The sequence below is a fragment of the Centroberyx gerrardi genome, chromosome 23 (genome assembly GCF_048128805.1).
Source record: "Centroberyx gerrardi isolate f3 chromosome 23, fCenGer3.hap1.cur.20231027, whole genome shotgun sequence".
Taxonomy (NCBI): domain Eukaryota; kingdom Metazoa; phylum Chordata; class Actinopteri; order Beryciformes; family Berycidae; genus Centroberyx; species Centroberyx gerrardi.
This window is the reverse complement of record NC_136019.1, coordinates 17,297,242-17,364,436: the sequence shown is the minus strand read 5'-3', so window position 1 is coordinate 17,364,436 and position 67,195 is coordinate 17,297,242. Positions and strand designations below refer to the sequence as shown.

Sequence of the window (67,195 nt, the reverse complement as noted above, 5' to 3'; positions counted from 1 at the left end):
TGCTAAGTCCATTATATTTGGCAACATTAGGTGGCTAGTTAGCAACTGTTAAGTGCAACTTTACATTTTACTTTGTTTAACCATTTACCACATGGGTGTTTTAATAGATTTAAGGCCATGGAATGCTGACAATTGCACTTAATCTTATTTTGAGGATCATAAACAAGCTAAAAGTAATGCTGGGTAGCATTTACAGTGGCATCAGATAACTGCATTTTGGAAAGTTTCTGACTTGAAGGGCCGTTCCAATGCATTTTTCTGAAATTTCCAACCTCTGACTTTGAATGGACCACCTACCCAGCACCAGGTGTTTGGAAAAGCAAATGCAGCAAATGCAAAAGCTTTCACAAACTGGGTGTAGGTTGTCACCATTGTGTTATATTTGTGTTATATCAATCTACAATAGAGGGTAACAAAACGGAAATGTATTAATATGAAAATGTCACAGATTGTTACTTTAAACAGATATTTACTCGGAAGGTCTGCACCCAGACAATAGGCTACATGTCTTCAACACAAGGCCTGATCTTGAGAGGTTTGAAATGTTTAAACAGAGTTCTGACACCTGACTTGAGAGTAGACAATCTCTGGCTCCCTGCTGGTCCACGGCCTCCTGCCCCTGTTCCTGGCATCCGCTATGTCCAGAGCAGCATAATGGAGGTCATGTGCTGCATCCTGGTCCTGGAGACACAGTACAGACTACACCATTCATCAACATATCTATTTGTGTTCTAATCACATGTCACATGCCATGGAACCAAGTATACTCAGTGCCTCTGACTGATGAAATTTCTTTTTACCTTGTTGCAAGAGCTGGAGCTTGCAGAAGCTCTCTGCTTAGCAGTCATACCTTGTGAACAAACACATGCCAGAGTTACAGTATTGCCATTAATATTATAGTAATAACAACCTTACAATATTAATATGAACAAAATACTAATCACCCACCTCTGCTCTGTTGACATCCCCTGGTCTTGAGGTTGAAAATTACACAAACCAGGACAAGTGTGAGTGCGACACACACAGCTGCTGTTATCCCCAAACTGTATACAAGAATAGTTCTGTCGCATGGAAGGTTGCAACCTAGAAAAATGAGTGTGATTTGGTTAAAGGCCTTAGAAGGCTTATGAAATGTAACTGAAGAATGATATGGAGTAAAAACAAGAAAAAAAGAAACCTTACCGGCAGTATAGTTCAGGGTCATAGGCACTTCTGTGTGGACTGGCAGGGCAGGTGGCTGAGTTTGATTCCTCAATTTAGAACCTTTAAAAAGGTAAAAACAAAATTGAATGGCTGAATGGTCAACAATATCATAAATTATGTTTTTCTTCATCATTTATATGTTTAAATATATTTTACTTTTAGCAGATATAGGCGTTCCGGGTCCAAACCACATGTGATTGCAGACTCCTGTACCACAGTAGTATATCCCATTATCCGTTTTAATAGACGATATCTTAAGGTGGAATCCTTTATCCGACAAGATCTTGAAACGTCCATCCATGAATTCTTCATTATACTGAGGTATCTGATTTCTAACTGATGCTATCACCTTGAACTGTTTATCTGCAGTGAGCTTAAACCAGGTGTGGTACGGTGCCTTTTTGTCAATTTGACACTCTAATATCACGTCTTCTCCCAGCTCAGTGGATTGGGCCGCTACTGCCGAGGTTATCATTATTCCAGCAGCCAAACCAACAACAAAATCTAGAATATGAATGCAAAAACATGGTTATTTTATTATAGTTTACTATGCACACTGCTGGTCACAACTGTGTTTACTTACAAAGGATTAGAATGGCACAGGGTTTCATCATCTTGGCAGCCTTCATGTTAAGAAATATGCCAATGAACCTTCAAGAGTGTCTAGAGGAGCTTCAGGTGAAGTTATCATTGGTGCCATCTGATTTGATCATCAGATACGACTCTCTGGGCCTGTGATTGGCTGCGCAACAGGCTACAATGACATGTTGGTACAATAAAAACCTTCATCGCATGTTTGACAAATGTGACTCACTGTTGTGCATTAGCCTGTAGCATTTCACCGTAGTTAATGTCGCAATTGATTCACGCTGAAAGGCGTTATTTTGTATTATCACTGTCTCTGCTGTGTCATAACCTGCATTAATGCACACATAGTAGGTGCACAGGAGGCAGTGTTATTACAGAGTTTTGTTTCCTACTCATACTGCAGCCATTTTGTTGAATAGTTCACACACCGAATAAGCATATTCTGCCATCAAACAAATTTTTACTAAAGACTCCATAAAAGAAAAATGATATTTTGGATTTTATTTACATGGAGATGAGTTCTTTTCTTTTTTTGTCTCAGCTGATTTCCTTAAATGGGCGAGAAGTAATATTTTTACTGGCCCATAGCATGGTATCATGGTATCAAAATGTACATCAGAATCAAAGTGGAGTGTGGTTGTGAAGCAACAGGAACAAACAAACAAGAAACCAGCAGTGCAAATAAACCACATAGACATCCTGTTAAAAGGAGGGCAGGGAGAGAGAAAAAGGCGAGAAACCACTTGGGTTGTGCTGAAGGCTCTGAGAGGGCTTGACCAGAGCGAGAACGTAGAAGCGACCTGTTTTTTTTTTTCTTTTCTTCTTTTTAGTCAGTAGGCAGCAATACCTGCAAACAGGCTGAAAGAGAAAAACTACCTTCCAACAAACATTTTCACGACTTAAACCCCGTGTTGAAGCCCAGGTCTAAACTGCAGCCTTTTGTAGCCGTCGTTTTATTCTTCGTGAAGTCTGCACCAAGCAAAGAGAGGGAAGGGGAGAGAGAGAATGAGAGAGAGAGTCTTGTGTTGTGTTAAAGGCACTTCTGGGGCTTGACCAAAGCTAAAGGATAGAAGCCGTAGACCACAACAGTACCTGCACACAGATCACTGTGTGGGTGGATGCTCTGGCATGGTGTGAACAAACAGGACACACCTCAGAAGTGTCTGTCTTTGTTGCTAAAAATGTTTGTGTGTTCGTTCGCTAAAAATAGCTGGTGTTTTCACATCGCTTATCTTTCCGACGTCAACAGTCTGGTGGTCTCACCAACCTACGAGTTTCGTTGTGTGATGGTGAGCAAAAACAATTTCTCATTCGTTTTACGATGACACATTACAAGAATCCTCACGTAGTCCATGATGTCTAGGTGGGCTACTGCTCTCTATTGAATGAAAGGTGAACTGCAACATTACTGCATTTAACACAGAGTCTAACCACAGTCAGGGTTTTAGAGGAGGGTAACGCCACCTAAACTCCTTTTACACACCTTTTTATTATTTGCATAAGAGTTTACATCCTTTTTAGGCTGACATAAATCTTCATGAATTCATAAATCATAGTAATCATCATAGAAAGTATACCAAACTTATGTAAGTTATGAGGATAGGGTCTTTTAGAAAAAACAGAAAAAAAGAAAAAAATAGAAAAAAAAACATGTACTTTTCTCAGTATATATACAGTATTTTGATATTAATGTTTGCTTGCATTATGATGATCACCAACTGGAGGTCATAATTTACCTAGCTTTTATTTACCACAATATCACTGACCACAGTGAGATGTGAACTGTGAGAAATCCATATCAGGACAAATGTGAGTTAATGACATGATGTCTATTTATTCTTTATTTAGTCCAGAAAAACAGTTCATCCATTCAATTTTTTGTTTGGAAAACTGTCTGTCTTTAGAAAAATGTACTGTACAATATATGCAGGACTTAAGACTACTGAATGCCGTGACATAGAAAAGTTGATCTAGTTAAGATTATTGATAATAATTAAAATCCCAGGGGTCAAAAACAAAGCAGGGAAAGGGGGGGGGGGGGGGGGGGGGGGGTTTAAGGGAAAATGTCAGTCCCGGTCTGACTGTCTCAGTCCAGAGTAGACGCTCTCCTCCTCTGTGCTTTTCTGTCTCCTGGCCTTGGCTTTCTTTTTGAAGTCCAGAGCCACATATTGCAAAGCACCAGAGTCCTCATACTGTGGGAAACAGGAGGACAAAATTATTAGTGGATGATAAAGTTATTAGAACTTGTTACGTCAGGAGAATATTAGAATATTCTACCTGAAGGTCAGCGGTGGATTGCAGGGCACTCGGCTGGGGTTGCAGCCCTTTAAAAAAATCAAATATCATCATAACCTTCCAGTCATCAGTGTCAACCTCATCATCAGCACCATCATGATCATTGTCACTGACATCATCCTCATCAAAACAACTGAGAGACTTATTCTCTGATAAACATTGGTTACCTCGACACAGAAGACAACTTCTCCTGGTCATTTTGTAGAGGATGCAGGCCAGGATGACGATCCCGATAAAAGACACAATCAGCGCTGCAACCAGGCAATATATCAAGACGGGCAAAGCATCAAGATGTCCACTCTGTTGCCCTGCGGAAATACAGCGAGCGATCGAGCGTGTTTAAAGATGTTTCTGTGATATTAGCAGTGCATATCACCTTCTAACTAATGCAAAAACATAAAGACATACCGTTTTAAAGTAATTTGTATTATGAACAAAGCATCACATGGTCAAGCACCTCAGAATTATTACATATCTCTGATTATTGGTTAGGTCTCTTAGGTCCTCAAGTCACTAGCTAAAGCTAAAGGGTGATTGTGTATTTGCTATTGCTGCCCCTAAACTATGGACACAGAATCTAACCACAGGGATGTAGAGGAGGGTAAAGCCATCTACACTCATTTTACACACCTTTAAACAATTTTGATTCTCTTGTCTTTGATTGTGTCTGATGCTGTATTTCTTGTGCAAACTATTCTCCATGTTTTACCATTTTACTATGTTCTTCTGTTTTACTATCCATGTTTCACTATTCTACTGTTTTTTGTGTTCTTATTTTAGTATCATTGTGAAGCACTTTGTAACCACAGTTTAGACAGATGCTAAAGTTGTAATTTTTTATTTGAAATCAAAGGTAACTTTTGCACAAATTCAAATAAAGTGTTGTTACACACCTCTAACATCCAGCCTCGTTCCGTCCCCAAGCAGCATCTCTCCACATGAAGCCACGGCACAGTAGTAGGTCCCGGCATCAGACAGGCTGACGTTCCTTCTTGGCAAGCTGTACACACAGCTCTGCGCAGGAGACTCAAAGCTCTTGTCACACTGACCGTTCCTGCCTCTGTGGGTGTGGGTGTACATGATTCCCAGGTGGGAATCTTCTGAATCGTGTCTGAACCAGTACACACTGTGTTCTCCATCACTGGTCCCATTGTGCACCGTACAGTTCAGAGTCACAGAGTCTCCTGGCCGGACGGACTCAGACACCGGCTGCTGGAGGAAAGACCTGCGACTGGACTCTGACAGAAATTAGATATTAGAAAGGGTTATGAAAGAGAAAGTGTGACAAAATCAAAGGGGGAAAAAAAAAGTCCATGCGTTCTTAAAAATTGTTAACACATTTGTGGGTTTAGTTTGGGACAAAACACATTTGCACTGCTTTTCAACACAAAATTAAGTTGATAACAGCACATTAACATAATATGTTGTTATGTTGTTTGTCTCGGTTTGTCCCAACCAGAGACACACAGATATGTTGAAAATTGTAAATCCTTTTTAAAAGTGTGAAAAAGCTATGAGGAAAAACAGGAAAAAAGCCTTATACCTTTGATAACCAAAAATGTTCCATTGTCGAATTCGATCACAGTAATACTGGTTCTTCCACAGTAGTACATGGCTGAATCAGACGGCTGAACATTCAAAATGTTCAGATCATAGAGCCCTGCTTCTGTTTCCACTGAAAATCGGAGGTTGTCTTTAAAAGGGGGCTTAAAGACATTGGATTTGGACGAATGCGTGTAGTAATATGATATCAATTGAGGTTTTTCCCCTGCAGCTTGCTTGTACCATGACAAATAAGTGTCGCTGGATGGATGGAGACATGGTAAAGTCACATTGTCTCCGAGGTTGGCGTAGAGAAGAGACTGTGATTTAGCACCATCTGAAAACACAGATTAGGATAAATTAAAGACTGTTTGTACCTGTAAGACTGTAAACCCCAATATCATATTACACATTTAAATTAGTTCAGAAAAGCTTTCCTCAGCTTTTGCAACCACAACTTTAAAGTACCTCAGTAAGAGTTAAGATGACCATAATGCATTTTCATCATGATAAAGACCCAGTGACTTACAGGCTCGAAGGAGAGGAACCAAGAGCAGATACAACCTGAACATCCTCCACTCTCCCAGTGTAATGACAGCTTCAGCAAGGGGCCGAGCACTAAAATAACATCATCAGCGGAAAAAGCATTTTTAGTAGCACATATCGGTAGGCGTCAATGCTTGTACAAAAGGAAGTGAGACACTCTGATTTCATACCTTACACTGAGATTTGCTTAGACTATCAGGTTCTCTGTAACTTCAGATTTAGGTCCGTGCCTGAAAAATGTACATTTCCTAGTCTGAACAACTATTTTCTTAGGCACCTGGTTTTCTGTTGACTAGAGATAAGAAAAATAATACTAGCTTATTGTTGCAATAGTTGTTTAAAGCGTTGAGTTTTTTTTTTTTTTTTTCAGTATTCAGTATTTCTACAATACATGCAGAAGATCCCATAGCAGTACGGTGGCCTTTTTAGGACATCATCTTTGGCACACTTTGGTGTGTTTTTTTCAGGCTTAGCTGTACTTATGCTAATTTAGCTGTGGCCATTTTTATCTGTCAGTCTCAGGTATACTTTTTCAGGTTTAGCTGTACTTTGTCAAACTCAAACAGAGTTTGTCAGACTTAGTTGTAGTTGTACTTTTCAAGGGGAAAATATGCAACTAAACAGATTTCTTGGCTTTGCAAATGTAGCAGCTATACTGAGTCAACCACATTAAATATACAATCTTTATTGTCTTCCCTTTCGATGTCACAGTCAGTTTATACCAAACGCTCCAAAATTTCTTGTGCTGTGTTTCACCACCATCTGCTGTCGGTCTATTGATCACCTTGAAAGGCTCCAAAGCCGGAAACCAACGCGTCATCTGCACTTTGGCATCTTTCATGCAGTGGAGCCACTTCAACTTGTGTGATTGGAACAGATTGGCTGCTTGCATCACATTCAAAACCCTGGAGCTGGTGCACAAGGCTGCTAAGGGAGCCACACCCTCACACATCCAGGTCATGGTGCAGCCCTACACACCAGCCCGTCTTCCTGCTCAAAACAATACTCTGCTGCCAGAATTTCCCACTCCAGTCAGGACTCTTTCCTCAATGGGGGCATTTGATTTGTTGTTTGTATTCCCTTTTCAGAGATCATATCATTCTGTTTTTCCTGTTTTGCTTGCATTCCTTCTCTCCTCTCCTGTTCTTTTCTCCCATTCTTTTCCTTTCTCCTCTTTTCTCCTCCCCTACTCCCTGCTGATTCCCTGAATATTCACTCTCTTATCTAACATCTTATACCTGTTTGTGTGTGCATGCATGCGTGTGCATGTGTTTGTCTGTATTAGCTCTGGGCAAGCAAATCTCTTTCCAAATGATGAGGTAGGGGGTTACAGATGCACAGACTTGGCAACTCAGCCCAAAAGGCACCAGTATCCCTTCATTAGCTGCATCAAATATAGGTTTTGCACACACGTAAACACATACACACACACACACATACACATACACACCAACCACCATCTAACAAATGGATTATATCATTTTATGATGCAGTTATAATGCATTCATAATGTTCACATAATGTGCTCATGATGCCTTATAATGCCTTAAAGTAAAGTTACAAATCAATCAGTTGTTGTCCAAACACAAACTAAGCATTGGATTAGTATATGGAATCTGTCATGAAAAAGTTGTATTGGTGCATCGTCAAATCATAGTTGGGTAGTATCATGTTATAATAACAATACTGTTATATTACAGTAATATTAAAAAATATATATTTCTGTTACCTTTGTTATCCACACCCTGTAAATATACAAACACAAAAAGACACACAAAAAATATGCACACATGGAGTCATAAGGCGACCAATAATCAAGTGTGTGTGTGTGTGTGTGTGTGTGTGTGTGTGTGTGTGAGAGAGAGAGAGAGAGAGAGAGAGAGAGAGAGAGAGAGAGAGAGAGATATGTTGGATCAAACCGTTTTATATTGCTGTACTGTTGATGTGGAGAGTGATGTTGCTTAAAGAGCTACTTGTGGTGTTGGAATAGGTTACTAGGTATTTCACAATAGTTGCAGCATTATGAATGTTTGTATGTTTGTATTGTAAACATTTGGTATGTACTGTATGTGAGCGCAATATAAATCAACAGCTCCCAAAGCCATATATTGTCACTGTTGGACAAAATTCTCGCCTCTGCTGTATATCAACTTTAAAATTAACTGAGAGAAAGAAAAAAAGTTCCAGTTGATGCCCATGCATTCTTAATTATTCACTGGTCTTTAAATGGGTTCATTGGCCCAAGGGTAATGAAATTTAATCAGCCTACCCAGAGCCATGTAAGATTGAATTTCAAGACAAACAAATGAAAATCCTGAAGTTATGACTTTTGTGGTTTTTACTCTCACTCTTTCTCACTCATTCACTCACACACTCAACAATGAAGACAACAGCATGGGATCTCTTGCTTTACATGTACTATATGCTGACACCACAGAATAATAGGTTTTGTTTTTTTTGCATGATTACAAAATACACAAAACAAAATCGTAATGGAAACAAAAAATCCAATACAATAACACTTAAAAAATTTACAATGTACAAATAAAAAATCACCACAAATCATACTTATTTTTAGTCTACTCTGCCTTCTTCATTTGGCCTCGTGTTCTCATCAACATCACATCTTCTGTCTTCTCTTGCAATACATTGGAGAAATTATCTTTTTGCATGCCTGATCCATCCCCGGCAATCTTCTGCCCATTTATCCAGGAATCCAGCATTCATTACATCTAGGAGGGACGTCTGATCATGTGGATGGTGATCATAAACTTTCCACCTCCATGAGGAAAAGAATTAGATTTTGACTGTAAATTTAACAGTTTCCAAAATAGTAGGCTATGTAGAGTTATGTCTGATTTTGAGTGAGAATTGTATTCATGGGTTTTGAAAATTGGGCACATTGAATGCATTTTGTGTCAAAGCAATGAAAAATCATTCATCGTTTGGTCCATATGAACGCTGTGTGCTAACTGCATGAAGTGTTTTGAAAAAGTGAACTCAATATTGAGAAATGCTCAGCCAATTGTGAAAAACAATTGCAAACAGGCAATATTGGGCAACTCTGATGGGCTTTCACATACAGGAACATCCTATTGCCAGAAAGCATTTGAAAATAATGTTGACCCTGTGTCGCTATAGTTCAGTTGCTGGAAAGTTGCCCATTTACAAATAATACCATTTGTATCAACACCCCAATGGACCAGCAGGTGTCAGTGTAAACCCAGAACACAACACAGTCAAAACTGAACATTGACATAGCTGCTCTGTAATGACAGATAGCTGTTAAATCAAGATATCTTCACATTTGGTAAAAAGAAATAACAATGAACCCAAATTCTTGGCGTTTTTACAAACAATGATGGTTGGTACTGATGTAAAAGACACAGACAGGACACATCTGATGAGAGAATGGTTTCTGCTTCAACAACATGTGACTTGGCCTACCTCATTTTTTGGCAACTTCTGCTTTGCTTGTGGTTTCTCCTCAGGTCTTCAACATTATAATGCCCACATTAGTTGTCCTCTGCAATCTGGTCAATTTAAGGCAGAGAAGCATAGCCACACCTCAACTTGCACTGAAAAAAAGGTTTTCAAAACTTATGAAAAACATTTCTAGTGTGTAAAATGAACTACCACAATCTATGAATCAATAGAAAGGATTTTAGTGGGGTGGCTAATTAGCTACTGACAAAAAAACATTATGCCAAACAACACTGTTTGAGAGGCAAGTATTGTCTAGAACTGCAAGAACTGGGACAATTCTCTTTGGCACATTTGGACACATTTCTGTATATATGCTCTTCCATCTGTTTATCTGATAATGTGAACTGCTAACGATGCATACCTGAACATCTACTACTATTGCTACTACTCCTGTAAAGTGTGCACACCCTGCATATATGCTTTAAATTCATAGATCTGTGAACTGTGATCATCTGCTCTCCTGTAAATCTGTTAAAAAATCAACATAGTGAAAATTATTTTAAAGCAAGAGGAGCTTTGTTTTACCATAACAAAGACACTGTGTGTTAATTTCCACTGTTCTTTTTGTTGTGTTATCTTCAGTATGTTCTATTTTGTTGTAATTGTCTATTGTATTAATTTCAATATGCTCCATTTATTCTCTTGTTATCTGTATCCTATTCTTTAATGCCATAGTGAAATAATTTTTGATGTTATTTTACTGATGCTAGTAAATGAAGTGAAAAATAATAATAATAAAAGGATTATAAAAATTATATATAAAAAAAAGGATTGAAAAAAGTATGTTATTAGTACTTGGTACATATTGAAATTCTGCCTGTTTGTTTTTTTCTGGGTGGGAGATCAGGTGGAGGATGTGGTTTTGGGGTGAGGACGAAGTGGCACCTACTGCCGCTGTACAACCATAATTTGAAACATTTGAGTGTAGGACTGCACTGTAATGTCAAAGGCAGTTATGGTATTGAACAAAGTCCAAAAAAGCTTCTTAAACACCTTCCTGGTGCAAAAAAACAGTGATTTGTGCACATTTGTAATAGAAACATAATCACTTAGAGACAGAGAATTTTATATAAAATTTATATACAGTAAATTTTATATAAAAGAAGTCAAGAAAGACAAAATTGAACTGGAAATTGAATGGATTTGACAGTGTAGCCCACACAAATACAATTATAAAATAGGTAAAAACAAATTATATAAAAGTCTGACAGTAGAATTTGTTTAAAGAAGTGATTTTGCCAGCATATTCTCCTTAAGCAGTGCGCTCCAAAGCCTTGGGGCCCTACTAGTACGTTGACTCTTAAAGGTCCAATCAACTTTGGTTGGTTTGAGCCAGGAGGGCCCTCTTGAAGATGCCAGTGCTCTGTCTTATGAGAGGATGTTTTAAACTTCCTTTTGAGGTTTGTGACTTCCTATTATGTATGCTGTGTGGCTGGTGCTGAATACTGTGTGATATACAGTACAGTAACGCGACAATTACCTCATCGGACCTGCCACAAACAAAGAAACAAGTAAGTACTATCTTTGCAAGTATATGTCTGCACTGTAGCGCTGGAGGTAAAAAGAAATCTGCCAATGGCAGGAGATAATTTGATGATAATGATGTCACTTCTGGGTGGAATTTTTTCACTCCACTGGCAGATTTTCCACCTGCTCTAATAACAGTAAGATCTGTGCGCTTTTGCTTGAGTTCCCACCACCAGTGCAATACTTAGCAAATGACGGATCATTGGGCCAAACTAATTATTTTTCCACAAAGGGCTGGAAACTCTAGTGGTCTGTTTTTATTATTATAGTTTTCATCAAATATAAACATCTAAATCCACTGGAGATTTTTAGTATTTTTTCCAAATCTCTGTGTCAGTGGCTTAAAAAGATATTGGGCAGCCACATAATTTCCAACCCGAACACTTACATAACACTAGCCGAGCACTAATTTACTTAACAGAATAGGCCATACTTTATGAGTTATGCTTAATGAATCACTTTCAAGTTATAATTAGAAATCATATATTAGAGATGTTTTTGTAGCTTCAGAAGGGCTAAGTGAGCTCCAAGTGCATTGCAGAGAGGATGTGGGAAAGGTGAAAGATAGATAAGACTATGCTGCAATCTCAAATTCCCCTTTCAGAGATAACAAACAGCCCTTCAGTAGAGCTGCAGAGAGACGGAGAGGATTGTCAGATTTTAACTTTATGGGGTTTCAGCTCTTTGACCACCTGGATAATCTGTTTATGGAAATCTAGTAAGGTCCACTCTCACAACGCAATATTTGTAATTTCTTCAGAGTAGGTAGAAATGGATAGTCATTGGTCAGTGAAACTTATGCAGTTATTGTATGGATTGAGGTAAAATCGTGGTGGTCAATATTAACAGTCAATTGACTTTTACCTTAACATCCCTTTCTCATCCATACCGCAATCGCATTGGCACCAGAGATTTCCTAGAGAGCAGTTCAGCTCATCTGGATTGACAGTCAGTTTATTGTCTCAATTGTCTGTGGTTTACTTCGTATTGCTCTGCTGCCTACTTACAGACAGGCCTTTCTTTCTATAATTGCTCTGATCTCTGCCTAGAAAACAGCTCCAGCATCCAGAAAGTCAAAGTTTATTCAGTGTGAGCACTGCAGAAATGACTCACTTATGTTCATCTCGCCTCTGTCTTTTTCTTGTTCTAATATAGCTACATTGTGTTTGTGAAGCATCTGAAAATGTACCCCCGCTGAGAAGCCTAACTAGCCTGTGCTAAAAAAAAAATGAACTGTAATCATAGCATTAGGATAATCACAAATTTCAAATAATGCATTTTAAATGTCATGAACATACATTTGAACAAGTTAGCTGCCGCCTGTTTCACTTCCCTTATTGGACATCACCATGTATCACGTTTCAGGCAGAGGCTGCGGTGTCCGCTGGCCACAGTGAAGCTCATAGTCATTTTCTATGCAAAAAATGATCAAACTTCATCTTGCTATTAAAACATCCATAATGTTTTGGACAAAAATATTTGTAGGGGAGTCAAACAAATTCAGAAGGGAATGGAAGCCTATCTAAAAGAGCCTGGTGATGTCTATGCTTGCAAACATGGCAAACTGAAGTAATGCTTTAGTGGTGAGAATACTGAACTCAATAGCCATAAATGCCCTAATCTCAAAATTAAATGTATGGTTATTGAAGGAGATAACATAAGCTTCTGAATCATAGGCCTTTTTAATCATCTGTAACCACAGCTGATTAAGATATGTGATTGATGACCAAAACCTTCACTTTTCACCACTGAGCCCTGCCACCATCTTGTAACTAGAGACATTTTAATAGAAATAATTTTCTCTCCACATTTCTAAAATTATTCCATTTAAAAATGCTCTTGTTCTTTTTGGACTGATGTTGCCTCTTGAAATTGAAAATTGCCTAGGTGTAATTTCACATCATTTCTGTTGTAGATCTCAGCAGTGTGCAGCGAAAGGTTAAGTTAAAGGACATATCATCAACTGAGCAGGGCATCAGGACTTTTTCCCTCAAGATGACAGCCTCCAGCCCTGTCTACTGTCCTCTCATCCAGAGGATGGCCAATTTCAGCGGTGTGCCGTCCAACTCCACAGCCAAGATCAGTGCCTTGGGTGGGTTTACAGTGTGCCTCCATGGCTTGGTCTCTTCAATTGGCATCCTGGAGAACATCCTCATCCTGGGAGTGGTGGGCTTCCATATCCGCCGCTCCGTCATCAGCGTCTGGATCCTCAACCTTGCGGCCTCCGACCTGTTGGCCACTGCCTCCCTGCCCTTCTTCACCCTCTTCATGGCCCGTGGTGGCACCTGGACCTTGGGCACGACCTTCTGCCGCCTCCACTCCTCCATCTTCTTCCTCAACATGTTTGTCAGCGGCTTCCTGCTGGCGGCCATCTCTCTGGACCGCTGCCTGGTGGTGCTGAGACCCGTCTGGGCCCAGAACCACAGGAACGTCCGGCTGGTGGGGAAGGTATGTGGGCTGATCTGGGTCCTGGCTCTGCTCTGCACCATCCCCTTCTACCTGTTCCGTGATACCATTGATCAACGCAGCGGGAAGGTCCAGTGTTACTACAATTACGCTCGATTCCTTCCTCGTGGAAGCTTTGACCTGGCGTCTGTGTGCGAGCAGCGCCAGGAGGCCATGGCCCTCATGAAGCTGTTTCTAGCCTTCCTGATCCCCCTGATGGTCATCATCACCAGCTATGCGGCCGTTTCTGTCAGTTTGGCACGCCGAGGGTGCCGCCGCCCTTTCCGTTTTGTAAGGCTTGTGGTGGCTGTGGTTGTGAGCTTTGTGGTCTGCTGGGCTCCGTACCACCTCTTCAGTGTTATGGAGGTGCTAGTCCCTGATCGGTCGCCCTTACAGGGGTCTGTAGCCCGCGCCCTGCCTATTGCAGCGAGCATCGCCTTCCTTAACAGCGTTCTCAACCCCATCCTGTATGTGTTCAGCTGTCCAGACCTGTGCAGTAAGATAAGACAGTCTCTGGGTGCGGTGATGGAGAGTGTCCTGGCGGAGGATCTTGGGGATCTGGCCCGGCGCCGCAGCACCGCTCGCTCCTCTATCAGTACCAGCGAGGTCATGCTGAAGGGGAGGCCGTCCCTCCCCACCTCGAGCCTGAGAGCAGAGGAAGAGCAGGAGCAAGGACGTCCCCGCTCTGCTGTGGTCTACTGAGCTGAAAATGTCTTCCAAGTGTCCCAGTACAACCATTTATTTACAACGCTATTGTGCTTACCTGTCTCAGATCACCACAGCATAAATGTTATTTTCCCAAGAAGATTTAGTCAGCATTATGTTCTGAATATTCACACTGAGGTTGTACTTAGTATGCAGGTATTTACCTGAAAATTTGTAACTTGACTGTAGGAACTGATAAATTGATGACTGTAGTGCAACACACTGTACCACATTGTTACCTTGGCTGTGATGCTTGATGGATGTGTATTTGTTCATTTAAGATGTACACAAATTCACTCAGGGGTTTGAACCAGATGTATTGCTTGATAAGAGTTTAAACCACAGATGTGTCTCAGCAGACATTATCTGGGTTGTATGAACTGATGCAAACATCATATCATTAAAATCTTGACATGGAGGATGTTGTTGCTGTCTTTACGATTCCACCCATTGTGCAGACAGGAGAAAATAGACGTGTTGTATTTTCTACTACACACCTGCTTGAATGTACCAATCAAGATGTGATTCTAAAGCTGTGATGTCCATTTATGTAATGTCTGTACCTTTTTTTAAGTGCCAATTGTTTTCTTATTATGAAAACAGTAACACAAATAAACAAAGTTAAAAAAAAAACTTCTTGTTGCTGGTAGGCAGTTGAAAGGCCCACTCTAAAGTTGCAGTATGGACATTCAGATAAAATGCTGTCACCTCACTACTGGCTGTGTTTACATAGTGAATAATTTTTATTTTAGAAATTGACTGAGCTTTTGAAATGGAAGGAGAGACAGGGCTGTAGTCAAGACCACCTTAGTCAGCTGCAAGTCAATTCCAAGACAAGGTCTAGTCGATTTTGAGTCCAAAGGGGTCGAGACCAAGTCAAGATCGAGACCAGAGCAAATATGAGTCCTATTCAACAGCAAAATAAAACAGTGTACATGTCTTTTGAAATGTTTAAATAATGCTTAAGGAGCTTATTAAGGATCAACAGAGATGTAGATCTATCTGCTGGAGCTCTGTACTATACCTTTCAACATCCAACTAATTAATGCTTGGATTTGACTAATCAATGCATAGAAGTTTGAGGACTATTACATACTATACACAGGTGTAATCCTGTAGTTGTGTGTAGTGCTGGGGAGAAAATAAACAAAGACTGATCAGGTAGAGAGAAACATATCTTTGAAAATGTTATAATAATGGCTGAGACCAAGACAAGTCCTAGACATCAGAAAAGTGGTCTCAGAAAAGTACTACAACCCTGAGGACAGATGTACAGTATGTAACAGCAAAACATGAGATTAAACATGAGTTTGTAATCTTTGTAAACATTAGAGTGAAACGTAAGTGTATTTGAGTTAAAAATGATAGGTAAAGTTTTCTAAAAATAAAAACACACATTCCATATACTGGTCAAACTCTTCAAAAACATATCTGAACATACCCCCAAATTTAGTAGATAGATGGTCAAATAAATTCCAGGTTGTATCTATATGATGGCTGTGCACTGAACATCTCTACCTTGAAGCAGCAATGGGTATTATGCCAGACACAATCACAAAAGAGTGCATTTTTGTTATATATGAAACAAGAGATTTTCATATTTTTGGGAACTATTTTGAGTGTATTGTAACAGTTCAAGTCTCTATCCCTTTATTGTGTTCTGTATGGTAGACACCAGTGTTTCTCTGAGAACTGTATTCTTGTCAGGGTGGAAAAGCTGCTGAAACAGCATTTAGATGGGATACTAAAACTCTCCATCGAAAACCCCAGACTAATGAAATTCTTTTAGGTGGGATGGTGGCTCTTTGAGGCATCCCATCTATTCAATGTTAGGGGAAACTCTGCTACACACATACATTTCCACTGGGTGGCACAATTGCATCTCTTTCGCTATGATTGAATAACAAGGGGAGTCTGTTCCATGAGCAAAGAGTTCAAAAGAAGATGTGACTGAAAAACAGCCTTTCTTGCTCTTGCTCTCCCTCTCCCTCAGTTATAACCAACTCATATTCCTTGAAGGTCTCTTCCAGTCACAGTCTCCCCCTGGGTGTCTTTGTGAGCTCTGGGGTTGAGGGTGACCGGTTTACGGGTGCTGTGCCCCTTTCCCACGCAGGGCAGGGACCTCCGCAGCTCCAGCCGGGCGTCGGGGCACAGGAAGATGTAGAAGAGTGGATCCAGCAGGGTGTTGAGGCTGGTCAGGCCGTAGCACAGTCGGTAGGTAAGGAAAATGGAACGCTCCAGTCCACACGGCTCGTCGGTCAGCAGCAAGGACACGAACCTGTAACCCCCCACCAGGTGGTAGGGTCCAAAGACCACGATGAAGTTGACGGTGATGACGACCAGGATGCCCACGATTTTGTGTCGCTCGTGGTCGGAGACAGAGGGCGATCGTTGGAGCGTCACCCCAATGTGGGCCGAGGTGTAGCTGAGGGGAGGAAGCAGAAATGCAGAAGAGAACATGGTGTGTTATACACTGAATGTACAAAATATTAGGAAGACTTTTAAGTACACTGATGAGGTGAATCCAGATGAAAGCCATTATCCCTTATTGATTCCCCTTATTAAATCTCTACCGGTCACAAAGGAGGAGATGTAGATAAAGAGAAGCAGACGAGTTAGAGAAGGGACAACTAAAGTGTGGATTGTACAAAAGGGGCTGCAACTCAAAATTGTACAATATTTTGTAAATTCAGTGTAGTTGGAAACAGTAATGCTATATTTCTTGTCGCAGTGCTAGGAGTAATTTTGCTTTTGGTTCCATGCACACAGTTTTAGTCCAAATTTTGTTTCCGCTGCAAGTTGCAACTCTAAAATTGTTGTTCTAGGGAAACATTTTCTAAATTGTTTGCCTGCTTCTAATTTAATTTTACATTATTTTCTATCAATGATGGAAATGTTCTTGCAGTCGTGTCCCTCCCCTTTGAACACTGCTGAATAAATATAGGGGAAACACTGGATCACTTACATCAGTTAGACATGAAAGAAAGTGTGGTGCATTGGAGAATAAAAGTTTGAACACAGGACCATCATGGAGACACAACACAATATTCTATGTAATAGAGCAGAACAAAATAGAGTAGAATAGCCTAGAATAGCCTAACTGGGGAACTTGGGGTGAACTCACCCCAGTATGGCACAGGGCAGCAGGAAGCCGAGGGCCACGGTGGCGATCTTGAAGTGGGCGTATCTGGGGCTGACGGGGTACTGCTCCAGACACAGCAGCCTGTCGGAGTCAAACACCGAGGGCAGCAGCCCACACAGGCAGAACAGGAAGGTGAGGGTCCACACTGCCACTCCCGACACTGCCGCCACCCGCACGGTCCGCACCCCACGGCTGCTCAGCGGGTACACGATGGCCAGGCAGCGGTCCAGCGCTATCAGGCACAGGAACATGACGCTGGCATAGACGTTGACGTAAAACACGTAGCCCACCAGCTCGCAGGCCGGCCGGCCGTAAGGCCAGCGGTGCTCACCCTGGAGGTAGAGGATCCACAGCGGCAGGGTGAGCAGCTGGAGGAGGTCGGACAGCAGCAGGTTGAGGATGTAGACCAGCTGGCAGCCACCCCCGCCCGAGCGTCCCAGTTGGTACAATCCCCAGAGAGACAAAAGGTTGCTGGGGAGACCCAATGAGAAGATCAGGCCGTAGATGTAGGTCAGGCCAACTGTATCGGTGTCCAAGGGGAGGTTGCAGCTGTCATTGGACATGTCTCTGCTGGTCAAACACCTTACATGGGAATCCAAAATTGACTTCACTCAGACAAGAGCTGATACTCACAGATGGTGTGGGAATGCCCATTCATTCACACAAGCAAAAGAAAAAATGAAGTGTCAATAGGTGTTTTCAGGTACATTAGTCTACTACTCGCAATTTATCCATAGTGTAATATTCATAAATGCTGGCTGCTGTGGGAAAGGTAAGGTTCAGCTTTTGTGCTGTCAGTCAACTGGTCTTCAAATGATCCAGGATCCATCAGAGAAGTCAAACACCTGGAAAGCTGATAGCATAAAAAAAGTATCTTCAGTTCTGAGCATCACATAGCTGGAATATCAACAGGTGCATGAGAAACTAAGCCTTTTAAACCACAGTCAAGCAAACTATCTCCAAGTTTTTTCACTCACCTCTCACGGCTCTGAAATGGATAGAGAGTTTGTTCCAGAAAACTGCGCTCCCCGCTCTGCAGCTGGCTGACCTGTGCCTGAGAAGTGTTGTCACGTTGGGAACACGGCGTCTTAACCAGGCCTTGTCTATTCTGTGATCGTTTCCTCCACAGGAAACCCACTTCTTCAGTTTTAAAGGCAACATCCTGAGGCAGGAGAACGCCTTTCTACCCCAGAACAAAAACACCGCTCTCTCTCTCTCTCTCTCTCTCTCTCTCTCTCTCTCTCTCTCTCTCTCTCTCTCTCTCTCTCTCTATAACTCTCGCTCTCTATCTCCAGTACAGGACAGGATGACTGAGAAGGACAGGGGCTGTTGTGAGGGGAGGAACTGATGAAGAGTGACCACTAATGCCCTACAGATCATTCTGGCCACGTGCCATTTAACACATTAACCCTTTACTAAACCGTCTTTTAACATCAAACATGATTATGCACATTATTTCACTACACACATTTTATTCTTTGTTTTCATTTAGCAGTTTTAGGTGTGTTATTTTCTATAAGTGAATGAGAAATTCAATCTTTACTGCCTGTCCCGCCCAACTTGTTAAATATGTTGATGTTGTTGTACATGCGTGTGTGCGCGCGCGCGCGTGTGTGTGCATATGTGTGGGAATGTATGTGCACATGTGTGGGTCGATGCTGAAGTTATCGAGTTTTAAATGTGTTTTTATTTATTTTTCTCCCTCTGTTGCATTGTGAGATGTTTCATTAAAGACTAGATGGCACTCACCTAAACAGCACATACCTCCGCCAACGCTATATGACTGTCAACATATGCTAATTCCACATATCAGATTTTCACCAGAAGTTAATAATTTCTTCCATGCCACATTACCAACTTGTTTAATATTTTCATGACTGGACCTGAAATGGGACAGGAGATATGCCTATTCAAATTCTAGCCACTTTTAAGCATTTTAGCCTATTATCACAACACCATCTGGCCAATCAGCTCTATATCTATTCAGTTTCTATTAGGGCTGCCCTTCTGCCACTGTACCAAGTTTGGGAAAAAATGTCAGGGTGGTTATGTGTAAACCGGTAATGAGCTCTACAGTGCTCCCATGTTGTTTGATTGGGCCAATAATGGAGGGTTTGCTTCTTCTTATGTCTGCTGAGAGACACATCAAGTTTGATGGTGTTGCATGAATCCGTTCTGAAGTTATATGCGTTTTTATGAGAAGCCACGCCCACTGCCACACACCCCTTTGGCCAATCGGTGTGAAAAGTTAATCAGTTCTTCCTTGCACCATGACCAAACTTTCCCCAAAGTTTCATGCAAATCCGTTCCTAACTTTTGGAGTTATCCTGCTAACAGACAAACAGAGAGAGAAATGTGAAAAGAAAAAAAATGTGAGAAAAGACAAAATGCCAAGGAAGGTGAAGAAAAGGCAAAGGTAGATTGAAAAATCATTAAACAGTTTATTGCTGCATTCGTAGAAATGTTTGATTTGGTGTGGGCTGATAACACTGGTATAGAACTCTAACGAGAACGTTCTCACCCACTGTACATCAGCTCCCTCTTACATGGGCTCCACCCTTAAATCTCGAGCCACCCTCCCCACATGGCACACATCATCTCTCCAAGATTTTAAAATTAAAAGCTAATCTTGACCAAGCAGGTCTTTCTGAAAAACCATGCAAGTCCTCTATGTTGCCCAACCAGGCTACCAAAAACAACAAACAAAAGGTCAACAACAATGTCCAAACCAATGCGACCGTCGTCAAGACAAATGTCACTGCTGTGCCAAAACAGGCCACTGGGCAAAAGACTGTAGACAAAAACACAAACTACAATCTGGCTTCCAACAACAGCAACCTAACTCAGTGCCTTCTGCCCCCCCTCAAACTAAATGGTCCATGACAGCACCTAGAGGACCAAATCAAGCATAGGGGCCACCCAACAGCATCCACTCCACTAGTACAAGGTTCACTGATTAAACTCTCTAATACACCAGAAGAAAAACCTGTCACTGAGGCTGTAATGGGTAATTCTTGTATTAGATTTTAGTTGATTCTGGCGCATTCATGTGCATTTATTAATTTCTTAATTTTCTCTATCAGGGCTGAAAACATAACCCCTGTCCAACTCTGTTGGCAGAGGTAAATGTCAACCCAGTTTGTTAAATATGTGTGCATGCCTGATTTGTTGCTTGTTTGTGTGTGTGTGTGTGTGTGTGTGTGTGTGTGCGTGTGTGTGTGTGTGTGTGTGTGTGTGTGTGTGTGTGTGGGTGTGTGTTTGTGTGTGTGTGGGAGAGGCGATTGACAACCCAAGATTAGGACCAAACAAGAAAGAGCAGACAAACATAGAGTTCAATAGAACTGGACACAAATTGTACTGATTTTTCTCGAATAAAATTAGATCAGTCTATAGGTTGCAAAAAAAGGATTTATTAAAATTGATTACACAAAAAAATATTTTTCCTCAGCTGAAAAAGATTGATCTCATTAAAAGAATAGTTCACCCAAAACATGAAGTTTGTTAGTCCATATAACACACCTGGACCTTGCCAACACAACTTTGTAGCATCGTTCTCCAAAAAAAAAGTCAAGAGCTGTATGGAGTAATTTTATGGATATTTTCTGTTCTTTTTCTGCTCTTTTCGGAACTCTAAAGATCGATCCCCGAAGACTTTGTTAGACTTTTATGGACTAACAAACTTCATCCGGTGTTTCAACTGGCATGATGACTGAATTTACATTTTTGGGTGAACTATTCCTTTAAAACAGTCCTCTCTGTGGACATTGCATGTGGGCAATTTACCCGGAGTGAACTTTGCGCAGGCACTGGAGATAAAAAAATCCTGCACAATTGAAATTGTTTGGGGAAGAATGGGTATGTTGAGACAATGGGTGTTAGGCAGTATTTTTACAACATGGTTTCAAAGGGAGGAGGGTCTAATCACTCATTGTGTGTTTCCTTAAAAATATCTCCAATCTGAGGTTTGATGAATAATCCAAGGTGAAGTTTACCCTGTGGGCAAATCAACTGAACAGAATTTTCCACCAGTTTTATTGAATTTCATGGAGATATTACATTGTTTCTAATGCTGTAGATGTGCTACCTTTCTAATGCTTTTTTACTATCACCACATGTGTATATTAGTCTCTGATTTATTTTTGTGAGTCATTTTTGGGATATCTTATTACAAAATTAACAGTTATATTTATGTTCAAGTTTTAATTGTAATACAATAATAAGCAGCATTCTGAGTTTTTACTCAACTTTCGTCTTCCTCCTGCATCTCCGGCAGCAGAGCAGGCTACAGACAGAGACTGAAGCCCAGAGAAAGGCCCCGCTGAGGGCCACGAGCAGCACTGCCACATCCAGGCTATGGTAGGAGTACCAGGGCACGCTAAAAGCTGCAGAGCGCAGGTGGGCTGCTCCTTTGTTCCTGATAACATACTCAATCCAAAAGATGGCGGTGTCCATAGGGGACAGTGGTCGGTCATGGTGCAGCCGGGAGAGTCGCTGCATGTTGTGGCGGTAGGAAGGAGTCTCCAGGATGTCCCTTAGGGCCCCCAGGAAGTCCTCTCTGGTGAGTGAGCTGGCCTCCACTACCCGTGCTGCTCCACGCACCTTCAGCCGGATTAGGTTGTCAAACTGGTCAAAGAGGAGTGGTAGGCCCAGAACAGGAACACCGTGGTAGATGGCCTCATACACGCCGTTGGTGCCTCCATGGGCCACAAAGGCACGAGTCTTGGGGTGTCCCAGGAGGTCGTTCTGAGGCAGCCAGTTCACCAGCAGGGTGTTGTTCCCCAGGGATGAAGGCCTCTGACCTGGGTACCTCCACACCACCTTCTGAGGGAGCTGAGCAAAAGCTGCGGCGATGGCCTCTGTGACCTCCCTGGGCAAGGCCGACACCAACGTCCCCAGAGACATCACCACCACCCCATGCTCCCCGGAGCTCTGCATGAAGGCCTCCAGCTCAGCAGGGAGGGGCCGGGCCTTGCTGCACTGGAAACCCGCTATGTAGACCACATTGGGCATGGTGGGCCGGGGGAACTCAAAGACAAAGTCCGCCCTCACCAGCCAGATATCAGCTGAGCGCTGCATAGAGAGGAAATCAGTTCCAGGGGGAAAGTGGCGCTGCAGCAGATCTGAGTAGTCAGGATTAATGTAAACGTACTGTTCAAAAACACTATAAAGGTAATGCAACATGTTCTTTGTCCTTTCCAGAAAGTCCATCTGATCATGAAGTTCTGTACCTGACACAGGGACATAGGAGAGAGGAGAGGGAGCCATGCTGAAATGGCTTTCTCCATTATTGATCCAGCGCACATTGAAGACCATTGGCAGCTGAAGGTAACTACCCAGAAGGACCCCAATCGGCAGACCAGGGTCAGTTAACATTAAGTCATACTTGGCATCTTGCAGCATCTTCATAAAAACAGGGTCATCAAACATTGTGGCAGCTGCTCTGGCACAGATATCATGGCCCTTGTCCAGCATGGACGTGATCTCAAACTGTTGGCAGAAGGAGCGCGTGAAACTTGGCAACTTGCGGCATTCCATAACCCTTTGCAGCATGTGATTGTAGAAGTCCAAATCCGCCTCATCCTCCAGCATGCGCACATGAACAGAAGTATAGAAAGAAGAGTTATTACGGATGTACCAGCTCTTGGCAGAGTGTAGCACAGTGATGCTGTGGCCTCTGGAGTGCAGCTCTCTGAGGAGCACCTCCATGTTGATCCAGTGGCTGCCATCGATGGGCACTACCACAATCCTGCTGCCATCGCAACAAGTGGGTCTGTGTGTCAGGAAGCAGAGTGCAAACAGGAATAGAGGGATCGCGCTTGACATTTCCTGGGAGAGAACAAAACAACAGATAGGGGGTAGATTTAATTTGATTTGTAAACTTGTAAATACACAGTAACGCTTTACATTAAGTACATAATATAACCTTCGTAATGCCTGAATAAGAGCTTTATAATAGCTACATAACATGAATTTAACCCTTATGTCAGCTCACCTCGTGCTCATGTAATGCTTATGTCATTTAAAAAAAACAATCCCATAATCCTGTACTGGGCTTTCACTTAGCCATGAAAATATGTTATGAAGCTGTTTTTCTGACATGGTATGCTGTTTGTTGAACGCACCACCCTTTTGTTTTACCATCCTTTCAATTTGGTTCTCCTCCTCTTCTTTTGTGCTAACAGTCTAAATTCAGCCAGGGAGCTAGCTTATTAGCCACCTTATTAGCTAGTGATTGTTGAATGGTACCAGATGTGTTGCTATAGTGTTACATAACACACAGTGGAACTTATTTCCTATTGCAGCCAAGGTTAAGTTATCTCACAATAGTGGTAGGCCTATATTTTGTAGCATAGAGAATATTGTTCCAGAGAAAAGTTCTTATCATTGGTGTAACAATGCAAAGTCATTAGAGTCAATAGAAAAGTGTAAGCTGCATTATGGTTATGATACAACACACACACACACACACACACACACACACACACACACACACACACACACACACACATACACACACACAGAGGAGAGAGAGAGATGATTAAGGTCGGCATGCCCTGTGGAAATAACTAATAATTTATATAGCACTTATAAAAACAGAGTTACAAAGTGCTTCACAGGAATAAAAGAGAAGTAGTAATAGTGGGAGGAAAAGATACATGACAAAGTACAATACATAATGCAAAGTTAAAAAACAGCAGAAAATGATGATAAATAAGCAACATTCAATAAGCAAGAAAAACTAGTTACAGTCTGTTATAGACAAGACCTTGGTGAATTTCTACTTATAAAAATGCTGTTTTTTGTGCTGAGATTATGAAATATGAATATGCCATTTCTCACACTGTAACCAAGGACAACCATGGACAAGAAACATCTACAATGATATTCATACAAGGGTTGGCTGCAATATCAGTGGCATTTTAATTCACCAATGTGTAATGCTTTTGGGAACAGCGTCACAAAATGAAGAACCACAATATTCAAGGAGCAGCTAGGCCTATATACCATTTTGGTAAATTTGAAAAATACTACAATTAGAAACACTACTACTGTCTACTACTCCTTCTATCAGTTGAATAAGGCTACAATAAATGCAATAATGACTCAATTACTAAGCGCTAGCACACTCTATTCGTACATGGTGTCTCCCGACCAAGCCTACATACAGCTTATATATATATATATATATACAGTTTATAGCTGTCAGATGCTCTGTTTAAAGAGGTGATGTGGTAGCTACCTCATCACCCTACTGAACTGAAGTATTCAGTAATGATTGCACAACTTACTACATTAATGTAGTACTGTTATCATACTAATAATTACTTGTTATCACCAGATAACTGAGAAATTACACATTATAATGTGTTATTGTGTATGTGTTATATATGTTACGTGTTATTACCAGAAATTACCAGTTACTTCCATTACATTTTAAGGTGCTCAACACAAATGTAATGACTTTAATGAGGTAAAAAGGCATTTTAGTAAATTACTATTGTTTTACATATTATTATGGTACAATGAGGGACAATTAATTTGTAAGAAAATGTTAAAAGTTGGACTAATATGTTTTTTCGCAAGTCAAACATCCTCTTTCTGATAGAATGTTAATGGCAAATGGATACTTGAAAAAACAGACATCACTGTGTTCAAAAGGCACCCATTTCGAGGAATGACTCCCACATAGGGCTGATTCACTCTTTAGGGAAAGTTAATGGGGAGAATTCAGAATGACAACATGTTCAATACATACCAGCAAAAGACTGAACCAAACCTTTTTTCTAACACTGTTTTTGTGGTGAGACATAAATGTACATGAAAGACATAAAATGTTTCTGAAAAGGTGTTTAGGTAAAAATTGAGTGAATCGCGGTCTCACCTTGTTCCTTCTGTGTCATCTGTGTCAAAATCCCGAGGTTGGGCTTGAATTCCAGGTGCTATATGGGCAACATACAGACCAAGACACTATGTTCATTCTTGTGTTTCCACATAGCTTGCTTTTACACACAGGCCTTGCTGTACTGGACCAAAGTCCAGTTTGAGGATTATGGCTAGCTCATAATCAGGTCTAAGTGGCGTAACTAAGAGAAAAGGTCACACTAGTAAATAATAATAGGATCATAGTAGAATATGTTACTCTGTGTACAAAAGTGTTTAAAATATTTGGAACACCTTCCGATCCATGTCTAAATTGTCTCATGGCTTGGAAACCTATTTCCTGTATGGAAATAGGTGGTGTTCCTAATATTTTGCCCGCTTAGTGTATTGTTTAGTCTCATTACCTTGTTGCATTGTTTGATAAAACCACCTTGAATAAAAGCCTAAACATCAGAAGTGCTGACAGTTTATGTTTAAGCTGACTACAGGAACATTTCATTGATTGAAGTAAAAATGTTGCATGCAAGACTATACTTGTCCTATGATGCAAAACTATGCACTGACTGTGCTGTGGGAAGAGGGAAGGAGAGGAAAGAAAGAGTGAGCGAGGACTGACAGGCTGCATTCACTCCACAGGCCTTCATGCTCAATTCTGAATTGCTGCTCATTTCAGATTTTTTTGGATGACTGGTCATATCTATTCTATGATGTAACCCATATCTGATACCAATATAAACTGACAGGGATGTCGAAAAGACAGAGTGGTGTGCAGAGGAACAAAAACAATAGACAGATCAGATCCATTTTTGCACCTATGCTTTTCTTTCCCATTTTCTTGGGTCAACCATTTCACTCCAAATTGTTTACAACACATTTCAGTATCAGTATGTGCCTTTGAGTTTTGACTGAATTGAAGCGTCTCCGCAAATACCGATCAAGTCGGCTATTTGGCTTTGTTTCTATTGTTGTGTCTCGTTGTCCTCCATGCTAACACTGGCTCAGCCAAGCTGCTGTGGGTGCTAAAATTATGACAATTGTGAATGACATAGATTTACTCACTGACAAATTCTAATTGCAGCATTCAAGTACAAGTCACATGTCGGGTTGCATGCCTCAGATGTCCGTGGTACAGATCGAAAATGTAAAAATGTGACTCCATTCAGCTTTTTGTCGTTCACACTGATCGGAAAACATCAGCTGCAGTGTGAACGTAGCCAAAGAGCATTGGAGGGGAGTGGCAGGGAAAGAAGGAAGGAGCGAGGGAGGGAGGAAACGGCAAGGTCACAGTGGAGGGAAAATAAAGTGAGCTGGGGTGATTACAATAACAGCACGAGTCACTGCTGAACAGCCATATCAGCGAGCCGCAGCCTTCCCCTCCTCTCTCCTCTCCCTCTGTGGAGTTATGTAAACCCAGGCTGTGGAACAACAGAACCTCAAAGTAACAGTGGACCGCAGGGAGGAGGCCACCCTGCTTCACATTCAGTAGTCATGACTGGAGTGGCTCTAGAGACCATATATTCATGCATTTACCAGTGCTGTACATCACTGAGCTTTGACACAAACACACCACACACACAATAAATTGCATAGGTTTAAATACTAAATAGCTGTAGCATGTATATATTGAAATGACATCGAATGTTACAGAAATTTCAGTTTCTCCAGTTTGTATGTATAGCGGCTTTGCAGTTGCCTCACACATCTCCTAGCAATCACGTTAGTCGTGGAGGTCCATTGGAGAATTGGCTCGGCACATATAATGACTAAATATATAACAACCAGGCTAGAAAGAGACATACCTGAAAAAAGGTGTTGAGGTGTGTGTGTAGGGCAATTCATTTGTTACAAACAGTGCTGGAAATGGCCAGATTTTCTGGGGGGACCCTACATGGAGATCCCAGGTATCATCATACAGAAAACCAATATTTCTATATCAAAAAGAAAACTCTTCACAGACCGTCCCTACTTCTGTAAAAGGCTTTATGCATTTTGCCCTGTTTGACTTCTGCCACATCACTGTGAACTTTACAACTAGACAGATATGAAGCTCACCCCATTGACCTCTGTATCTGAAAATTCACTATCTCTCTGAATACTTTTTGTGCAGTGAATCTGAAATCTCTCATAAAAGCACCTATTGGGCTGTGCAGTGATGTGCATGGGTACACACTCACTCACACATACACACACACATACACACACACACACACACCCACACACACACACACACACACACACACACACACCTGTTAATCTACTTTCTATCTGCTTCTATCTGTTCTTGACTTATGCAAGTATATATTATGTGTGTTCCTCTTGTATCAGGCACTCTTGTACTGGCTGCAGCCAATTGCTGCAGCCAGTAAGAAAATTCTTCCAGATTTTTGGTTGTACCTCTGAGCTAGATTGCAAAATGTCAATTATTCATCTGGTTTGAATTTAGAATTGCTTTATAAATTCCATACTCAGAAAAATAAACAAAGTTCTGATTATTCTAAGGCGGAACTCCATTCCCCTGTGAATTCTACTACCAGGACACCGTTGAGGTGCGTTCCGGCCCATTTCCAGCACTGATAAGTAAAAGTGAATAGTCTGATTTGGTCGATTTGTTTCCAAATATAGGTTACTGTGACACAATACACTGTCTTGTCTTTACCCCTCTTTGGTCTCTACACCAAAACACTCTGAGTTGGAGCTTGAGAAGAGTCAGCTCAGTTAACCTGAACAAACAGCTGGTGTTTGGCTTTGTTAGCTAGCTAACTAGCCAGCACGCTAATTTAGCAAAGCAAACAATGTTAATATGTGTTAATATGCAACTACCAGCCACCACTAATGCTACCTTCTACTCAGATGTGTTTACACCAAGATGGTGATGTTTAACTGAACAGATACTATGGTTAGCTAGCTAACAAACTGATATTATCTAAACACAAAATTGATGTATCAGTGGTGAAATGATCAATTCCCAGTCAAAAACAGCACAGAAATTAACCATGTCTATTGAATTCTTTTGAGATGGCCAAGTATGTTTAGAAACAGCTTTTCACAACCACTGTTGCCCAAGAGCTGAGGATCTCCAATATGGCTGCCAGAAGGTACGTTACATCACTGGGAAGCCCTTTATAGAGGCAGAAGTAGCACATTTTCACTAAAGTTTGACACTCATGAGCTGAATACCGCTTCTACTGAATAGATTGCATAATAACACATAACATGCAGAGGCCTAGGCAATAAATTTGTGACATTTTGGGAGCGTGAGAGGTCACATGATCCTGGAGGTCAGGACACCCTGAGTGGCAGGTGAGGAGATCATCGTCTGGGAGGTGATGACCCCTGGCTGGGTGGTCACTATAATTGGTTGGGCAGCCATCATAGTGGGCTGGGCATTGATTACAGTGAGGGTCTGGCTGCGTCTCTTGATCTCCCTGGCCATCTGGCACCAGGAGCAGATGTTGCAGAAGGTGGCGTATACACAGTCACCTGCCATGTCTCCCTGAGAAAAGAGACATAGAGAAGAAATAAAATAACAGCATTGTAAGAGAAAAAAAAAAGAGTAATGCGAGCCTACTTATGCTTATTCCTAGAAACCGTATGACTTTGATAAATAGGCCTAATCGAAAAGGAATGAATGCAAGTCCCTCTACAGAAGGGACGTGGTGGAATGTAAACTCACCTAAATTCATCTGGATTCTGCCAAGCTGTTTAATTTCGTAAGTGTACCCAGCTTTTTAGGCTGACATAAATCTTTGTGATGTAGAATGCAGAGTATACATTATTGTAAGTAGCATCAAACTGATGTAAGTTACATGAGGATATGGGATAGTTTTTTTAAGGGGACAAACTATAAATTAATGCTTTTCTGACATTTATTTCATTTATATTGGTGGTTGTTTGCCTATTTACCACTACATCACTGCTTTACAGGTCAAAAAGACTTCCAAATTCTTCCTTTCTCTAAACTCACCTGGATGCCGTAGCGGCTACGCACAGCAACCCTCATGGACATGGACACAGGCGGGATGCATGATGGGACTAACCCCATCTGGAGGGTGGTCCACAGCACGTCCAACAGGGGGAGACAGAAGCACTCTCCAAACTCTGAGGTGGTGCTGCAGGCGAAGCAAGGGAAGCACCAGTAGGCAAAGCAGCCTGATAAGGCGGAAAGTGGAACAGGGATTGAGATGATTGAGCACTGATAAAGGGCTTTATCTCACGATACAGTAACAAGGATTCTTTTGTTTTGTCCAACACATACAGTCATTCAATTCTTCAAAGCAGACCTTCCACTAAAATACGGCAAATCGTTAGTACATTCTAAATTGACGATTTTAACACTAGAAAAGCTAAACTACCGACAACTGACTACTGCTTTGCATTTTAGAATGAAAATATCTCAGATATCAAAATGTTCCTCCATAACCTTCTACTTTCTGTACAATCTTCTCCTCTTTCAATTGATGGCTTGTTGACCTTCTCTTAGAAAATCCATTGTCCTTTTCCTAGTGTTAAATCAATCAACAGCAAATACAAAAGCTTGTACATGGGTAAAAAAAGGTATTAGCAAATAATCTGAATTAGTCATAGCCCAATGAGTTTAAAAACCAGCCCACACAGATCTCACTTTGACAGAATTTGCGTGTGCCAGTGCAAGGCAAACAGATACTGAGGTGCAATGAAAACAAATGAGGAGCCGCAGAGAAGGACACTTACAGACTTGTAAGTCATCAAAGCAGCCACAGATGCTGGTGCTCCACTGGTTAGAATGGATAGCGATCAGAGACGGAGCCTGATGAGGCTGCTGGCTGTTGATGATCACATTTGTTGCCATGGTCGTCTCTCAAATAAGGAAGGCCTGAAATGTGAAAACAACACAGAATTTTTTTTTTTTCTCATGGGATTCTTCTTACTTTCGTTGCACTTCTCAAAGTTGACTTCAAGCCCAAATAACTGAACAAAGCTCCCGGCACGCTCGCTCGTACAATACTTTTCCTTCCTTCAATTGTGCTGTAACATGATATGGCTCATTTTAATCTCCTTTACAGTATTCACACCATTTACTCAGACGGCTACCATGTATTATCACTGGATGACAGCTGTTTACTCTTAATCAAAACACATTTTTTCCAGGAATTTCACATGAACCTGAAAGTAGGGTTAATGTAAGTCTTCTTAACCCTTATATTTTCAGGGACAACTGTTGAAACAATCATTTACCTTCCTCCACTGACCAGCTATTGTTTTCCAAATAATTTAATTTGCTATAATCTTGCATTTATTTTGATTTTAATGTTCATTTGAGAAACACTCACCTGATGTTGAAAACTCAGTGGACACAGGCTTGGTCAACTGCACTATGGAGCAAAGTTGGCATTTAGCACTTCAAGGAAGAACTTAGCTTTGGCACAGTGATGATTTGCATGTGTGTGGTTTGCATGTGAGTGAGCATGCAGAGGTTCACTGCAATGCATTTGATCAACTTCACAGTGAAAGGCTATACTAAGAATGCTATCAAGAGTTGTATTGCCCTGCACATGAAGACTTATGTATTCATATTGTAAATACAACTAGTAGACTGTATCAGAGTTAGGGGTTTATTCTCTGTTTATAAAAAAAAAAAAAAAAAGGTCCAGCACCCAACACATTTTGAAGAATTTTTGAATGTAAATGTACAAGTAAGAAACAGGCCAAAGTAAATTGATTATCAGGATGAGAGTGAAATAACTTATGATATGTACATTAACATATACACACCTACATATAAACTCTTGCATTGTAATTGCAATACAGTGTAACCTGAATCAGTAGCGTGAGCAGAGCGCTGGTATGGTTTCATTCGCTGGATCTCATTAATTTCAGAAATCTGTTGATGGAAAGTCACAGAGGCCAATCGTCTGCTCATCCGTAGTGTCTCTCATTAAGCTACATTCCATCAACACACATGAATGTGCTGATCCTCAATCAGCTATTTGGTGGCATTCCTCAGAGCCAGACGTGCTTGAAACAGGTCAGAAGCCAGTGTTGGCTTGTATGTGGTGGTGGCGGCAGATTAAGAAGACAGCATCAGGGAGAGACAATGCAGCCTCTTCCGAGACAAAATAGCATTCCACTGAAGGAAAGGAAAGAACACGAGAAGTCTGTGGTGATCTTGGTAAAGCCGATGGAGGTGATAAGGCAGAGGAGTACAGAGGTCCATATTTTGATGATGATTATGATGATGATGATGATGATGACGATGATGATGATGACGATGATGATGATGACGATGCTACCAGTGATGATAGTCGTGGTGATCAATTTCTCAGGCCCTTGTGTTGATGATAGTGATTGGACGCATCCTGGTTTTAATTTCTCTTGCTATCTGACACCAGGTGCAGGGCCCGCAGAAGAAGGCACAGACACAGTCTTTACAAATTGTACCCTATTGGAGGGAGAGATATATGGAGGGAGAGAATATTTTAGGGTACAAAATACTTCATCTAAGGTGTACAATGCATCAGATTCCACATTACAGCTGATTATTATGCAAGAATCAGGTGCTGCTGTCATTAATCATGGTCAGAGTCCAACTAAACAAATCTGATCTGAGGTGACAATCCTTGAGCACTGGAACACAGTGTACCGTAACCCTCCTTAATGACCATAGTACAATTTACCGAATTTAGTCTAGGAATGTAAATACAGACTGTGAGTCTACAAACAAAAGGTTATCAAAACAGGTTTAAGACAGATCAGAGATCAGATTAATGGTGGAGGAAAAGGCTTGTCTGGGAGCTGTACACTGGTAAACACTATAGTATGCTTTATTTGAGGTAGTTGAGGTGGACTTCAGTTATATCTTGCCAGACTCCTAAAAAGCCTCAAAATCAAGTGCTCCTTCTGCCTTTTTCATGTTTTTAAACTGTAATCAACTGCTACTTTGCCCAGGTCTGATAGAGACACTTTTCATACACAAATATGTCTTGCAAAGGGAATAACCAAGACTGTTCACAGACATTTTGGGAGGCAAGGGCTCAAAACTAGAAGGCACTCAGAAAGACTGCAAAGACTGCAAACCAACTTGCCATTACACCCAAAGATATCATTCCTATCACTTAGATTTAAAAGTTAAATGGAATCAAGTCTCTATCTCCGGTAGTTTATGGCAAACTAACTAACAGGGGCGATAGCGTGGTATAGATAAAAAACTGAACTTGCACATTAAACCATGCTGTAGAGGGGTGGGGTACCCTGTGGGTGTCTTGTTTTAAGTGAAGATGATCGTGAACTATTTTTACAAAATTTGTGAGGGGCAGGGAAAAGTGGCGAGGTCTCAAGCTCCCTTTGGACCCTACCTGTGCACGGTCCTGGGTGGAACACCTTGCATGAATTCACATCCATTCAGTGAAAGGTCCCTTTCATGCATATACAATGGTCAAGAGGTGAAATGACTTCTGAACAAATCATGCCTCTCTTCTGACATGTCACATGAACAGGGGCCTTGGATAGCTGTTCATGGTAAGAGTTCAATGTGTCTGTACCTCAATGCCGTAGCGCTGGCGCACCGACACCCTGAGGGACGTGGTGATGGGAGGGATGAGTCCAAAACCGTCCAGCAGAGGCAAACATAGACACTCCCCGGCCTCGTATGCTGTCTTACAGGTGAAGCAGGGAAGACACCAAAAGGCCAAGCAACCTGAAAAGGCAAACGAGTCACATCGCTTGTTCAAGAGTTAGGGACGCACTCATATGAGAGGTTTCAGAGTTCGAGAACATCAGCTACTGAAGCCATATCCAGATGGATTCCCTTGTTGAACATGTATCACAGTGACAGAGCAAACCTCATGAAGCTGTATGCAAAACATGTTGTTGCTGTACCGGGCTGCACCTGTCTATTCATCAAAAATGACATCTCAGACACTACTGGTTTGTTTTTGACGAAACTTTGGTACTGCAGTCCAGCATTTAAAATTACACTGATTAGGCTGATGGTGGTACTTTAAATAAAGGTCAAATGTTTACACTTTGAAAGGTCATAACTGCTACACCTTTGGTCCAAAGGTGGTTTTGATGAAACTTGGAGAGATTATGCATCTTCGCACTGTGTATTGGTGTTTAAAAGCTAAATGGCCTGATGGGGGCGCTATAATTAAAAGTAAACATTTCTAACTTTGAAAGGTCATAACTCCTGCGCCATAGGTCCAATAGAAATGAAACTTCCTTCACACATCCAGCTATCCTTACAAATTGCACTGATTGGTCTGATGGGGGCACTATAATTAAAAGTCAAAATTTCAAACTTTGAAAGGGCCTAACTGCTCCACCACCTGTTCGATTTTGATGAAATCTGATGCATCTTGTTACCGATTGGCTCAAAGAGTCCTTGCATCATTCATGAGGGACGACATGCTTATTTGTTGTACTTGGAAAAAGATGAATTCTAAAACAAGTCAGCATATCAGCTTCCTTTTGTGTATAGTACTTTGCAAGTGTTAAACACTATTCTCATCCAGACAGTGTTCGCCTTCAGTTCAGAGGTTTGTCATCACACAGCGTAATCTGAAGCCACTAATGGTTTTCATTATCATACAGCGCATCACCCTGGAATGGTAACACTTAACAACACCCAGATGCTTCGCTACACTCACTGGCGTCTGTTGGCATTCCTCAACCCAGATAAGTGTGAAACTGATCAAAGGTATGTATTCAGAAATCCATGCATGTGAGTGGGATTAGATGCCAAGTGCCTAGTCACGACATGTCCTGTGTCATATACAGTACATACCACATACAAGACTGTGGTTGTACTGGGTAGCTCTAAACCCCCCACTCCTGCAACTACTATAAAATCTATGCTTAGTCAACTGGCTTCACTTACACTGGGGCAGGTCCTCGAAACAATCACAGATGCCAGAGGTCCATTCGTTGGACATGTTGGTCATGATGAAGGGCTTGGGTTGGTTGACGACCGACTGTGCAGACATGGCATCAGCTTCTAAAGAAATCAAATTCACAGCAATTGGACAGGCAACATGCTGAAAAACCTGTGCTGTATATGAGAACTTAATGAGGCACTTATGTTTGTTGGTGTTAGTGTTTCAGGTCAATATTTTATTATGTTTTAGAATGACTTTCATCTTATTCAGTGTCTGAAAGCAACACAGTAGACACAACAGATGGGATATGACTGCAGTATATTTAATGCTCTGCAAGGTGTTATTATTGCAGAGGTTACTAACTAAATGAACATTTTCTAGAATATGCAATGTGATGCAATGTACAGTGAGGATGCACACTCTAATTACGCTGTCCCCAACAAATTCAGAACACCCAATCACCATATTAGTAGAGTGCTTAAAGCCCTTTTTGCTGGGAATTGTACTCTTTTTGAATAAAGCAGAGTATTGTACATATTCCTATGTATTCAGGGGTCAAAAGGAACATTTTTAGCTATTAGGCTTTTATGGTTTTGTCTATAGCCCCTCTGGTAGCTTTTGTAATTGGTTTACCTTGGTTCATTTAACAATGGACGGACCATAGTCCTATGATACAGTAGCTTCTTTGATGAGGAAATAATATAAATTATAGTACCAGGCATTCTATTTCAAACTATATTGCACCATATTTAAATATTTACATTTACATATTTACATTTTCCACAAGGGTTGTCCTACAGTTGATTTTGCATACTGTCAATATTTCTATATCACTGTCATGATTGTTCAGTCTACCTCAATTAGAGGCCTTACCTTGGTTTTTGTCAAGGAAGAGGAGGTGGAATTTGGTCAAATCCAAAACCTGGATGACTGAGCATTTGCAAGGCAGTGTGGTGTCTTATAGACGAAAGGAAGAGTGGTGAACGTGACACCAGAGGACGTATGTCACCGACTGGTCTGTCCAGTTTGGCGTGTATGAATGCTTGAGACAGTCAGACATCAGATCGTCTGACCTTCACACATCCCTCTAAATCTCAGACGTCACCACACCACATCTATTACCTCATATTTAAAGTATATGTTGGCCTTTTCCTGCCTTGGTGTGTGTGATAAGAAGACAAGCGGATGTACAGTATATTTTTCAACATCCTCTATGCGTTTGTAATAGTTGTAGTAGTGATAGTTGCTCTGTCATTTCCATCATTTCATATCCTGTTATGTCTGTCATCAAAATGAAATACACATACATACATACATGCATTGACCCTACAGATTCAGTCTGGTGTTTTTCTACACAGTAGATTAGAAAATGTAGGACTAATTGCACCATTGATGTCCTTTATTGAGATTCATTCAAACACAATAAATATTTAATGATAGTCAAGTTTATTTTTGATAGGAACATAGAGTTGCAGACAAAAGTTCAGTGTTCATCATTACTCTGCACACATTTTTGATGACACTGTTTACACTGTGCAAGATGTCTTTTTGCCTGGACATAGCCTGTAATGGAATGTTTCTGACCTGAGTGACATTATGAAAAGTTTTCATTAAAGTGACAAGATTTGCAAAAGTTTTCATCTTGCATTCAGACTTGTAAAACTCACGTCAACATGCAAAATATATAAAGGCATCTGAATACTTGTATTCAAAACAAGTTCTCTCAAGAAGTTTTGTTTCATGGTTATTTCTTTAAACTAGTCCTATTGTTATGAAAGACATAACAATAGTCATATTGTTTTGAAAGAAGTACAATTCAACGTCTGCTTCCTTATCTGCTGGTGTAGTAAGATAATTTGACTTGTAATATCTTGGAATGAGTTTCATCATGAGTCAGAATACACGGTGAAATCAGTTGGCAAGCTTGTGAATTTGTTTTGTAGTGTGTGTTAATGAAAAGACTGATTAGATTCAGTGAGCTACTCTCTTTGATTTTGAGATGCTGCCAACTGTCTACTGAGACATCTACTGAGTAAATGTTGTTCCTCCTCATCTCTCTCTCTCTCTTTCCTGCTCTCTCTCTCTCCCTCTCTCTCCCTCTCTCTCTCTCTCTCTCTCTCTCTTTCTCTCCAGGAACTTCTTTTTTTTTTGGACAGTTTCAGATTGTGATCACTAGTCTGAAAACACAGAGACAAAAAATAAATATGTCACATATTGCCTCAAGTGAAGAGGGAAAATAGCTTTTATACATAGAATGCAGCTTTACCAGTTCAAGATATACTTACAATCTTTTTTTTTATATTATGGCTTTTGATTTTTTATGATTTGGTCATTAAATGATGCAAATGAATCACTATCCTACAAAAACAAAAAGGTACATTTTCAACTTAGTTTAAACTTTTGCACGTCTAAATTATTGTTACTATTATTATTTGTTGTTTGTCTTAAATAACTTAATAGCCAAACCAAAACCAAAAAAACAAAAAACAAACATTTTTAAAGAGACAGAATGTGAGATTTGGTTTCCATACTTCCAGTGAAAGTGTAAAAGACTGTCTTAACAGGAGCAAGTCATTTTGAGAAAAGGGCCACTGAAGAAATCTTGCTTTATAAACATAGTATGGACAAGGAGAAGCTTATCAAATCATGAATCTTTGTTTGCTATATGGCCCTTTTTGAAGCAAACCATTTTATAATAAAAAATAAAAGTATGCAAAGTTACATTAAAGTTATGCCAGTCCTAACATTCTGTTCAGTTTTATCATTGTGCTTTCATTCATTTTCAGCACAAACTGGACTTTTCTCTCTGTGGGACACATTCTGTCCCAGCTGAAATTACTGAGGTAGCAGGGAGTGGCTGCACACTAGAGGAAGTGTGATTAAATCAACTGCTGTCCTCTGGAGATGTATGCGTCTAGACCAAGTGCGCCCCCTGCAGGGAGGTCAGAGCAGTGTATCTGGCTGAGGAGAAGGAGGAGGAGGAGGAGGAGGAGGAGGAGGAAGAGTTGGCGTGGGATGCTGCTCTTCTCTTCAGCTCTCTGGAGATCTGCAGCCAAGACAGAGGGTAGCAGCAGCATCCATACAGACAGTCGCTCCATACACTTCCCTGTAACACACACAGAGAGGACTGAGCACAGGTGGGAGGGACGAAATTTGCATTCAGGTGCAAAAAAAAGACACTTTACTGATATACAACACAGTAGTTCATAATGATAAACTTAAAGACATTTTATAGTAAATTTGAGTGGGACTTTTACAAAAAAGAGCTACAAAGTACATTATAAGCAATAGACCAATAGACAAAAGACAAACAAATAAAATACCATCCAAAAAAAAAAAAATCACTATAATATTCTTATAATGCTCCTATCAGGACTTATAGATTGCGTGTGACACAAATGTAGTGAGTTTATACTGACCTTATAATCCTTTATACTATTTTTTTTTATCTTTTATGGTACCACTCTAATATTTCTATGAGGGTTTATTATTATTATTATAATTATTATTGTTATTATTATTGTGATATTTGTAGAGTATCCTTCTAAAATGTATCATAGCATTACTATATTCTTTTTTCATAATTTTAAGACAGACAGGCATAAACCAGGGCTACAGAAGAACAAATCAGGCAAATACATTAAAAATAAAATAGTTAAAAGCAAATAATATAAAAGCCTGTCTAAAAATGTGTTTTAAGACTTGATTTAAAAGACGGCACTGGTTTTGTCAGCCTAAGCATAAACAATGAGTGTCTTCTCTCTGTGTGAAAGTCCTCCCTCTTTGGACTGAGTCAGTGTATTGCAGCCCAGCCTTTGCTCTCAGGCTGCAGGCCTTGGCAGCGCCGTCAAGATGGAAAAGTCAGTGGGAGTGATATTTGATAGATCAATAAAGTCTGAGAAATAAGAAGCCACATCCTGGTTATATGTGCAGCCAACACCTGTACAGATAATATCTCCTTTATGATATTGAGTCAGCACTGCAACCTAAAGCCCAACAAACACTTTCTATCAGTTTTGGCTTGGTGTGGTAATACCAACCTCAAAAACCTGGTTTATTGACACTGTTGGGTGAAAACCTTGTACCTTTTCAATGTCTACTTTTCAGCCTTGTTTTTAGCTTGCCAACAATGTATTTCTCAGTTGATCCAGTGGGTTTTGAAAAGGTTTCATAAGCCCACAGGGTATTTTCTTAACCTACAGAGGAGCATGTCATCCTTCAACAGCAGTTAAAACATGGAAACCACCCAAACTGGAATTACAAGGTTTTCACATGACAGCAGCACTATTCTATCATACATCCAGATCAAGGACAACAACCTAACACTTCCATGACGAGCTGACTTCAGCCATGTGTGTGTGAGTGGCTCATACATGATATGGGTTGTTGTACATGCTGCTAAATACTGCGCATTCATGAACAAAAAAACAACGCAATGCAAATGCTGCTGGCTCCCCCATAAGAGTAATGACCTGTGAATGAACATCTGACTGCCTTGCACACTCAGACCCGACTGCACTGTCAGACCTGATCTGCTCAGCACTTTTCTGCTGTTGTCTTCTGAGCTGCCTCCCTTGAGAACTAAATGTGGGAGGGTGACATTAGCAACTAAAATTATCACTCCACCCCCAAACTTCAGGTCTGGGGATTTGAATGCAACATGCAACTTTTACATCAGAAGTTTGCATCCTTTAGCACACCTCACCAGGAGAAATTAGTAGAAGATGATATATCATCTCAACTACTAGTTTGCATTGACACAAACAGGGTATAAAACAAAAGAAACCTACTTCAACAAAATTAAATTAACATAGAGGCAAAACAAGAATTAAAATAACAGGATCACAATTATGACCATGTACACAAAATTAGAACACTGAAAATTAACAAAGTGACAGAGGGGGATTATTTTAGACAATAGACGGAAAAATGAAAACAAGTATGTTTATATAGAAAGACAACATAGACTTTACATAGAACGGCAACACAAAATTCACAACAAAATGAACACAAGAATGAAAATGACTAAAATGATGACCGCAAAGTCTGTGGACTATAGGGAATTATTTAATTCTGTGACATTACACATGTGAACTAAGAAATCATGTAACTAGCCTTTTAAAGACTGCTTTCCCTGGAGTATCACCGACATTCAAAGGAACTGTATCCCATTACGAGGCCGGAATACACTTCCTTTGAACATATTACCCTCATAATAGGCATTTTTTTTATGATCCTCTCCTCCCTTATGTGAAAGAATAATAGCTGCCTTGCTCTAGATACACACACAAACAGCCTACATGCGGGGACTTGTTTTCATAAGAACTTCTGGCATCTTGGTAGCTTGTGCTCTGCGGTATTGACAGCGATCCACAACCCACTCCACCTCCAGAGAAGCCAACATTACCAACCACCTCCTTCTGCTATATGGCAGCACTCCAGCTGCTGCCTGCCTGCTCTCAAAACCACTCCCACCTCCCTTCTTATCTCTCCTCCTCTTCATTATCCCAGGAACTATCTGCTCATCTGAAATCAAACCATATCCTCGGCCCTGGCATGTGGCATCTCTGTGTTTTTCACGTTCGAGATCTGCCCCGCACCGGTTATGCACGCCAATCGGTGATGGAGACCTGATGCCTATCAGGATCTGAGGTCACGGAGGCAGGTGTAGTGTTGGCGCTCGGTATTGACAAGCAGCGCACTACCGGAGCAGTGGGTGGGCAGCCTGTGCAGCTTGCTGCAGCCCAAAAGCACTGATATTATATGTTGTTTGTTCATCGTTGAAGTTACTAATAGACCTGCTGCATTTTTAGTGCTTCGCAAAATTTGCTCTGATGCAACTGTAGGCCTATTGCATTCTTAGTACATAGCCTGAGTTGCTCTGATGTCACTACATAGACCCCTGCATTGTTAGTACATTGATAAAAGTCACTTTTATGTTACTACATAGGCCTATTGTGTTGTATTTACATTGCTAAAATTGCTCTAATATTACTGCATAGACCTCCTGCATAGTTAAAGTTGCTCTAATGTTACTACATAGGCATCATGCATTGTTAGTACATTACTAAAGTTGCTTTAATTTCACTACATAGACTCACTGCATTGTTAGCACATTGCTAAAGTTGCTCTAATTTCACTATATAGACTTACTGCATTGTTAGTGCATTGCTAAAGCTGCTCTAATGTTGCTAGGCAGATCTATCCTTTGGTTTCCCCTGACATTGCAGCTCCTATTACAAGCCATTTCCCTTGTTTGTTGTTTGTTGTTATTGTATTTCGCCATTCAATTGCCTCCATCTATTCAGCACTAATCATCATTTCTCAAAGCTCCAGCAGGTCTGTGTAATTTAGCTGGAGACACAAAGTGGCATGAGTGGAAGCAGTCAGTTGCAGTGTTCAAACCAGTGTTGATCACTACCACAGAACAAGGAGTGAGGGCCACTCCACATAGTGGTTATTTACAGTTAAATATGAATTTTACATGATCAATGTGGATGTGAAATGTTTGTTTACATTAGCAAAACAAGACCTTTATCTTCAATCATGACGGGTTGTGAACAGGGTGTACCAAAATGTGTTTCCCCTAATTCCCCCTTAATTAATGGCATTACAAAGAATGAAAGTAGCCTACTGAAAGTAGTTGACTCAAAATGAACACAGATCAGGCTTGTTTCTACTAAATGTTATCAGGCTATAAATTAGTCTACTTGTGATTTGTTAAGTGCATTTCCCCCCCCCCACACACACAATACACACTGATGACAAAATGAGGACACACCACCAGGGAAACATTTTTTAGGGGATACAAATTTTAGCAGTCTTGGTCCAATATATTCTGAACTGGGACTTTAATATCACTTAGTATCTGTATTACCTGTATGCCGTATCGTTCCCTGACAGAAGCCCGCATGGCAAGAGAGGCCGGCGGTACGCAGCCGATGCAGTCCAGCAGAGGCAGGCAGGGACAGGCTCCTACTGCACTGGTCACCTTACAGGTAAACACTGGGAGACAGCACAGGGCCAGGCAGCCTGCACACACACACACACACACACTAGGTCAACTCAGGAAGACAAGAGGATTATTAGTCTAAATCCTTGGTCAAATGGAGCAGGTGAACTCAGTTTTCCTCTATGTTTGACTCTGTATTTGACCTCTTCATGTGCAATGTCATCATACTGCTGCAAGTAAACTTTCCACAAATTAAGAATAAGAGCCTTGTTCTCAGATTTGATGACCGTGCATTTTTAAAACTCTGGCTGTCATGTTCCTGAGGATTATGAAACTTTCTCGGCAAATAAAGGATCGTCTAGGCTAAACTTTTAATTCGAGTAAGAAAAGAAAAGAAAAACCAGCTGCAAACTTTTCTTGCAACAGCACTGAGAGTCATATACTGTATTTTGTATTATATCATATGTAATATATGCAGTTGTACTTTACATGTTCTATCTATAGATAGGGCCCCACTGTCTGGGGTTGGACACTTACAGTCTCCCATGTCTTGCCAGCAGTCACACAGGCCTGTGCTCCACTGCCCTGCCCCCTGAACCCTGCTCTCCGGCTGGACCTGCACCACCCGCAGCTGTCGGGACATGGCTGAGCTGCCCATCCATGACCACAGAGGAGAAGTAGGGGCACAATTAAAATATGATTACATAAAAATGACTTCGCCATATTGTCTATCAAAAAGTCTTATCTCACCATTGAGTGTCAGTTTCCTTGATGAACAAAAGGCCTCAATAAACGAGTGAAGAGTACGCGATTTATTGCATGGGAACAGATGGTTAACATGTAGCCATTGTTGAAGAGTTTATCTCTCCACCCATTTGCATTCGATATATGAAATCATGCATATAGATATTAATGGATTTGACTTACCAGACCAAGGAATGTGGATAAATAATTCTTTAAGACGCACTAGCAGCACACTGGAATGATAGACTACCTTGATTCAAATGCGTCTCCAAACGCCTTGAACTGGACATAAAGTTTCTTCACTCAGAGAAAAGTGGTCACCTCTAACCTATATTGCGAATATCTCTCCATCCAGTTATATATTTTCATATGCACAGGGACCAAAATTCCCCTCTTGGCTCTGTCAGTAGATCTTAGCACAGTAATCCATGTGACAGAGCCATATTTCTGGGATCCAAGGCCCCGAAGCAGGAAAGACCTCTGCTGGATATTTCACCCTCGCATTTGCACACCCTTTGTCTTTACTGTTGATATGTGTTCTTGTTTTCTGCAGATGTCATTTTTTGTGCGCACTATGCAAAGTGGCGAGCAGGTGGGGAGGTAGCATTGTCAGCAAAGACAAACATGGAGGGTGTAGGGTTACTATTTTTGCTTTCGAGAGTTCCTCTATATTATGTATATTCCTCTATATTTGTTCATTTGTTATAGAAAATAAAAAATCACTGGCCATACATTCCAGCATTTCGTGGCTTTTTGAAGCGAGGATAAAGCAAAATATTTTCAAAAAATTCAGTGATGTCATTTCTACTTTTTAAGAACAGAAGGATTGGCAAATGGGATCCAAAAATCTCATTAATTTTAAGTCCCAAAATGACAACAACACTTGAGAGGACAGTTGACTTTTCATTTAAGGTAAAAAGGGTCGTCTTTTACGATTCTTTTGTAGGAGGCAACAGAAACGACAACATGTTGTTTTTGCAGCATTAGTGCTCTCAAACTTTGCAGCTGCTGCATGTGAACGCTACTACAGTGACTCCTTCAGTGTGGCTGAGGAGCAGGGACTAGTGGGAGCGGATCGTACTGCAGTCCTTCAGTGAAGCTGAGTGGATGGCAAACTTCAGAGTGAGTCGTGACGTTTCTATCCCGTGGGCGGGACTTTCTCACAAATGCGAACACACTCACTGCATGGATCGCATTTACACCTGGCTGAGATCACATTCCGCTCGCAATGCGTGCCGTGTGCGTTTACACCTTGCATCAACATGTTTTTCCTTATCCAGATAAGATATCAAGATACAGATCACATTTTAATACTTGTGAACTTTTACCTTTATTTGAACATAAGTCTCTGGCTTGCAGTTGTTGTTGCTCTGTGCTTGCCGTGCTTCGAAGATCACTGATTTTGTGGATGTGACATGAACCCAGAAGACCCACACATGTACCAGTAATGCATGCTGGCTCTCTTTTGTGCTTGATTTGCCCGGCTTCTTTCTTACTGATTAAGCAGTCACACTCTGGTAGCGCACCTCAACAGCATGGCCCTGCATTGGGAAAGATACATACAACTACACCAAGGGAGACTCTGCCTGAAGTGCAGGAATGCAGCCCCCTGCACGATGCACCCTGTGGAACAACTCGACACAGTAGCCCCAGTTAGAACGTGCTTACTGTTTGTAGCTGCAGACAGGCAATGACTTATGCTTCTTGACTTCCACAGGAAACTACTGAAAAGATAAGAGCAGCAATCTAGTGAGGTGCTCGCTCGAGGACAAGCTCCCATGACCGTCACTCAATAAAGGATTATGCACTGTTTGTTCCTCTGTCGCCTAACTTCTTTAGCTCTGCTCCTCAAGCACACGCCAACCTCTGTCCTGATGTGGGAATCAAAAGGTTGAAAGACGTATTTACATTGCCTACCTAGGCGGGGTCAAGTCCCAATACACTTGGAATATGTAATTGGGTGGAAAGAGAGTCTTGTTTTGATAGAGAGCACAATAGACGACTTACCTATCGAAGACTTTGGTTCAGTTACCAAAGACCTTGTTGAAAATCCTTGGAAATCCAGGAATTGGGCACAGAAGAATGACAAGCCTTACTTTCTATGATGTTTGCCTTCTTCTTTAGTGTTTGCCTTTTTCTCTCTTTCAGTCTCCTCACCTGGACTATCACATTTGTGTGCTCCTTACTTGGCTGTGGTGTTTTGGTGTAAACATGAAACTATCAGATACGAGGGGTAAACAAGGAACCTGTTCCCATGACAGTTTCCTCCCGCTGACCTACAGGATTTTGTCATCTTATTCAGTCTATTACTCAGTGGGAAATTTGTTCATGTGTAAAAGGATGCTAGACATTATGAGTTTTAGTCTGCTAGTCTTGCGTCATAATATTTGCTCATCTACAGAGGTAAGTGTTGTTTGTCTGTGTCAGTTACTGCCCCTATGGAACAAAAGACCATTTCAGTTTGATAGTCATCGATTCCCACTGCTGCACTCTGCCTGATCTCTATCTCACTCACTTACATCAGGGTCATGGGAAATAATATCATCATGGATCACTTTTTTAAAAGAATGGATCATCTCAGTGAGGGTAATAATAATAATAATCCTCATTGAGACAATACGATATTTTTAAAAAGCGATCTATGATGATGATGTGTTTGTTGATCCCTGTTGAGAAATGTTCTTTTATTGGCTCAAGGACACTTCAGCATGGCTCAAACCTGTGTACTCTGGTTCATTGGCAGTCTATCTAATGACCAGACCATCTTGTGACCATAAATGCCATTATGACAAGAAAAATAGCAGACTAAAATTCAAGCTATCCATTTAACAAAGGGATGGTGCACAAGGAAATTGTTGTTTTCCCTCCTATTGCATCATAAACAGTTCATAAAGGCAATTCATTTAATGATTAGAGCGAATAAAGGGAATGTTGTCTTGCTTCATTCCACATTTAATTGTCCCCTACAAGCACTGCTGCTGTTTATATACAGGCTAATTTTCTACTCTAAAGCTAAATATGCTCTAAATATGATGTAATGTATTAGTATCTTGCTTTCCCATTGCCCTGATTGAAGTGAGTGCAATAGAACTCAGGACACCCCTATCAAACTGAACTGGTCTGCTCTTCCATATGGGCAATAGCTGACACTAACTGCACTCAACACACTGGATTTACAGAGGTTACATTTATGGCAAAGTCATGGTAAATAATATAATTTACAACCAAAAATGCACAACTTGATTATACAGACTAAAGACTGCCAATGTCTTTACTTATTTACTTGAGGGCAAAGGGAAATAGATTTGAACTCTGAATGTAAATGCCATATCTTAACAGACGACATCACATCACCCCAATCCTGACATTTCTCCATTGGCTCCCTGTTCGGTTTAGAATTGCACGTTTGGGTCTGGCTCCAAGCTACACAACAGACATGTTGACCCCATATGAGCCAGTGTGCAGCCTTAGATCCTCAGGCGGGGCCCTTCTGGCAGTTCCAAAGTCTAGGCTTAAAACTAAAGGTGACCGTGCTTTTGCCACCAGGGCCCTTCGGCTCTGGAACGACTTGCCTGACATAATGGCTAGCAGAATCAGTGACTTCTTTTAAATCACTTCTTAAAACCCATTTTGCTTTTATGTGATGTTGTCTTTTTATGTTTTTATCTTTTTATCGTCTTTTATCGTCTTATCGTCTTTTATCGTCTTTTATCTTTTTATCTTAATTTTATCTTACTTTTATTTCATTTTATCCTTACTGTTTATTTGGGTTTTCATCTTACAGTTATCCCACTATTTACTTGAATGCTGCTCCACCTCGGTCCTCCTAACTGGATTTAATCCCTGTTTATTATTGTTTCATTGCTTTTTAAATTCAAATTCTGCTTTTATTTTGACTGTCAAAGCACTTTGTAAACTCTGTTTTTAAAGGTGCTATATAAATAAAGTTATTATCATTATAATTATTATTATTATTATTACATCTTGCCGTATCCTGTCATATGGGCGGATCAAAGAAATGGATGGAACAAAGATGGAACAAATGCATTCAAACTGAACACAAAGAAAGAAGCAAGATGAACTGTCTGAGAGAAATCTTTATTGATAATGTGTGAAAAGTCTCAATAATCTAGATTACAAGGATGGTGTGATGAGATGTTATGATGTGCTGTGATGTGATGTGATGTTTGTGATGTGATGAGATGTTTCTGTTGTTTGTGATGAGAAGTGATGTTTCTGATGTTTGTGATGAGATGAAATGTGATGTTTGTGACATGATGAGATATTTGTGATTTGATGTTGTTTGTGATAATTGTGATGTGATGTTTGTGATGAGATGTGATGTCATGTAATGTTTGTGAAGTGATGTAATGTAATGTAATGTAATGTAATGTAATGTAATGTAATGTAATGTTTGTGATGTGATGCAATGTTTGTAATGTGATGTAATGTTTGTGATGTGATGTTTGTGATGTGATGTAATGTGATGTGATGTAATGTAATGTGATGTGATGTGATGTGATGTGATGTGATGTGATGTGATGTGATGTTTGTAATGTGATGTGATGTAATGTCTGTAATGTGATGTAATGTTTGTGATGTGATGTGATGTTTGTAATGTGATGTAATGTTTATAATGTGATGTGATGTGATGTTTGTAATGTGATGTAATGTGATGTAATGTTTGTGATGTGATGTGATGTGATGTGATGTTTGTAATGTGATGTGATGTAATGTAATGTGATGTGATGTGATGTGATGTGATGTGATGTGATGTGATGTTTGTAATGTGATGTGATGTAATGTCTGTAATGTGATGTAATGTTTGTGATGTGATGTGATGTTTGTAATGTGATGTAATGTTTATAATGTGATGTGATGTGATGTTTGTAATGTGATGTAATGTGATGTAATGTTTGTGATGTGATGTGATGTGATGTGATGTTTGTAATGTGATGTAATGTTTGTGATGTGATGTGGTGTGGTGTGGTGTGGTGTGGTGTGATGAGATGAGATGAGATGAGATGAGATGAGATGAGATGTAATGTCTGTGATGTGGTGTGGTGTGATATTTGTGATTTGACGTTATGTCTGTAATGTGATGTTTGTCGTGAGATGTGATGTCTGTGATGTGATGTGGTGTGATGTGGTGTGGTGTGGTGTGGTGTGATGTAGTGTGATGTGATGAGATGTGGCGCGGTGTGATGTTTTAGAAATAGAAGTCTTCTTCACTCCTCATCTCTGTTCACAGCCCAGATCACTCATGCCAGTGGGATTGGAATACCACGATAGCCACGATGACCCGACCGGCTGCCTGGCTGACACTCCACAAACTCTGCAGACAAATTGACAGAAAGAAATCAATGGCAAAACATTGAAAAGCTTAACTCAATATTGAGACAGTAAATAGAATCTCTCTCTCTCTCTCACACACACACACACACACACACACACAGAATTTCAATTCACTCACTGCGTTGATTTCTTTTGCTGCAGAAGCACTCGATCAGGCCCTGCAGCTCTGCAGGGTTTCCAGGAAACGGTGGGTGGTGACACTTTTTTCTCCCATTGGGAAGAACTGAAATGAGAGCAGGGGTGGTCACTGACATTCACACCACTGAAACTCACATATCATAACCACTTTTTATGATTATTTTGATTTACTTGACGACATATAGAGGACAGTGACAGTTGGGAGAGAAGATACAACTTAGTAAGTAGTATCAAAGTGATCTAAGTTATAAAAGCTGATCAAGAATAAAAGCTTAAATTTAAGCCTTTCTGAAAATATAATTGGTATTTGTTTATATTGGTGCCTTGTTTCCATTATAATAATCACTGACTGGAGGTCATTGTGTAACCACCTCTTTATTTACCGCTACATCGCTGCATATTTCCAACCAAAAAGCCCCTAAACTAGGAAAGATCATTCCACCTCTGACCAGCGGATACATGCAATGCTCACCTTTGCACAAGCAGTTGCGGATGTGCTCTTTGGTCACACCACGCAATGCGGCAGATGAGACTGAACACAGTGGAAAAAGACAGATTCCAACAAATCATTTATGTGGAACAATAATACGTTACCGATCAACCACTTCTAACATTTCCTGTGAGATATAATTCACCTACTGACAATGGAAATTGAACACCAGACAGTGGTGCCTCACAGAACTAGTGTATATTTTACAAGCAGAGTAAGTGATTTACTCTGACAATGTAGGCGAGTGCATCTTACATCATGAGATGCCCTCCTTGCTTTATCATCTATGCAGAAAAATGGAAAATACAGTGTTCTGGGCTCGGTATTTACCTGTGTTGTCGCAGCAGATGTGAGCCAGAATGATGAACAGGAGAGTCACACATATGATCCTGGACATGATGGCAGCTTTCAACAGAGTTATATTGTGTTTGGTCTGTTCACAGCAGTGCATTCGAGTAGTGCCACAGGGGAAGAGAAAGTCTGACTGTTATATACCAGCTCAGAATATCCAAGTTCACCCACATGGGTCTGCAGTGTTTTATCTGCAGGCAGATTGGTCTGGACAAGTCTCTGGGGGTTTTTGGATGATCCCTCAACTGTGCTTGGATTCATCCCCGATATGTGATGAGGATGGAGATAACACACACACACACACACACACACACACACACACACACACACACGTAAACAGACATACAGACACATACCAACACACATACACAAACGGATTTCTACTTTTATGTCTACAGTATTTCATCAGAATCAACCATAGAACAGAATGATATAGGACAAACTAACTAAAAGCACAAGACACACAAAGTATATATACAATATACAGTATATAGTGATGTAGTATGGTATATGACATGTATATGATGGTATGTTAGGCCCTTTGTGACATAAATTTGTGTGAAAAAGGGCTATATAAATAAACTTGACTTGACTTGACTTGAATGAGTTAGATTCATTCATTACACTTGGCAAAGTGAAATGTTGAATGTCCAATGCATTTTGCCACTGAACCAAGTCACAGCAAATTACAGCTGTTCAACTAATGTTTGATACATACAAAAAATAGGCCAAAACAAATATACTTCTAATGTAATATCTAGAGAATAACACATTAATTCCAGTATTGCAATAATTTCAGTCTGAATACTATTCATTAAAACCAGTAAATCAGTTGAGGTGCAGTGTTGTGATAGAAGGCCTGTACTGTATATTTAGCTGAAAGTGTCACCACTCTTCAGTCTCACAGAAAGCATGGGTGTCACCTGGGTACGGCAAGGTGCAGCGCTCCTATACCTCAGCCTAAATGAGTCCAAATGTGATTAATTGTGATACATTTGGTTAATTTTAGCATCATAATAGAGGGCAAAAGACAAGCCAAAATCACCAGAAATCTATTTGGAAGCCATATATCTAATAAAAACACATGAGGGGAGCATTCAGGACCACTGTTCCCTCTAAACTGATAGTTTGTCTAATAATCTGACCAAATAATAATATCCAGTCAATCATGAGTCATTGATCCACTTTGTCCCCAGTAATGTAGTAGATATTAACGGGTGTGGAAGTTTTGATAGCAAATGACGACGCATGGACTTTGCCACGCCTTATTGTTTAGTGAACTGACAGCAGGCATTACATGTGGTATGCACGGGGACTGTCGAGCGGTGTTTGTATCCATCATTGGTTGGCGGCTGAGTCACTCTTGTTATTGAAGGTGCGTAATTACGCACTGCGCCCTCGGAGCTTTGGCACACCTCCGCTCTCTAATCCATTACTCAGTGTCATTACTGTCGCTTGTATCAACCGCACGGTGACGTCCAGATGCCGCTGTGAGTCAAGACACAATACGAGGAAATCCCCAAGGCCGAGAAAACGACGAGAGGCCCCTTTAAATCGACGCTTCCTCGGTGTTGTGCCAAGAGAGAGAGAGCTCTGATAAACAACAACACCGTTCTCAGGAGCCACTTTTACCGGATTTAGCCCTCTATACTGCGGCGTCGGCACCGGAGAGGTAAGACAGTGTTTACAACATTTGCGAATGTTTATAGAGGATTATAGAATAAGCGATCTGTTAGGCCTGTTTAATTTTAGAACCGAGCGGAAAAGCGGATAGTTTACTGTAGTGAGTAGATCAAACGGGAGACACGTTATTGTGCTGCTCGGCTATTGTAATGCTCAGGAAGCTATTTCCTACACCTGTTAGTTGGATTACTGTGGAAAACACATAACGAGCTCATCGCTTATTTCAGCGTGTAAACAGCGGAGAAGTGTTTGTGCGCACTCGCCAAAAAAAAAAGCTGACCTCTCTTTGACGCATGGTTGTTGTTTTGGACCGATGTGTTTACTTTCATTCACAGGCAGCGGGGATGTTATCTGTTTTTTATTTACAGCGTTTTCTCGTCGGTTCACCATACATTCATTGTTGAATGCCATTGCGGAAGTGAGGAGCCGTTCCAGCGTGAGAGAAAGGTTGGGTTGTGCGGACATCTAGTGGGCATTTAGGAGAAAAGCGCCTCTAGCGGCTGCAGCAGAGATGTACGGAGCTTCAGGTATTCCCGAGCTGATCCCCCCCAGCGGGCCGCCCCGGCAGCCCGGGCCGGCCGGCCAGTACAACCCGGGACACCCCCAGGTGAACGGCCACGGCGGCGGGGCCAACCCCCAGAGACTCGGCCAGAGGGCACCCAAGCTCGGCCAGATCGGCCGGACCAAGAAAGGTGAGTGAAGGGAGTGGGTTGCCTACCTCTAGGGTTCACAAACTGGTGACCCAGGACCACTCGGGGTCCTCAAGGGGGGGGCTCCAGAGGGTCTCCCAGCAAAATGAGGACTACTGTAGTTTATACTCTCTCTAATGCAATTTACTAGATATTACACAATTAGAGAATGTATAAGAGTGACTATTCTAATCATAAATTGCAATCTCACCACTATTATCTCTCCACGTACAGTTAATACAGCTATACAATTCAATATTAATTCAACAACAACAACAATCTTGCCATATGGAGGTCCTGGGGCAAAATCTTATGAAATAAGGGGTCTGTTGCCAAAAACATTTGAGAACCCCTGACCTAGGAAAGTCTGCCATGCCTATAGTAATTGCTGAATCCATGTAACCCCATTTTTCACATGCAAGGTTAGTAGGGCTGTAGTGAATATTTGATACATTGTAAAACAATGACTGATCAAAAAACTATTTCCATTTTTGAATAATCATTGTATTCACCTACATGGGTGATCAATGACCTCTATGGTTGTATTAAATTGATGATAAGAACAGTGGCCTAGACCACATAACACACTGAACCTGCATTCAAAATACAATTAAATTCATTCTAAATATGTATTTTATTTATATTTTTGTAACATTTTGGAAAACTCAGTAGTTTTGGTTTATTGGGCTATCACACTTAGTTGACAGATTATACTGTATAGAACTTTTGTGCATTCTTCAAAAAAGTGACAATTTGGGTTTTTCAGTAAGTTTTGTCATACTGAAATGTTGAAGATTATTTGTATATTTGATGTAAGATTCAATAGATTTTCCAAAAATGAAAGTAATCAATAGTTGCAGGCCTAAGTTTCAGTAAAGCTGTACACAATTAAGTTCAGTATCATCTAATTATAATAATAATCAGCAAATCCAGCTTCTGAAGTAGGGACACTATTTGTTAATGGTACTTTTTTCAGAGCTGATGCTGATTTTAAGGGATCTGATCCGTCATGACTCTTACTGATCAATACAGACTTAAACCACCTGTCGATGTTGATGTTCTTGACCCCGGAGTTCACAGAGAATTCCTGACCTTTGACCTTTTCCTTCCCCAGTGGACTTGGAGGACGAGGATCTGGATGACATCATGAACAACAACGGGCAGTGTCCCGTCTCCCTCTCGCCCATCTCCTAAACTCCCACCAGGAAGTGCCAAAAAAAGTCCCGCAGGGCGCCAAACTCCCTATCAGAGATCTGGCCTTGATCATTTCAAGTGACCTACCGAAGCTTCTGATGGCTGAACGTGGCACAAAGGCGGCAAACCTACCGCCAGCTGAAGCCTAGACCTTTGCTTGTACATAGTGTTTATTTAACTTATCTTTGGTCAGACTGTGAATGAATTGTACTGCATTGCCCTCTACTCTATACCTCGGTAGGCAGTAGACTATCAGCACTTGAGAGCGACTTTAAGAGAGCGTGTGTATATTCTTCGGAGCTTCTTAAACAAGGGCTACATTTCTAAAGTTGCACTGAGTGAATCGTAAAAAGATGAAAAGCACCCTGTCACCAGCCTTTTTGTTTTTTTGGTGAAGGTTACTGATCCTCTATGGGATGGATGTGCGAGGGAACAGCCGCCTGTTAATGTGTAACAGTACAGGTGAAATGTTAAGCTTTGGTTGTGCAATGACTATCATTCTCTACTCTCACACCAAGTGGTGTACCATTATCCAGTGGATGAATGCTCGCTATTTTGGAAACATTTACTAAAAGAAAACTACTGCTAATTATTTATTGTTTTAAAAAGAGGAGGAAAAGAAACACTTTTGCGTGTTATTATGGCTTCTATACTTGTTTTTTACTTGTTTCTGAATGGATATTGTTTCAGTCCACCTATAATTGAGATTTATTATGTTTCGAAAAAGTGATGGTGCACTTTGTGGGAATGCCTGTTATGTGCAGTGACATGTTGCAGAATTCTATGCATGGAGTCTGTTGAAGCATCAAGACATGTAACTGGTATCCCGTTATTAAGGGCTACGCTCTAGTATTTAAAACCACGGCATCGTTTCGCTCTTTAGATCATGCAGACTCAACGTTTCCTTGACCTCATCGGCGGCTTGAGCGGCAGACTCAGCAGTATAGCGTCATTATAAACAACAGATTTCTGCAGGGGTTTTTTTTTTCTCCAGAGGCAGGATTGCCCAGTTCGCCAGACAGACTGTGAAACAGAAGTGAATGATTGTAGATGTTTTGAATAATTTGCCAAAGTAAAGTTTGATACCGGATTCGATGGGTATCAGATCATCAAAGTTGGACGATTTCTCATTATAAACATTGCTTGTTTTCTCATGTTCATTTTTAGTTCTCTGGCAAACTGAGTAATCCAACTTCTTGAAGTGCGCCGAGATGCTTCTGATTCAGGCGGACTATTTAAAGACGATGTCAACCTCAGCTTTACAAGAGACAGCAGTATGAGATGTTCAAAACAAATGACAGCCTAGAATTAGGTCTCACTGCCGAGATGGTCTTTTACTCTCGTGTTTTTTCTGGATCATTTTGGCTTTTTGAAGATTGCAGTGGACCTAGGAGTGTGGCATTATCATACACAAAGGCTCATGATGATGATGTCATTTTTTTTTTGTTTATTTTTTTGTTGGCTGCGAAATTGTTACTAGTTGACTTTGGTCATTTTTCCGTCACGGAAGCACTGCATTTCACAGCTCATTCTCTGACTCAAAGATTGTTGTTTGGGTTGTGGCGTTACCATTTGCATGGAAATGGTAGACTTTTCATAATGCATCTTGGGAAATAAAAGATGACTCTTTGTGGAAACTTTGGATTTGATGTATCTCTTATTTTCAAATAACGGCTTTCATCAGCTACTGTGAGCACCACACAGTGAACAATGTTGCAATGTGTTTATTATAAGTATTGTCGGAGAATGGGAAACATGTTAAAAAATGTCTTGCAACAGTTGTGCAGTCAAAAAAGGTCATTTCATCATAAATCAGCAGATGTGCAAAGTGTATAAAACATACAACTATGACATTTAAAAACATCGCAGACACTGTTCAGAGCATAAAACATCTCATTTTCTGTATATGACTTAATAAAAATATGACTTCATAAAACATCAAATCCCTCCAAGCTAGAACCGGGCCACTTCTGCTAATCTATACAGGGACAAAAGCTTCATCCTAACTACAACAACATAAATAAAGGCAGTTTTTGAAGTGTATCTCGTAGTGTGGCTGGTGTTGAATCTACGATAGCGGTAATGGCATGGTGACTACATTAAAAAGTATTTCATATCTGAGCAGAGTTTGTAACAGACTGGTATGAAGAACTCCAAGCCCTGTTGTGAGTGGTGTAGTAAAAGGCCTGTGTGATACAGTCACCGTATACAGTCAGCCCTGTGTGTAAAGTCGCACCCAGCTTATCGTAAGGTCTATTTTAGAACCACGCACCGTTAATATAAAACACCATATTGATACTCTACGAGTCCCTCTCTGTGGTTCAGAACCCCTGAGTCGGCCGCAAGACGATCCTAAGCACCAAACTGGAATTGATTACTTTCAATTACATGGGAAACGCTAATAGATGCTGGTTTTAACACGGAGGTGCAAGTGCTGGCCATAATCCACCATTGTGGCTCCAATTCAAAAGGTTACACCCTAAGGGCCTGTCCATTAACTCAAGGGATCCAATTATAATGTATTTGCGAAGACTACTTGTAAACAACTGTGGAATGTTTGGACGGGGTGAGAGACATCATTCAAGAAACAATTGAGTACTGCATGATAATCATGGGGTCTCAAAGGGCTATCTGGAAAAAAAACAACAAAGAAAATCCCCTTTCAGTAATTCTTTGCCTCTGTCTATGATTCACAACTTCAATTTTACAAGTCATTCATGCTCTAACAAGGGGAGAACGTTCTTCGTCCGCTTCAGTTGGGAGTCCCGAGCAGCAGGCGGCGCTCTCTCACACATATTCCTTGGTGCTGCTGGGAGGGCCAGAGCGGGCGGCGGCCATGGATGGGTACTTGGACACCTGCTTCTTCCGGGGACAGGAAGCCGCCAACATGGCCCCGCCCAGGACGTCCAGGAGAGAGCCGCCCCACGCGATGAAGATAGCAGCGCCAAACTCGAACCTGGGAGAGACAAGAGGACATTAAACCTGCTTGACCAGTTCATTCACAAAGGAGAGGTAAGATTTGGGATTCATTTGGGATTAAGCGTTGGCATAATTCTCCCTCACCGCTGAACAATTCTCCAACTTGCTGTTACACCCAAAAACATCATTCCTATGACTTAAGTTGATTTCTTGACCCTGCAAAAATACCCACAGGATTTGGAATCAAGTCTTTATCTCCGTTAGTTTCATTGCCATGGCTTTCTGTTTCTTTGTCTGTTCAGCCATGGTGGCTATGGTGTTAAATCAATTGGCAATTGACTGAACAGGGTTTTGTAGAGAACCTACCCGTGTTCAATGGACACATTAACATCAAACTGGAACACTTAATAAAGTGAAAGAAATTCACTGCTGGACCACTGATCAATGGTGATCTATATTTAGATCTTCCTCATATTGGAATCTCCTAAAATATCTGGCGAAGAAAGGGAAACAGGATGGTCAAGAAAGAGAATAATGTGGTTTGGGCTCACTTACTTGGTGTTGACAGGAGTATAAGGATTATAGAAAGCCCGGATGACATTGTGAGCAAACCAGGAGCACGCTACGATCGCACACAGGCCTGAGGGGCGGAAGAGACAACACCAAAGATCAATCAGTACATCAGCACATCATCAAAATCTGACAGGGCAGACAGGCTTTTATCCCTTTTATAGTCACTAGGGCAGCTACTGACTCCAGCACAATTAGCTTTTAGTGCTTTTGTCCTCTTCCTGAGCCAGTAAGACCTCTTATGGTAGAGTCAGTGCCAGCAATACTGGCCTCATTCACTCTGATGACCTGTGGAGGACCTGAGCAGATGAAAGGGAGAAAGGGTTTTTGGCCTGAGGATCAAACTTCCTCCTACATATGGTGTACAGAAGACTCTCAGATCTAAGGAACTTAGATGTTGGGTCGGTTTTGATGAAATATTATGTAGCCAGGACTGTATTGTTTGTCTTCTAGTCAGTATAGGTCCCATACTGTAGCTGTGTCATGTGATCAGCAAAGACTCAACTGGTCCATAAGTGTTCAGAACGTGCTTGAGTGATTTCAGTAGAACCACACAGCATAAACTGACAGACTCAACAGTGATATATTCACCTATCTTTTCTCGTGTGGCAAATATATTACTGCTCATAAATCCATTTCCCACAACTTTATTTTTTTTGAGTGGACAGTTTGCATGGTCCTTTAAAGGCCCCTTTAAAACCATGTATTTTGGTAACACTTTACATCAAGTGCATTGTAATCATAGACTCAAGATTAGAGATTGTAAGCATATATAACCTTTTCTATAATCATTAAACATCAGAAAATAACATTAAAATTATGTCATCAACTATACAGTTGTCCCATGAAGTACTGAGCCCCCTAGGTTTTTGCACATGAAGTTTATTATTGTTTATAATGCTCTTATGCTGCCATGTAACCTTATGAGCACCACTTTAAGTTAAGTTTATTTTTTCCCTAATGCATGGCTATCAATCTGAAAATAGGTTCTTTTTTTGGTAATTCCTGAAAATCTGAAGAGCTTTTTGAAGATACAAAATTTTCATTAGACACCGGGGAGTCTGCAGGCATGAGGAGTGACACACTTGCAGGCATCCAGGCACCACAGGAGCAGGCACAACAGGGAGAGATGGGATGCAACATTAAGGTTCATCTTTTCCATCCTCACCTCCCACCAGCAGGATGATGCCTCCGGTCATGGCGATGCGGGACTTGCGCACTTTGTCATTCCCTCCACAGGTGGTGCACTTCATTCCCATGCAGGCCACGCCTAGCCCCGCGATGGACACGATGATGCCGACTATCATCAGGGCGCGAGTGGCTTGGAGGGAACCTGGGGGAGGGAAGAGGGATGGAAACAGAGAGAGATGAAGAGTGAGAGAGAGAGAGAGAGAAAGATTGTGAGAAAAGGAGAGGAAGCGGGTGATGGCTCTGTTAGAGGAGTCGGTTTATAGATGGCCTTTTGTTTTCTAGACTGTGAGACTGTTTACAAAAGTAAAATCTACAACATTTTGCATAAACATACAAAGATACAAAATCCAGATCCTCATATACAAACTGTGAATCTGGCGAACGATAAAGAAAGGCTCCCAAACAAACAGGCCTCGACCTATCAGGGAGGTTTTATGTGTGTGTCCAGAGGTTGTGAATTACATTCACATTAGCCTGTCAGGATACTTTAATGTGCGCTTTTCCTGGAAGAGAAGCCATGGGATACACACACACACACACACACACACACACACACACACTCAAATAGAAAGAGAAACACACACCACACTCCCTCTTTCTCTCTCCACCCCCCCCACATCTGCTGTTGTTTGAGAGGTAGAGGGCTGGTGAAAGGCTACTGTCAGGATCCTCATCTGTCAGCCCCCCCCCCCTCCCTCCCCCCCTATAAACCTATCACAGGGTGAACCCCCCCTTTGTTTCTCCCCCTCTATCCACCTCGAACCAGTCTGTGCCAGTCTAGGCCATCCCTGCCCTGCCCAAACAAACAAAACCCTCCAGCGCCGAGGGGAGGGAAGGAGGGATGGGTAGAGAGAGATGGAGAGCAAAAAGAGGATGGAGACAGAGAGAGAGAGAGAGAGAGGGCAGGATGTACAAAATAGTAAAGAATGGGAGGGAATAGGGTGGAGGAGAAAAGAGGGGGGGAACCTATACTCTTCAGGACGACAAAGGGGGCTCATTCACTAAGTCACCTACACAGTATGCTGCTCTGGAATCTCACCACACTAACCCCACTATAGCTGCTGACCCTCCTATAGAGGCTTCACAGTTGTGTCACAAACTCCCAGCAACCAAGTCTGGCGCCATCATGGAGGTCAGTTGGAGAATTGACTGTGTGCAAATAATGGCTGAATATCAACTGAAAAACAGAGATACCTGAAAAAGACAGCTGTAGTGTGGGTGTAGGTCAACTTGATAATGTTATAAGTAAAAGTAAATGGTTTGATACGGTAGATTTGTTTCCAAATGTAGGTTACCGGAAACTCTTAGTCTTTAGTCTCTACTCCAAAACACTGAGTTTTAGCTTGAGAAGAGTCAGCTCAGTTAAACCTGAACAATCTGTTGGTTGCTGTCAGTATTAGCTAGCTAACTAGCCAGGAAGCTAATTTAACAAAGCAAATGCTACTACCAGGCACTACTATTGTGAGCTTCGCTATACGTTAGCTAGCTGCAAATCAGATGTGTGTACAAAAGGACAGCGATAATTAGCTATCCAGATAGTATGGTTAGCTAGCTAATACGCTGATGTTCAGTTCCCAGTAAAAATAAGCACTGAAATATTCTGTAGAGATGGCCGAGTTGTAAGTTTAGAAATGTAATCAGAGGTTTACAGCTATTGTTGCCCCAGACCTCCCATAGCTATGTGATACACCACTGAAGCCTTGATAAACCTTGTAGTTATCACTGCAAAACAGGCACTGTCAGGGACAACTGGGGGAGTTATGGCTGATTATGACTGATATCACTTGTGTCTAATTTCTCTCAGAATTGAACGGTGCACGGTGTAGGTGGGTGATGTCGGTGGATGAAACTCCTGTGTGCTCTATCAGTGGAGTCACCATGACTAATCTTTCAGCCACTCCACCCATGAAGTTTGGAAACGGCTAAAGTGGTAAAAGTGGTATTTTTTTTTTTTTTTTTTATCAGCATCTTTGTTGCTAAGCGCTCATTGCAGTGGTGTTTGTGCTCTCTACTTCCCAGAGATCACTTGTCAGTACCTGTACAGTACTGTGACGTCTTTTTCTTTGGATTTCCTGTTGGTGAAGTTTGAGTTTCTGTAGGTGGCGCTCTTTTCTTTGTCTGTTCAGCCAATCTAGTCATCGAACCAAATGGGCACTGAACTTTTCATTCAATTTAAAGCTGCAGTAGGCAAGATATTTCATGTAAAAATACACCCGTCTTATAAGTCTAAATCAGAAATTTGGGCTCCAACAGAGCAGAGCCTTCCATCCCGCCTAATTGAGGTGCCATAGATTTGTCCTATTTGCCAAAATGAAATTCTGGTGTCGGGTAGGATCACCGGCAGGAAATCCTCTCTGCCCACATGAAATGCCAAATTGAAACTTAAGAGCGAAATACAAAACGTTCACCTAAACAGCAGTGAACAACGAGCGCTCTGTACAGAGAAAGCTGGACTCTACACTCCTACCAGCCACTAAGAAGAAAACATTTTGGTCCAAGGAGTGCAGTTACAGACTTCACAATACATTATTTTTGGGTAATGAAGTCCTTCAAACTTTCATGTATTCAAACAGTTATCTCCTGCTGCCACTTGGGGCCACCAAAGTGCAAAGTTGCCTAGTGCAGCTTTAATTAAATTTTTAGTTCATGGGCATAGAACCTTTTGGTTATGGAATGGTCTCTAAAAACCTGGCCACCCTGGTGTGTGTAGGCTGTATGTATATTTATGTGAGTGTGTGTGCTTGGGCAGTGTAAGGGGCTGGGACAAGGTGTAGGGTGTGAGGGGATGGGGGTGAGGTTGCTAAGGAAAGCTGTGAGGAATGGGGATCACAATTTACTGTAGACGGATCTTTTCAGCTCCTTCCAAACGTCTCTCCTGGAATCTCCCGCAGTCTCTATCAAAGAAAGCCTTAGAGAGAACACAATATCCCACTGTAGCAACAGGATACAATGGGGTGTAATTGGTGATAGTATAGGGGCAGAGTGTGGGGGGTAATTAAGGCTTGATGAGCAGGTTGTACCCCGAGGTGGCAACCTTATCAGTGACAACAGTGTGTCCCATTGAGGTTTCACCCAGATACAGGCATGGGTAGGCCAGGTGGATCTGCAGGTGGATGAACCCAAGTCATAAAATAAGAGACTGTGCGAACACAGACGGCACACACTCCAACACTCCTATATTATATCCTTGATGATATGACCTGTCAAGTGAGTCATGTGTAATGGATGATGCCTAATTACATTGAGTGTCAACTGCTGGCCAAGAGTATGCCACTAAAAAAAAGACGCAAAAAAACAATATTAACAGTGATGACTGGATGACTGGCTTGCCATTAGAGAGAAGAGGATCCCAAACTTTTTCATTTAATAAGATTTTATCTCATGTAAAATCTCATGTATTTTTTTTCTATTTGGTGATGATTTTTATTTAATATAATTAACTGTCTATATTGTAGGTGAGGTGAAAAGCACAGTGAGGAGAGTTAAACCTAAAATCAAAACAGTCATCCTTGTGCATTCTCTCACTGTATAAATGTGGAATAACAGTGAAATTAAACTATACCTTGATTTCCTATGGATTCCCTGTGATTCCTATAATGTTGGCTACTTACTGTCAAGTTGCAGAATAGAGTCGTAGATTTTGCACTGGAGCTGCCCGGTACTTTGGAAAGCACATGACATCCACAGTCCCTGGTACATGGCCACCGCTGTGATGATGTTGTCACCGATGTAAGCTGACATCTTCCACTGTGGCAGAATAGTCCCGATAATCAGTCCAATAATACCGATGAGCGACAGGGAAAATCCCAGCAGTTGAATCCCCGTGTTGGCCATCGTTTAAAAAAAAAAGTCCAAGACTCTCTCTGAATTAAGTGGAATAAATAATAAGTGATGCAGGGATGCTCTGTGCGCGTGTTCAAGCCGCACACAGCGTATTTATCCCGGTGTCCTCTCTGCGCACTGTGAAGCTCCTGAAGGTTTGCGCTTTGTTAATCAGTCGATACGCAGCAAAATAAGGCAGTAAAAGCCGCTGATAGTGGCTGAGCTGTGGACCGGGGGTCTTATGTCGGGGATGGGCATTCAGGATGTGGCTGATGTGCGAGGTGGGTGTGTATCTCTCATGCGTTACTACAGGAGGTTTCTCTGCATGGGGGAGTCGCTGCTGGTAAATGTTGCCCTCCGCTTTCAGCAAAGCAACAGGTTGTCTTTCGGCAGAACATTTTCTCTCTCATTTAAAAAAAAAGAATCCTCTCATTATCCCCCCACACTGCCAATAAATACATAAATAAATAGATAATATATAAATACAATTACTACCACTACTAGGCCTACTACTAATAATAATAATGCTTTTTTTTTTTCATTTAAAAAAAAATGAAAATCTAATCTAATCTAATATGATGTAATGTCATGTCATGTAATATAATATAAAAATGTTTAGAAAAAAAAAAGGCCAAAGAAATGGATTTGTGTATGCAGATGACATTCATTCCAAATATATTTTGGAAATCTGGAAATTAATTTTCCTCCTAAAAGTTATTGACAACATACAGCTGCAAAGACATGCCAAAATGTTTTGGCGGCTCAACATATTTCACAAGCAATTACATATTTTGCCTATTTAAATATATATTTACATATCTCTAAACATCTTCTGAAGTCTACATGATTTATTTCAGTAGGCCTATGGGTTTGCATCCTTTTCATAAGAGTTGTCAAGAAGATATAAGAACAGTGTCATCTGCAAATAACCTTTTCTCATCTCTTAATATCCTTTCCCTTGTGTGAGGTTGTGTAAAAAGTGTCATTAGACTCTATGAGAGTGAGTGTTTGTTTTCTTTTTTCTTTTTTCTTAATTTTGTTCCCATTTTCTTTCCATCTGTTCCATCTTGATATGTGTTGCATTATGTTCACCAGCAAGTGTGTGTGTGTGCGTGCATGTGTGTGTGTGTGTGTGTGTGTGTGTGCGTGAGTATATACTCTACTCACTGACCCAGTTCCATACAGTATGTCCAGATCCTATAACTCACCATCCTGTCTCCACATAATAGACTGAACTCCCAACTGTCCCAGTCCCAACAGATCAGCAATCACACAACCGACTGACCGACCAAAACCAGATTTATGACCCTGTAGCCAGTGTGGTCATGTGGTAAACTGCTGTGTAAGAACATAAACATTCAATGTTGAAATGAAAACTCATCTTGGCACTGTGATAATGTGTTTTTTTTTTTTTTTTCAGATTGCTCCTTGGCAATGTTGATGTGTGTTACTAACACACATCAACTGTTGTTCATCAGCTACCCTATCTGTTATAAACCCCCAGAGAAAAGCTGGTTCCTTTTATTTTACAGCACTTACCTTTATTGTTATTAGTAGTAGTAGTAGTAGTAGTATTGGTAGTAGTAGTTGTAGTAGTAATAATTTCAGCAGTAGCAGTGGCAGTAGTAGTAGCAGTACCAGAAAGTTTAGAAAATAACAGTAATAACAAAGTATTTTGAGTGTCAATTAAGTTGACAGTCTTTTATTGTCAGATGGTCGTTATCGCAATTCATTTGAAAACAGTACAGTTAAAGATGATTCTGTGAGTTACATTTAACAGATGCATAAAAAATACAGCCTACAATGGTCTTGTAGCAAGAGGTACACCTCTTGTTGTATCCTGCTATTTTTCAAAAGTGTACTGTTCCAACTATCAAATGAGGGTTCAAAAAATAATTCATCAGAAAGATATTTTGTTAAACCAGTGTCTCTGCAAGGATTGTTAGATATTCAGGGATCTTTTCTGAAATGATAAAGTCATGTACATTGCATTTTATATGTGTGACTGTAATCAGGAGTTTTCTGGCAAAAGTACAAGGAAAGCCAAAGGATTTGATGCTTATGAATAAAACTCAGATTGTACTTCTGTGCAAATCTTGGTTGTCTTTCCACTTATAAAATGTATATACCTTAAATAAAGATTTTGTGAGTCAATAATAACTCTAAATGTCAGTATTGCCCATGGTGACAGGAACATCACACATCACAATGATGATGTCATATTGGTTCCACACACTGTGAACCTGAGTGACAGAACTTTGGATCAGTCCTTCACAGTCAGGTAGGTGTGAATTGAAATCTGTAGTTTTCAGTGATGGTATCTAACTCTCATGAACTGAATGTGTCCTGCTTTTCTCCAGGAGTTTGACCAGGAGTCTGTCAGTCATGGACACAGTTCATTCTTCAACAAGTCCAACTCATGAGTCCGTCCTCTTTGTCTGAGAAGGAGAATAATTTCTACCAAGGAGAGTAAAGATGCATTGTTCATATTGAAGTAACACATGAGCATTAGATGCTGTCCTGTTAACTGATTCAAACTGAACAGTAAATCTGTTTTGCAGAAGAAGCTCACGAGGCAGTTTGTGCTCCTGAAGCAGCAGGAGGAAGTTCCTCCTCATATATCTGTTGGAAACATGAAGACCTGCTGCTGGTAGGAAGATGCTTCCTGGAAGATGAGTCAAACTGTTCATTTCTTTGATTGTTGAACTGACAGGAAACTGACATACTGCATTAACATGAACGTACACTGAACATGTAAATATGTGTTGGGTTGAAGATGAACTATGTTGTATTTACCAGTTCAGCTATAAGGAGCTTTCTCGCCTCTGCCTTCTCTGCTATTTTCTGGAACCTTTAAACATATTAAGGAGTTTATCTATCTTTTCAAAATGTTGTGCATTTGTATCAAGTTCTAAATGAATCTGCTATCAGCTGCATTATATTCATGTTGAGACTAACCAGTCAGTGAGGTGCTCAGGCCTGGACTGCAGCGAGGCTCCACTGTCTCACTGCTGTTCAGTAGAACGGTGAGGACAAAATCCTCCATGTTCTGTGTTGGACCAGTTCCACTGTAGGAGTCAATCAGATTCACTCTTCTTCTCTCTTTCTCTCCCTGTCACATAAAGGTCACATTGGAGGACTTCAGATGTTCATGGCAGAGCAGAGGAGGATAGAAACCTTCTTGCTGTCCATGTTTGACAGGCTGTTCAACAGTCTCACTGGTTCTGCATCACCAGTAGAGGACGAGCCACTGCTGCCTGTTCTGTAACAAGCAGCAGTGGCCTGTCCTCCACTGGTGATGCAGAACCAGTGGAGGTCCATAAAAACATCTTAATACTCAGTACTTTTTTCTCCACAGATGGAAACAAAAAGCGGAAGAAGAAGAAGGGAGTGCCTGCCTTCTTCCGTTGTATCTGGAGGATGATGAAACAATCCTCTAGTGTTTCCTCTGAGGAGTGAAAGCTGCCATCCACTCTCTATAAAATAACATTCTCCATAGCAATAAATAATCATAGCATTTAAAAGTATGGTCATTTTGTTATTATTTTCTATTGTATTTACTATATTTATACATACATACTTTCACACATACAGAAATTGTGTGAAACAAATCATATTCAAGGTTTTATTAAGTAGTAGCAGAAAACCATGAAACATGCCTTCTTAGTGCATTTAAAACCATTGAAAACAAGTAAATGTCAAGACACAGATGGACACCAACATGATCAAAACAATTAAAGAATATGAATTCCTAACTTCATGGTCCACTCATCCTCATGGTGGCCCCGTATTCCCATATTTCCTCAATGTTGATTGTGTAACAAAGTCACTCATTTCCTGGTGCAATATGGGCAGGGAAGTGAACAAGAAACACACTGCCATTCCCTGCTGCTGACAAACTGTCCTTAAGCAAGGCACTTAATCTTAAACTGCTTCAGTGGAGTCGCTCACTGGCCACCAGTAGAGGACTGTGGTTGTACTGGGTGGCTTCCAGGTGTGCGTGTGTGCACAGACGTCTGTTTGTAACCTCTTCTCAGAGTGCAACAATTTCTTCAGACTGTGAGTGTAATTAAGGAAGCATTTTTATTTTTTGCCTGGTTAAATAGAAGTTAAATAGAATAGAAGTTATGATGATAAAACATACTTTGTTAAAACCAGTTACAACTTTGTTTGCATTTTGGAATAGGAACATAATGATAACACTATGCACATAAAATACAGAAATAAATTAGAAACAGTATATCAGTGGATTAGAGAGTATGGGGATATGAAAAAAAAGGCAGAAATGTTGCCCACAGCAAAAAATGCATTTGAGTTTTTCAGCCTCAGGAGACTTCCAGTTTGAAAAGTAAATGCACTTAGGCAGTGAAACCGGACTCATTTTTAACTAATTACCAAACTAAAACTAACTAACTATAACTAAAGACCATTTTCTGTTCTTACAACAACACAAAATTGCACTATCAAAGCACAAATTGTTAACAATGCATCTGTCCCATTAGGTCCATCAACAATGCCACTTCCTGGCGTGAATGGGCAAAAGCCACGAGACAATACCGACCATTGTCCGAGTCGGAGCTCATGCTTGGCGCTGCGGAGTGCGTGACTTCACACTGTGGCAAAACAATTGTCCTGCGGCATTGGGAGAGGAAGTAATAACCTGTAAGCCTGGAGGAAATCATTCCCACTGCCAGGTTAATGGAAATGTGCTGACCTACTGGCTGGATTATCACTTTTACTTGACAAAGAGGTGATGGGGTTTTGCTGGACGGCTCTCGCAGTGCCCTCGCCCCCATGAGGCACCTCCATCTTTCCCCTCTCCTTGGTTCTCCTTTCATTCTCTCACATCCTTCTCTCCCTCCTACAACCACCTCACCTCTTGCTCTTTATCTTCCCGCCCTACAGCCGCTATGTACTGTGCCCAAGCCAGGGTGCAGGGCCTCGAGTTTTTGGCTGTGGAGGCCAACAAAAGCCCCATTGTTGTTGAGGCGAGAATGTCCCCATAGCTCGAGGAATCTGTTTGACTTTGATATGGAGGTGGGAGAGGAGGTCTGGGGGTCGAGGTAGGAAGGGAGGAGAGGGAATGGAGCCGAGGGAAGGTAAAAAAAAGAGTGTGAAGATAAGAAACATTGGTACAAAAGATGGATGAGGTGTAGAAGGGGAAGATGAGTAGGAAGAAGGCGAGGGGCGCAGTAGTATTCGTTAGGGGAAACCCAGTCTTGGGCCCTACCAGAGGTGTTGCTACTAGTAACCTGATTTATATGGTGTCCTCTTGGCCGCTATTCCAACCAGGGCCAGAGTTGCCGAGTACACAAAAGGAACATCGCTTCCACCCCCCCCCTCTACTTTCTCTTCCTTTTCTCCTTTTACCACTTTGTCTTTTCTTACCGTAAACACGCATTTGTCTTGCCGGTTTAGCTGTTGCTCGACACTCAATAGGAGGTGAAAGAGAAAACAGCTAAATCAGCCCAAAGAAGGGCACTAACAACACTCTCTCGGGTGTCCCCCCCCCGCGCGCCTCTGAGGCCGCCTCTAGGTCTGAAGTGAGCAAGTGGAGTGAAAACCCAATGATTTGAAGTCCTGTAAGTGCCCTTGGAAGCCACTGAGGCGTTAGCAATAAAACACGCTGGGCCCACGGCTTTTCCTTGAAAAGCCCAGAGTGGGCAAATGAGGGGGATGGCGCCCTTCTCCCCATGCCCTGTCTCTCTCTCGCCCTCGGCCTTCTTATGCAACGCGACTTGGCCTTTGTGCCGGGGCAGCAGGGCAGGACGAATACTGCAGACTGTGTTCTCGGTCTTGTGGGCACATTTTTCTCAAGTCTTCCCTCTGAGGTAATCAGACAGAGGTGTTCTTTTCTGATAATGGCCTGGCAAGTACATAGTGTAGAAACATGTTTTGACAGTTGGGCCACACTGAATACTATCTCTGATGCTGTGCCTTTATGCTGTTCAGAGTGAAAATGTTTATATATGGAATCTGGGACTATTTATCAAATCAAACGGCACACAGCACGCTCATGTTTACTGTGATGCTTTAAACCATTCATTCATTCATTCATTCATTTTACATACCCAAGCAGGTATGGATAAGCATCCCTATACAGGGTCACAGCAGGGCTGGAGCCTATCCCAGCATGCATTGGGTGGAACGCAGGGAAACACCCTGGACAAGTTGCCAGTCCATCACAGGGCTAAAACAGACAAACAGTGCTAACCACTGATACCAAACGGTATCAAAAGATCTAAAGTTGGTGAGACAAACTTTCTCTGGACGGAGCGCTACTTGCTGCTGTTTAGGAGACAGTGCATAAGTGTATATAGCCAACACCAGATTTGGGCAAATAGGGTAAATCTACTGTGTTTCCGTTAAGGAGAATGGAACACTCTTCTCTACTGCAGCCCCACTTTGTGATTTAGGCTGAAAAGACAGGTGTTGCTTTTACATTTAAAAATCAGCTTTAATCATATTCTGAGGCAATCATAACCTCTCTTTAACAGGCTCGTTTTGGTGTGAGGTTCCTGTGTCTGTGTTGAACAACTTGTTTTTCTGCGAGAGGGCAGGTGGGCCAGAGAAACGGTGTTGCTAGGCAGTAAGGCACTTGAATGATCAAGGCGTAAGGGTTGAAGATGGGGTGAAAGGGGAGTCCTTCAACACAACAAGATGATGTAACTGTTTGAGTGGGATTTGGATGGCACAACAACCAGTGAATCACTCAGAGAGATGGAGGATTCATGAGATGGATCATGATGGAATTGGATAGACTGATTCTCCCGATACAGCAAGAACTTACAAATTCAGTCAATATATCAATCTTTATTATATAAATTCAGAGTATACATTATCATAAGCAGTGTGAGGCTGATGTGAGTTATGTCAATATGGGGT

The 67,195-nt window shown here is 41.1% G+C and overlaps 11 protein-coding genes across 18 annotated transcripts; 2 read left to right on the top strand and 9 right to left on the bottom strand.

Moving 5' to 3' along the window:
• Positions 1–468: 468 nt before the first annotated feature.
• On the bottom strand, positions 469–1,427 carry LOC144537865 (uncharacterized). The gene is made up of 5 exons (XM_078281725.1): positions 1,360–1,427; positions 1,183–1,263; positions 949–1,083; positions 801–850; positions 469–681 (listed from the first exon to the last, which is right to left on the bottom strand). The coding sequence occupies exons 1-5, from the start codon at positions 1,394–1,396 to the stop codon at positions 547–549; spliced, it is 438 nt and encodes a 145-aa protein (XP_078137851.1). The 5' UTR covers positions 1,397–1,427; the 3' UTR covers positions 469–546.
• Positions 1,428–3,857: 2,430 nt separating this feature from the next.
• Positions 3,858–6,207, bottom strand: LOC139910340 (uncharacterized). Its single transcript, XM_078291724.1, has 6 exons — positions 6,158–6,207; positions 5,630–5,965; positions 4,980–5,324; positions 4,254–4,394; positions 4,069–4,115; positions 3,858–3,983 (listed from the first exon to the last, which is right to left on the bottom strand). Exons 1-6 carry the CDS (start codon positions 6,198–6,200, stop codon positions 3,858–3,860), a joined length of 1,038 nt encoding a protein of 345 aa, XP_078147850.1. The 5' UTR covers positions 6,201–6,207.
• Positions 6,208–11,111: 4,904 nt separating this feature from the next.
• Positions 11,112–14,942, top strand: LOC139910351 (prostaglandin D2 receptor 2-like). Of its 2 annotated transcripts, none has more exons than XM_071897618.1 (2): positions 11,112–11,171; positions 13,103–14,942. In XM_071897618.1, exon 2 carries the CDS (start codon positions 13,183–13,185, stop codon positions 14,332–14,334), a length of 1,152 nt encoding a protein of 383 aa, XP_071753719.1. In that variant the 5' UTR covers positions 11,112–11,171; positions 13,103–13,182; the 3' UTR covers positions 14,335–14,942. The 2 variants fall into 2 exon arrangements, with proteins under 2 accessions (XP_071753719.1, XP_071753720.1); XM_071897619.1 differs by lacking the exon at positions 11,112–11,171 and adding an exon at positions 11,805–11,905.
• A 557-nt stretch (positions 14,943–15,499) lies between these two features.
• Positions 15,500–18,586, bottom strand: LOC139910353 (G-protein coupled receptor 4). The gene is made up of 3 exons (XM_071897621.2): positions 18,457–18,586; positions 17,462–18,332; positions 15,500–16,762 (listed from the first exon to the last, which is right to left on the bottom strand). Exons 2-3 carry the CDS (start codon positions 18,040–18,042, stop codon positions 16,342–16,344), a joined length of 1,002 nt encoding a protein of 333 aa, XP_071753722.1. The 5' UTR covers positions 18,043–18,332; positions 18,457–18,586; the 3' UTR covers positions 15,500–16,341.
• Positions 18,587–20,906: 2,320 nt separating this feature from the next.
• Positions 20,907–28,518, bottom strand: ugt5g1 (UDP glucuronosyltransferase 5 family, polypeptide G1). 2 transcript variants are annotated; one of them, XM_071897609.2, is made up of 3 exons: positions 28,470–28,518; positions 26,420–28,283; positions 20,907–23,305 (listed from the first exon to the last, which is right to left on the bottom strand). In XM_071897609.2, the coding sequence occupies exon 3, from the start codon at positions 23,300–23,302 to the stop codon at positions 21,716–21,718; it is 1,587 nt and encodes a 528-aa protein (XP_071753710.2). In that variant the 5' UTR covers positions 23,303–23,305; positions 26,420–28,283; positions 28,470–28,518; the 3' UTR covers positions 20,907–21,715. The 2 variants fall into 2 exon arrangements, with proteins under 2 accessions (XP_071753710.2, XP_078147973.1); XM_078291847.1 differs by lacking the exon at positions 28,470–28,518 and adding an exon at positions 25,362–25,419 and having other exon boundaries at positions 26,681–26,728.
• LOC139910344 (placenta-specific gene 8 protein-like) lies at positions 28,375–30,713 on the bottom strand. Of its 2 annotated transcripts, XM_071897610.2 has the most exons (4): positions 30,670–30,713; positions 30,071–30,212; positions 29,325–29,509; positions 28,375–28,853 (listed from the first exon to the last, which is right to left on the bottom strand). In XM_071897610.2, the coding sequence occupies exons 2-4, from the start codon at positions 30,186–30,188 to the stop codon at positions 28,623–28,625; spliced, it is 534 nt and encodes a 177-aa protein (XP_071753711.1). In that variant the 5' UTR covers positions 30,189–30,212; positions 30,670–30,713; the 3' UTR covers positions 28,375–28,622. The 2 variants fall into 2 exon arrangements, with proteins under 2 accessions (XP_071753711.1, XP_078147974.1); XM_078291848.1 differs by lacking the exon at positions 30,670–30,713 and having other exon boundaries at positions 30,071–30,300.
• A 230-nt stretch (positions 30,714–30,943) lies between these two features.
• On the bottom strand, positions 30,944–35,224 carry LOC139910347 (cornifelin homolog A-like). 2 transcript variants are annotated; one of them, XM_071897612.2, is made up of 4 exons: positions 35,086–35,224; positions 34,215–34,331; positions 32,878–33,032; positions 30,944–31,778 (listed from the first exon to the last, which is right to left on the bottom strand). In XM_071897612.2, the coding sequence occupies exons 2-4, from the start codon at positions 34,318–34,320 to the stop codon at positions 31,659–31,661; spliced, it is 381 nt and encodes a 126-aa protein (XP_071753713.2). In that variant the 5' UTR covers positions 34,321–34,331; positions 35,086–35,224; the 3' UTR covers positions 30,944–31,658. The 2 variants fall into 2 exon arrangements, with proteins under 2 accessions (XP_071753713.2, XP_071753714.2); XM_071897613.2 differs by having other exon boundaries at positions 34,215–34,328; positions 35,086–35,205.
• Positions 35,225–36,910: 1,686 nt separating this feature from the next.
• On the bottom strand, positions 36,911–44,090 carry LOC139910352 (cornifelin homolog B-like). 3 transcript variants are annotated; one of them, XM_071897620.2, is made up of 4 exons: positions 43,916–44,090; positions 41,702–41,814; positions 41,090–41,244; positions 36,911–37,318 (listed from the first exon to the last, which is right to left on the bottom strand). In XM_071897620.2, the coding sequence occupies exons 2-4, from the start codon at positions 41,805–41,807 to the stop codon at positions 37,127–37,129; spliced, it is 453 nt and encodes a 150-aa protein (XP_071753721.1). In that variant the 5' UTR covers positions 41,808–41,814; positions 43,916–44,090; the 3' UTR covers positions 36,911–37,126. The 3 variants fall into 3 exon arrangements, with proteins under 3 accessions (XP_071753721.1, XP_078147975.1, XP_078147976.1); XM_078291849.1 differs by lacking the exon at positions 43,916–44,090 and adding an exon at positions 43,577–43,833; XM_078291850.1 differs by lacking the exon at positions 43,916–44,090 and adding an exon at positions 42,092–42,215.
• A 1,897-nt stretch (positions 44,091–45,987) lies between these two features.
• Positions 45,988–48,380, bottom strand: LOC144537867 (uncharacterized). Its single transcript, XM_078281727.1, has 4 exons — positions 48,222–48,380; positions 47,874–47,933; positions 47,382–47,486; positions 45,988–47,243 (listed from the first exon to the last, which is right to left on the bottom strand). Exons 1-4 carry the CDS (start codon positions 48,340–48,342, stop codon positions 47,170–47,172), a joined length of 360 nt encoding a protein of 119 aa, XP_078137853.1. The 5' UTR covers positions 48,343–48,380; the 3' UTR covers positions 45,988–47,169.
• A 1,234-nt stretch (positions 48,381–49,614) lies between these two features.
• LOC139910348 (uncharacterized) lies at positions 49,615–53,445 on the top strand. Of its 2 annotated transcripts, none has more exons than XM_071897614.2 (3): positions 49,615–49,914; positions 50,294–50,617; positions 51,729–53,445. In XM_071897614.2, exons 2-3 carry the CDS (start codon positions 50,437–50,439, stop codon positions 51,806–51,808), a joined length of 261 nt encoding a protein of 86 aa, XP_071753715.1. In that variant the 5' UTR covers positions 49,615–49,914; positions 50,294–50,436; the 3' UTR covers positions 51,809–53,445. The 2 variants fall into 2 exon arrangements, with proteins under 2 accessions (XP_071753715.1, XP_071753716.1); XM_071897615.2 differs by having other exon boundaries at positions 50,261–50,617.
• A 233-nt stretch (positions 53,446–53,678) lies between these two features.
• Positions 53,679–60,322, bottom strand: cldn7a (claudin 7a). The gene is made up of 4 exons (XM_071897616.2): positions 60,100–60,322; positions 56,466–56,630; positions 55,283–55,367; positions 53,679–54,764 (listed from the first exon to the last, which is right to left on the bottom strand). Exons 1-4 carry the CDS (start codon positions 60,320–60,322, stop codon positions 54,596–54,598), a joined length of 642 nt encoding a protein of 213 aa, XP_071753717.1. The 3' UTR covers positions 53,679–54,595.
• Positions 60,323–67,195: the final 6,873 nt, after the last annotated feature.

Excerpts from the sequence above, each read along its gene's own strand:
- LOC144537865 (XM_078281725.1), bottom strand. The coding sequence starts at position 1,396 with ATGTGGTTTGGACCCGGAACGCCTATATCTGCTAAAA. Across the intron at positions 851-948 it reads GGGATGTCAACAGAGCAGAG|GTATGACTGCTAAGCAGAGA; the intron begins GTGGGTGATTAG and ends TTTGTTCACAAG. Across the intron at positions 682-800 it reads GCTCCAGCTCTTGCAACAAG|GACCAGGATGCAGCACATGA; the intron begins GTAAAAAGAAAT and ends CTGTGTCTCCAG.
- LOC139910340 (XM_078291724.1), bottom strand. The coding sequence starts at position 6,200 with ATGTTCAGGTTGTATCTGCTCTTGGTTCCTCTCCTTCGAGCCT. Across the intron at positions 5,966-6,157 it reads GGTTCCTCTCCTTCGAGCCT|ATGGTGCTAAATCACAGTCT; the intron begins GTAAGTCACTGG and ends CTGTGTTTTCAG. Across the intron at positions 4,116-4,253 it reads AAGTTGTCTTCTGTGTCGAG|GGCTGCAACCCCAGCCGAGT; the intron begins GTAACCAATGTT and ends ATTTTTTTAAAG.
- LOC139910351 (XM_071897618.1), top strand. The coding sequence starts at position 13,183 with ATGACAGCCTCCAGCCCTGTCTACTGTCCTCTCATCCAGAGGATGGCC.
- LOC139910353 (XM_071897621.2), bottom strand. The coding sequence starts at position 18,042 with ATGTCCAATGACAGCTGCAACCTCCCCTTGGACACCGATACAGTTGGC. Across the intron at positions 16,763-17,461 it reads CTGCCCTGTGCCATACTGGG|CTACACCTCGGCCCACATTG; the intron begins GTGAGTTCACCC and ends TCCTCCCCTCAG.
- ugt5g1 (XM_071897609.2), bottom strand. The coding sequence starts at position 23,302 with ATGTCAAGCGCGATCCCTCTATTCCTGTTTGCACTCTGCTTCCTGACA.
- LOC139910344 (XM_071897610.2), bottom strand. The coding sequence starts at position 30,188 with ATGGCAACAAATGTGATCATCAACAGCCAGCAGCCTCATCAGGCTCCG. Across the intron at positions 29,510-30,070 it reads CTTTGATGACTTACAAGTCT|GCTGCTTTGCCTACTGGTGC; the intron begins GTAAGTGTCCTT and ends CCGCCTTATCAG. Across the intron at positions 28,854-29,324 it reads GTAGCCGCTACGGCATCCAG|GGAGACATGGCAGGTGACTG; the intron begins GTGAGTTTAGAG and ends CTCTTTTCTCAG.
- LOC139910347 (XM_071897612.2), bottom strand. The coding sequence starts at position 34,320 with ATGTCTGCACAGTCGGTCGTCAACCAACCCAAGCCCTTCATCATGACC. Across the intron at positions 33,033-34,214 it reads TTTCGAGGACCTGCCCCAGT|GTTGCTTGGCCTTTTGGTGT; the intron begins GTAAGTGAAGCC and ends TTGCCTTTTCAG. Across the intron at positions 31,779-32,877 it reads GCCAGCGCTACGGCATTGAG|GGTACAATTTGTAAAGACTG; the intron begins GTACAGACACAT and ends TCCCTCCAATAG.
- LOC139910352 (XM_071897620.2), bottom strand. The coding sequence starts at position 41,807 with ATGTCCCGACAGCTGCGGGTGGTGCAGGTCCAGCCGGAGAGCAGGGTT. Across the intron at positions 41,245-41,701 it reads CTGGCAAGACATGGGAGACT|GCTGCCTGGCCCTGTGCTGT; the intron begins GTAAGTGTCCAA and ends GTGTGTGTGCAG. Across the intron at positions 37,319-41,089 it reads GGGAACGATACGGCATACAG|GGAAGTGTATGGAGCGACTG; the intron begins GTAATACAGATA and ends TGTGTGTTACAG.
- LOC144537867 (XM_078281727.1), bottom strand. The coding sequence starts at position 48,342 with ATGCACTGCTGTGAACAGACCAAACACAATATAACTCTGTTGAAAGCT. Across the intron at positions 47,934-48,221 it reads CATCTGCTGCGACAACACAG|TCTCATCTGCCGCATTGCGT; the intron begins GTAAATACCGAG and ends CACTGTGTTCAG. Across the intron at positions 47,244-47,381 it reads CAGCAAAAGAAATCAACGCA|AGTTTGTGGAGTGTCAGCCA; the intron begins GTGAGTGAATTG and ends ATTTGTCTGCAG.
- LOC139910348 (XM_071897614.2), top strand. The coding sequence starts at position 50,437 with ATGTACGGAGCTTCAGGTATTCCCGAGCTGATCCCCCCCAGCGGGCCG. Across the intron at positions 50,618-51,728 it reads GATCGGCCGGACCAAGAAAG|TGGACTTGGAGGACGAGGAT; the intron begins GTGAGTGAAGGG and ends TTCCTTCCCCAG.
- cldn7a (XM_071897616.2), bottom strand. The coding sequence starts at position 60,322 with ATGGCCAACACGGGGATTCAACTGCTGGGATTTTCCCTGTCGCTCATC. Across the intron at positions 55,368-56,465 it reads CATCATCCTGCTGGTGGGAG|GCCTGTGTGCGATCGTAGCG; the intron begins GTGAGGATGGAA and ends TCCGCCCCTCAG. Across the intron at positions 54,765-55,282 it reads TATACTCCTGTCAACACCAA|GTTCGAGTTTGGCGCTGCTA; the intron begins GTAAGTGAGCCC and ends TGTCTCTCCCAG.